The 72,089-nt window shown below is 45.7% G+C and overlaps 1 protein-coding gene across 1 annotated transcript; it reads left to right on the top strand.

The window, feature by feature from the left end:
• Positions 1-21,998: 21,998 nt before the first annotated feature.
• LOC139250115 (probable G-protein coupled receptor 139) lies at positions 21,999-60,487 on the top strand. Its single transcript, XM_070872683.1, has 5 exons — positions 21,999-22,078; positions 23,761-24,004; positions 50,719-50,850; positions 53,596-53,683; positions 59,586-60,487. The coding sequence occupies exons 1-5, from the start codon at positions 21,999-22,001 to the stop codon at positions 60,485-60,487; spliced, it is 1,446 nt and encodes a 481-aa protein (XP_070728784.1).
• Positions 60,488-72,089: the final 11,602 nt, after the last annotated feature.

The raw sequence follows: 72,089 nt of genomic DNA, 5'->3' as shown, positions 1-72,089 counted from the left end.
TCACAATATCAGGACACAGGGAATCTGATGTAGGAACGTTTCTGCGTCTTCTCATCGTTTAATTAATTTCAGAATCAGTGCGAAGGGATATTTCACTACATTCTTCAACTGCTGTCTGAACTTAGTCTGGGTCACGGCATAAATTGCCGTGTTTGTGCAGCAACTCAGCAGCTGCAGCATTATTCCAACGTCCATTACATAAATAGATATATATACAGAATCATACCCCAAAAAGTACATCTGGGTCCAGATAGAATTCACCATAAGCACCGCCCACAACAGGATGAAATTGCGGGAGATAACAAACAGTGAAATGATGGAATTCCTGCGGCTCGCCATCTCTGGTTCACTGAGACACTCCCCACTGCTGGCACCCAGCAGTTGTCTGCGGGCTCTGCTGGCCAATATAATATGCCTGGCGGTGACAGTATTGAGCAGCAGAATCAGAGCAAATGGGATATATGGGGTGAGAATATAATGAAGGTATGTGATTGCTGCCCAGACCGGTGAATTCAGAACATCATCTGTTATAAAGCAAAACCAGGGCATGTTGTCAAGTATATAGAAACCTGTCAACATAAATTACCAGAAAATGTTCTTGAACCCGCTCAGCAAAGTCACGGTTCCCAGAACCACAGCCTCCGTTCTCCCGGTGCAATATTTAGTTTTCAGCTTCTGGCAACAAATGGCCACAAAGCGATCAAAGGTGAAACTGACGGTGAACCAGACAGAACAATCTGTGGCTGCGTGAAGTAAGACGGCGTGAATATTACACACATGGAAGGACCGCACGAAATGGAACTCTTTCTGATAAAGAATCGGAATGTGTCTCAGTATCAGGTCGAGGATAATGACCAGGAGATCTGTCACTGCCATGGCCACCAGATAGCGAGTGACACATCTGGAGAGATCGTACTTTCCACGAGGCAGGATCACAATCGTCAGGATGTTAACTGTCAGGCAGGGAAATAAACAGGTAAATTAAACGTTAATTTGGGAGCAAGGAATAGACTCCAAACTAAAATAATTAACAATCTTTGACAAGGTAATCACCAACTAAATTCATTTATCAGCATTAAATCAGACGACCCATCCCTCAGTCAATGAGCCGCCAAATGCTTATGCAACATCATCATCATAGGCAGCCCCACGAAAGCGAAAAAGACTTGCTTCCACGCTAAAAGTGAGTTATCAGGTGACTTGAACAGTCCAACATAGTAATTAATGTCTCTGTCACAGGCGGGACAGAGAGTGGTTGAAGAAAAGGGTGGGTGGGGAGTCTGGTTTGCCGCACGCTCATTCCGCAGCCCTCGCTTGGTTTCTACATGTTCTCGAGGTGATCAGCGCCCTTCCGGAGGCACTTTCTCCACTTCAGGTGATCTTTGGCTCGGAATTACCATGTGTCGGTGGGGATGTTGAGTTTTAATATGAAGGCTTTGAGGGTGTCCTTGAAACCAGCATTTGAAGTATTTGAACACAAATGGAAGAGATTAATTGTTGTAGCTTTTCACCTGTTGGTTTCCACTTGTGCAGAGAATATTAGACGAGAAAATATGATAGTTTGTTCATATTCTAAGTACCTAAGTTACAATCAGCCGGGGTTGTTTATCCTGAAATACAACTATTTTTGATTGAAACTATATATGAATTGCTCCCTCATTGTAGAAACATAGAAAATATAGAAAATAGTTGCAGGAGTAGGCCATTCGGCCCTTCGAGCCTGCACCGCCATTCAATGAGTTCATGGCTGAACATGCAACTTCAGGACCCCATTCCTGCTTTCTCGCCATACCCCTTGATCCCCCTGGTAGTAATTACTGTATCTAATTCATTTTTGAATATATTTAGTGAATTGGCCTCAACAACTTTCTGTGGTCGAGAATTCCACAGGTTTACCACTCTCCGGGTGAAGACGTTTCTCCTCATCTCAGTCCAAAATGGCTTACCCGTTATCCTCAGTCTGTGACCCCTGGTTCTGGACTTCAGCAACATTGGTAACATTCTTCCTGCATCTAACCTGTTTAAACCCGTCAGAATTTTATACGTTTCTGTGAGATCCCATCTCATTCTTCTGACTCCAGTGAATACAAGCCCAGTTGATCCAGTCTTTCTTGATATGTCAGTCCCACCATCCCGGGAATCAGTCTGGTGAACCTTCGCTGCACTCCTTCAATAGCAAGAATGTACTTCCTCAAGTTAGGAGACCAAAACTGTACACAATACTCCAGGTGTGGCCTCACCAAGGCCCTGGGCAACTGCAGCAATACCTCCCTGCCCCAGTACTCAAATTTCCTCGCTATTAAGGCCAACATGCCATTTGCTTTCTTAACCGCCTGCTGTACCTGTATTCCAACCTTCAATGACTGAGGTACCATGACACCCAGGTCTCGTTGCACCTCCCCTTTTCCCAATCTGTCACCATTCAGATAATAGTCTGTCTCTCTGTTTTTACCACCAAAGTGGATAACCTCACATTTATCCACATTATACTTCATCTGCCATGCATTTGCCCACTCGCCTAACCTATCCAAGTTACTCTGCAGCCTCATAGCATCCTCCTCGCTCCTCAAACTGGCACCCAACTTAGTGTCATCCGCAAATTTGGAGATTCTACATTTAATCCCTTCGTCCAAATCATTAATGTACAATGTAAGGAGCTGGGGCCCCAGCACAGAACCTTGCGGTACCCCACTCGTCACTGCCTGCCATTCTGAAAAGTAGCCATTTACTCCTACACTTTGCTTCCTGTCTGACAGCCAGTTCTCAATCCATGTCAGCACACAAAACCCAATCCCATGTGCTTTAACTTTGCACATTAATCTCTTGTGTGGGACCTTGTCGAAAGCCTTCTGAAAGTCCAAATATATCACATCAACTGGTTCTCCCTTGTCCACTCTACTGGAAACATCCTCAAAAAATTCCAGGAGATTTGTCAAGCATGATTTTCCTTTTACAAATCCATGCTGACTTGGACCTATCATGCCACCTCTTTCCAAATGCGCTGCTATGATATAAATGTGCAATAAAACCGATAACTGTAATGATATTACACTTTTACCATTGAAGAACCGAATTAAATCTGGTTGCCCGTGTTGATGATGCACTTCAGTCCCTCCGGCAGCCACCTCTCGTGGAAGGCCGCGAACGTTCCGGTGGACACCACGTGCTCCATCTCCAGGGACACCTTGGCTTGAACGTATCCGCGGAAGAGAGGGAGGCAGCCGGGCTGAACGATCCTCTCGACCACCCGCTGCCTGGACCAGCTGATGGTCCGCTTAGCCATGCCCCGGAGCAGTCCGACGATGATGATTCTGACCTCCCGCTCCCCCTCTGCACGAGGGGCCCAAAGATCAGAAGTGTACAGCCGGAGGCAACAGATATATCAACTCTGTTTCTCGCTGAGAAACCTACTGAACTGTGACAGATCGGCATGGGACCAAATTGCAAACTCAAAATAAAGATTGGAAATAAATGAATGAATTCTGGCTGAACGAACATTTAGTTTGAATGTTAATGACGCCTGTATTCCTGTTCCACCCATCAGAAGCACTGCAATTAATGCAGAACTTGAGATGGTGACAAAGGAGACACTGACTGGAACTAAACGATCAGCGGATATTTACCCGCCTATAACATCGCTTCCTCTGTTCAACTCCAAGTGAGAACAAAAGACGAGAAATTTGCTGAGAAAAGGAAGGAATAAAATAATAAAAAATCGACGGCCTCTTATATGATTTCTGAATTATTGCATCACAGAAAATAACGGTGAAACATTCACAATAAATAAATATTCATGAACCTCAGGATCTCCGAGATGATTCCAGTGATGCGATGATGCGACTTCCCAGATAGTGCTCCCACCTCGCTCCAGGAGTTCACACCAACATCTGCCTAGATTACACTGCTCCCTCCCTCAGTCTCGATATTTAATGACCAGATTCGCCGACATTACACTTCTCCCACCTCTGTCGAGAAATTTCATTCCCAGGTTTGCCTAACTTCAAGTGCTCTCACGTCGGTCCAGGGATTTCATTCCGAGAGCCAAAACCATTTCTCCGCTCCCGCCTCTGTGATTGGACCTGACTTTTTGGAATGAACATATGATCTTGGCCGCAACTCCCCTTCCGTGCCCACTCCCTCAACTCCCTTCTCGTTTAAAACTCAGGCTATCTCCAGTGAATAATATTCAATGAAGCTGCCTCCATAGCTTTCTGTCGAAGAGAATTCCAAAGATTCACGCCCCCCTGAGAGAATAAATTGCTTCTTATTTGTGATATAAATGGGCGATCCCTTATTCTGAACCTATGTCCCCTGGTTCTAGATTCCACCCACTAGAGGAAACATCATCTAAGCGTCTACCCCATCAAGCCCCTATAGAATCTTACACATTTCAATAAGATCACCTCGTAGTTTTCGAAACGCCAATGTATACACGCCCAACCTGCTCAACCTTTATTCTTATGACAACATATTCATCCCATTAATCAACGTCGTGAACCTTCTCTGAACTGCCTCCAATGCAAGTAAATCCTTCCTTCACTAAAGTGCCAAAAATTGTACACAGTACTCCAGATGTAGTCTTATCGACAACTTGTACAGTTGTAGCAGGACTTCTATATTCTGTCCCACTTGAAATAAAGCCAGACATTCTGCTGCCTTTTCTAATTGCGAGCTGTACCTCCATGCTAACCTTCTGTGTTTTATGTACAAGATCCCCCAGATCAATCTGGACCACAGCAATTTGGTATCTCTCCCCATTTAATGATAATTTGCTTATTTATTTTTCATAACAAAGAAGATAGCGTCACATTTTCCACATTATACCCCATCTGCTATTGTTGTGGCCCACCCACTTAGACTATCTGTATGCCTTTGCAGATTTTTTGCGTCCTCCTCACAACATGCTTTGACACTTATCTTGTATTATTAGTGCTTCGATGCTGGTACACCTGGACAGTTACATTGGGCGGGCCACATCTTCCGAATGCCTGACACAAGACTCGCAAGCAAGCGCTCTACTCGGAACTCCTACACAGTCAGCGAGCCCCAGGTGGGCAGAGGAAACTCTTGAATGAAACGATCAAAGCCTCCTTGATAAAATGCAACACCACGACCGACAGCTGAAGTCCCTGGCACAAAACTGCCTGAAGTGCAGGAAGTGCATCCAGGAGGGCACTGAGCACCTCGAGTCTCATCGCCGAGAGCATGCAGAGACCAAGCGCAGCAGTAAGAAGGAGCATGCGGCAAACGAGTCCCAGCACCCTTTCCTTCAACCACTGTTTGTCCCACGTGTGACAGGGACTGTAATTCCCGTATTGCACTGTTCAGTTACATACGAACTCATTTTTAGAGTGGAAGCAAGCCTCCCTCTATTTAAAGTGACTGTCTACGATGATGACGTTGTATCATCAGCAAAGATTTAAAATTTAATATAGATTTTTAAATTATGATGGGTTTTGATAGAACGAGTATGTCGAAAATGTTTCCAGTTGCACAATGGTGCATAACCAGAGGAGACAGGTTTAAGGTAATTGACAAAAGAACCACAGGAGAGATGGGAAGAGTGTTCTTTAGGCAGTGAGCTGTTGCGATCTGGAATGCGATTTGAGAGAACACGGTGGAAGTAGATTCAATCGTTATTTTCGAAAGGTAATTGCTTTATTCGTGGAAGAGGATATATTTACATTTTTCTGGCTAAAGAGTTGGGCTTCTGAGATAGTTCTATCCAAGAGACGGCATGGACACGATGGACCGAGCGGCCTCTTTCTCTGCTGTATTAATCTAACAGTCGATGACAAGAGACAGAGACAGTGAAATGTGGAGAGGCAGCGTGAAACTGCCAGAGAGACAGAGAGAAAGTGAGAAATTCACAAAGTGCCAGAATGAATGAGAAAAAGAGAATAGAGACAGACAGTATGACTGGAGGACGGAAAGAGGGAAGTAAATTAACATTTATTGGACAATTGGATAAATATTTGAAGGGGAAAAAATTGCTGGACTATGGGAATAGAGCAGGGGAATGGGACTAATTGGAGGGGGTGAGACCATGGTGGGATTTGAACACATGGATGATAATAATAAAAATGAGATATTACTTAATCGGGAGACAATGTTGAAGAGCAGATTGTTGATGGGTGAACAGGACTGAGTGGAGTTAGGTTATGATCAGCAACTTGTTTAGGTGAGCTATAATTTATAATGGACTGTAACTGTAAGGTGGGCAAGGTAAGCATTGTAATGGTTGATTCTTGTTTCACAAAGTCACAGGGTTATTGAGGCGAAGGGATGAGGTGACCAGTATTATGGAGATGATAGTGGGCAGGACCAGTAATTCAGAGGAGAAGAGGTCAGAATTGATCTCAGGGAAAAAACAGAATGCTGAATTTGTGAACAATCTCGTTCTGATTCAGACATTGGCCACAGAGGGGACTGAGTCAGTAGATATACAATGTGACGAAGACTTCCAAAGAATGAAGTGACATACTCAGTCATACAGTGAAATATAGAGTGGAGTTATAATTGTTGGATCTAGAGACTTACCAGGAACACCAACTACAGGAAAGAGTGTGGAATAAATTAAAATATCACTCGTACAATTAACAACGTATGCATAGTTAACAGCTGTATGAAGAGATTTCCCAGGAACAACAACTGCATCAAAGATGAGAAAGCAATTTACAAGTCTTGTAATACAGCGAAATTTGGTTGCAGAGTTAATAGTTGGATGCATAGACTACCATGAACAACAAATGCAGCAAGGAGGGGAGAGTAAAATATAAGATCAGTAATACATTGAGCCATGATTACTGGAATAATTAGATAGACTTACCAGTAAAACCAACAACAACAAGGACGGGAAAGTAAAGTATTGAATAATACGAAATGCGTAACGGAATCGCAATAACAATGATAATTCCTCATAATGTGCAACAAGAAAGTTAAAATACAAGATGAAACTCCTGCCATTTGTTGTAACATTCCAATCCATTTTTTTCAGATTCTGATACATTGTTGTAACATTCCAATCTACTGTTCTCAGATTCCGACTCGCTCTCTGTGGAGCAGTGCGATGATCGCTGTTAGTGCCAAAGGTGATGTATTCACTGTGACTATGGGGTAACACTTTGAAAGGAGTGCCTTATCAATATGAGCCAGAATCACTCCAGTGACACAATTCGGTAAATAGAGCCTATTATTAATGACAGTCACTGAACAAATAGCTTCTGTAAACCCGTGGAGACTGATATTAATTACAGTCCCTGAACAAACATTTTCAATTAACCCCTTTTAATCAAACACTTTATGTACCACAATAAAGTAGCTATCCTGGAGGAGTTTTGATCACCTGGATGGGTAAGAGAGGATTGTTCCCAGATACTTTTCCCGAAATTGATCTGGATTTTAAACTGGTTTTTGCCTCTCCCGGGAGATCACATTGCTCCGGTTGGGTTGGAGTGTATACTGTTTTAGTTTGTGGTGTGTCTCATGTGTGGGGCACTCTGCTTGTGCTTGGTCTTCTTTACTTTTCCCCATTGTTAATGGTTCAAAAGATTACATGTAAGCTTCAGGGCAACTGACCGATGGTCTGAGTCTTTGTCGGCCGGCGTGGATATGATGGGCCGGAAATGACTAGTTTTCTAAGTTTCTATATAACTGGTCCGAATGGGAATTATGAGTGTTGCTGAGTGAAGGAATGATGGAAATCACTCAGGCCAGAATCTTCAATCCTCCCTGGATATGTCAGTGGTGCCAGAGGACTGGATGTTCGCAAATGGTACACGCTGTTCAAAAAAGGAGAGAGGGAAAAAACCTGTAGCTACAGGCCAGTCAGACTAACGTCTGTGGTGGGGAAACTTCAAAAGACCATAATCCGGTATGAAATGATCTCTCACTTGGAAAAACATGGATTAATAAATGACAACCAGCGCAAATTGTGTTAATGTCGTAGTGTGTCTGAAAAACCTGATTGAGTTTTTTGATGTAATAACCTAAAGGTTTGATGAGCGTAGTGCAGCTGATGTTGTATATATCGACTTTCAAAAGGCGTTTGATAAAATGTCACCTCATCGACTTGACAGGGAAACTGAACCTCGTGGAATTAAACGGACAGTGGCTGTGTAGAGACAACATTGGCACCGGAACAAATAACTGAGAGTGGTGGTGAAAAGTTGGCGTTCAGACAGAAGGGAAGTATAGAGTGGTGAAACCCAGGGTTCTATATTAGTGCCAGTGCTCTTTCTGATAGAGATTAATAGCCAGGACCTAAGTCTAAAGGCATAATTTCAAATTTGCAGATGTCACGAAACTCAGAAATGTAGTTCGCAGTAGGGAGCATAGCAGACATCAGGAGCACAGCGATAGTCTGCTTGAATGGGAAGATGCATGACAGGCAAAATTAAACATGTGTGAAGAGATACATTTTTGTGAAGGAACATGACAAGATGCAATATAAGTTAAACAATACATTTTTTAAATGGCGTGCGGGTGCAGAGACACCTGGGAGTCGATGTGCACAAATCTTTGAAGGTGGCAGGGCAAGTTAATAAAACTGTTAAAAACGGAGGAAGAATCTTTGACTTAATGAATCATCGGGTATGGCAGCAAAGTGATTGTGCTACTGTACTAATGATCCAGAGACCTGGAGTAAAGATCCAAGGGCATGAGTTCAGATCTCACCACGGCAGCTGTGCAATTTAAGGTGAATTAAATCAATCTAGAATTAAAAGATTGTGTCAGCAATGGTGACCGTGTGGATCTCGGATTGTCATTACCCATCGAGTTCAATAACCTGTTTTCGGGATGGAAATCCCCCGTCCTTACCGAGTCTCGCAGCTATATGACCCCAGTCTCACAGCAATATGGTTAACTCTAAATAGCCCTCCAGATGTATCGATGAATTCACCAGCAGCTTCTCGGTGGAATTTGAGATGGACAATAAATGCAGCCCACACCACCGATTCACACATCATGAAGGTACAATAAAAATCTGTTCAATATCGGTTAATCTCTGCATGACGATTCGGCAGCGCACATTAGGAAAGCATTGGAGAAGGTGTGGAAGAGATTTAATCATCAACATCGGCATACCTCGAAATCGGGGATTACATGCTTCCACTCGAAAAGTGAGTTCTCAGGTGATTGAACATTCTAATATGGGAATATCGGTCTCTGTACCAGGTGGGGTAGATAATGGTTGAGGGAAAGGGTGGGTGGGACTGGTTTGCCGCACACTCTTTCCGCTCTCTGCGCTTGTTTGCTGCATGCTCTTGGCGACGAGACTCGAGGTGCTCAGAGACCTCCCGGATTCTCTTCCTCCATCAGTGCAGTCTTTGGCCAGGGACTCCCAGCTGGCAGTGGGAATGTTTCTCTTTTTCAAGGAGACGTTGAGGGTGTCCTTGTAATGTTTCATCTGCCCACGCGGGGCTCGTTTGCCGTGTAGGAGTTCCAAGTAGAGCGCTTGCTTTGCGAGTCTCGTTTCAGGCATGCGGACAATGTGACAGGCCCAGCGGATCTGATGAAGTGTGCTCAGTGCTTCGCTGTGGGGATGCTGGCCTGATCGAGGACTCTAACGTCTGACATCCCAAGGGATCTGCAGGATCTTGAGGAGACATAGGTATTTATCCAGTAATTTGTGGTACCTACTATATACGGTCCACGTTTGTGATCCATACAGTAGGCTGGCTATGTCTTCTTCTCGTAGACCATGAGCTTGGTGCCAGATTTTAAGGTATGATCTTCCAACACTCTCTTCCTCATGCGACCGTTGCTGCGTGGTGCACTGGTACGCCCAGAGAGAGTTATAAGTTGATATAAGCAACTGTGATTTTTCCCGTTCGATCAGAGAATATTAACGAGAGATTTAACGGAGGTTTTCAAGAATATGAGGGCTTTGGATAAAGTAACTGAAGAGACACTCTGCCAGTGGTAGAAGAGTTGTTAACCAGAGGGAAGAGTTTTACGAAAATTAACAGAGGGAAGATGAGGAGAATTTGTCTTACATTGCGAGTTTGCATCATCTGGATTGTTCTCACTGAAAATGGGATGGAAGCAGATTTAACAATAACTTTTAAAATTTGCAGATGACACAAAGATTAGTGGGAAAGCGGGTTGTGTGGAGGTCACAGAGATTTGGATAGATTAAGCGAATGGGCTAAATTTTGGCAGATGGAATACAATGTCGGAAAATGTGAGATCATCCACATTGGAAAAGAAAACAGTAAAAGAGAATATTATTTGAATGGGGAGAAATTGCAACATGCTGCGGTGCGGAGGGACCTGGGGGTGCTTGTGCATGAAACTCTTTTAGAGTCTACCTGCAAAACATAAAACATTAAACCGTGCCACCCGACCTGGGTGACACACTAGACATTTACAAGGCCCTTTTTTTTCCTTTTTCTTTGTGTTTTTTTTTGGGCACTAAAATCACAATTTTCCCAGTGCCCCCAATAAAAGGGAAGGGGACACTAAAAGCACCGGCAGTTAAAACAAATTAAACTTTAAAACGTAAAATCGCATGAATCTCAAAAAGTTAGTTTGCAGGTGCAGCAGGTGATCAGGAAGGCGAATGGAATGTTGGCATTCATTACGAGAGGGATGGAATACAAAAGCAGGGAGGTCATGCTGCAACTGTCCAGGGTATTGGCGAGGCCGCACCAGGAGTACTGCGTGCAGTTCTGGTCACCTTACTTAAGTTAGGATATGCTAGCTTTGGAAGGGGTACAGAGACGATTCACTAGGCTGATACCGGAGATGAGGGGGTTAACTTATGATGATAGATTGAGTAGACGATGTTTTTACTCGTTGGAGTTCAGAAGGATGAGGAGTATCTGATAGAAAAATTGAAAATGATGAAAGGGATAGACAAGATAGAGGCAGAGATTTTGATTCCACTGGTCGGGGAGACTAGAACTAGGGGACACAGCCTCAAAATACCGGGGGGTGGCAATTTAAACGGAGTTGAGAAGGAATTTCTTCTCCCAGAGGGTTGTGATTCTGTGGAATGCTCTGCCCAAGGAAGCAGTTGAGGCTAGCTCATTGAATCTATTCAAATCACAGATAGATAGATTTTAAACAATTCACGAAATTAAGGTTTATGGGGAGCGGACGGGTAAGTGATGCTCAGTCCACGGTCAGATCAGCCATAATCTAGTTGAAAGGCGGAGCAGGCTCGAGGGGCAAGATTGCTTACTCCTGTTACTAATTCTTATCTTCTTATATTCTTATGCAATTGGAATCAATACTGGAATTCCGGTATTTGAAGGGATCTGGGAACAGAACAGGGGTGTGCAGCTGATTGAATAGCTCGATCACAGAGCCTGGAGCAGCATGATGGATCGAATGGCCTCTTCTGTGCTGTATGATTCTGTGGTCCTGTGATAACAGAAACCATTGAGTCATTGTCTCGTGTGTAGAATCGATGCTGTGCTCTTTTTGAGCCTGTTTCTAATCGTTACTTCTGCTCTGATAAATGCAATAGCGGAAAAGCAAGCACAGTATAAAATAGAGTTTAAAAAACCTGAAAACATGAAATAATTATGAGACCAAAAATAGGGCCATGATGATAAAATCGTCACCAATAAATCCAATAATAATTTCAGGAGAAGCCTCTGTAACCAGAGAGGTGAGAATGTGGAACCAACCTCCAGAGGCAGTGGTTGAGGCGAATAGTACAGAACCATTTAATGGGAAGCCAGATCAACAAATCAGGGAGAATACAATAGAAGATTCTGCAAATAGGGTAAGATGCAGAGTTGTGGGAGTTGTGATAGGAATGGTGGTGTAGTGTGTGCTGCATAAACGCCAGCGTGGAGCAGTCGGTTCGAATGCCTGCTTTGTGTGCTGTACGATATATATAATTTGCTAAGCCGAGCAAGAGGCCCGCTCTGATCACATCCCGCGCCGGTATTCAATCCATGCTTTATAAAGCATTGCTCTGATTCCTATTACATCATTTGCATCTATTTCCTCTAAGTATATCAGGGATAAATGTAACCAAATCACAGATGAATGTTGCAGCAGAAGAGAAGCTCGGGCAGGAGGGCAGACAGTCAAAGTTATGAAGGTAGAAATCACGATGAGGACAGAGCATGATGCCTCCGATGCTTCAATCGCAACACTCAGCGCTGACGAGTGAAGGAAGTGACTGAGGAACCCGAAACCCAGCCAGAGACAGAAACTACCAGGGTGAACAGAATGAGTTTTGTAATAATACGACTGACCAACAAAAATGCTGCATCTGCGTTAAATGCTCAGCAATTTGAGGCGTGGAGAATGACAACCAGTTCAGGTTAAATTGTTCCACCAGCAGGTACAGCACGGGGTTAGATACACAGTAAATTTATCTCTACACCGTCCCATCAAATACTTCCAGCGCAGGTACAGCACCGGTTACAGATCGAGTAAACTTCCCTCTACACTGTCCCGATCAAACACTCCCAGGTCAGGTACAGCGGGTGAGATACAAAGGTAAGCTCCTGCACAATATCCAATCAAACAATCCTAGGACAGGTACAGCAAGGGTTAGATGCAGAGTAAAGCTCCCTCGAGACTGTCCCATCAAACATAGCCAGGGCAGGTCCATCACCGGTTAGATACAGAGAAACGCTCCCTCGTAACTGTCCCATTAAACGTTCCCAGAGCTGGTGCACACGGGTTCGACACAGATAAATCTCTATCTACACTGTCCCATTCGGTGTGTGTTGCGCTCAGACCCTCACTGGGTGTGAGATCAGCCGAACTTAGAACCAGCCTGGATTAAGTAACAGACTTTCGCAATGATCACTGCCTCCCCTCCCTCAGTGATTCCCCTCGCTGGGCTGTTTTGCTCCAGTCTCCCCATGCGATCCATGACGAGATTTCAATTCCTCCTTCTGTCGCCCACTCTATATAAATTAATCCACTTTCATTCTGGAACGACTCTATTGACCATCTGCAAGGGCATGGTTGATTAGCAAAGATGTTATCTGGCTATTGTGAAGGCCCTGAGCTATCTCAACAAGAGCTATGCTTAAAACCACACCTCCGCATAAAACACACCAGATGACCACGCGTTGACCTCGGACTCAAGGGAGCAATAAAGAAAATCCAAAGATAAACTTGTACAACAATATAACAATATAAGGCAAGTGACAACTGGAAGAAGCGACCCATTGGGTTTTCGATCATGCTTTGGAAAAACCAATCACGTCACTGTTAAGGCCTGTCCACGAGGTCACTCATGTGGCAAAACCTGTATAATTAACGTGTAATTTGAACAGTTCGGTTGAGATCCTCTCAGGCGGATGGGAAGTGAAATGCTCCCCCTGTACGTGCTGAAATAAAAAATCGTTGAACATTATTGAAGGTATCGGTCTGTTGATTCCGAGTTTGTTAATTGAGTAGAAGGGCGATCCTCCCCATCAATTGGCGTAGTTTGCAGGAATCTGAAACGCAAACCCGAAACGATGTGGCAGCTGTTGGGGTGAATAACCTTTATTAAATACCAGCTACAAGTTGGAGCTGTTAAACTGTTTACGGGAAAGCAGGAAATCTACAGAGAGAACAAATAAATGCGACAAGGAGAGGACGGAGACAAAGGAATAAGGACAATTTGGGTTATGAGTAGGCTGCAATGAGCTTAAGTGGCGTGCAGTACTAACGACCAAGAATCGGTCAGGAGACACGATAGAGGTACAAGAGGAGCCCACTAAGGGAATGATACTCCCTTAGCAAGCTTGGAAATGGCGGGGAATACGACTGGTGACCATCAGGATCTATACGGAAAATGCGAGCAGATAAAAACATAAAACTAATTGAGGGAATGAAGAAATAGGAATGGCAACCAGACTGGAGAGGCAGGCAAAGTGACTGAGATGCAAGCCAAGGAATAAAGGAGACCGTGATCATATGGTAGTATTAGCCTGCTATCGGGCACAAAATAAAGTGATAGAAACAAAGGATCAGATAATGCAGGAGCTAAAAGCTAAAATAAAATAGATGGAAGAGGCAGAAGTAAGCAGTAGGAATGTTACAATATGTGCAGCAGTAACTGGGCGACCTACACTGCCTGCACCGATACCAATATAACGCCCACTTGAACATTTCAGTGAAGAAATAGAGAATAGTTGGGGACCACAGATGGTGAAGGGCTAACACGGGGAGCTGCTTAATCGGAATCGAGCCTCTCAGCCCAAGTGGCCGAATTAGTCGCCCTAAAGGAAGCACTCAAAGAGGCAAAAGGTTAAGGGTAAATATGTATACAGACAACTGATACGCATTTGGAGTGGTCCACAATTACATGGTGGCCTGGAGTCCGCGAGGTCATATGACATCGGGGCGAGGACCAATTCGACACGAGAACATATTTACCGAAGAGGTAGAGACTTCCCTCCAGCCCCAGGGATATGTCATAATAAAGAACAAAGCCCATAACTAAATAACTGACTGACATCAAAAAGGCAATTCATAGGCAGATGAGGCAGGTAGGAAATTGCCAGAAGCATGGGGCCGATGGGCTAAAATAAGCACCTGTGCGCTTGGGCCGGAAGAAAAAAATATGTTTAACGTACAGGAGGCAACCCTACAGCAGGGAAATGTTGAATGGAAAAGACAGGAAGCTAAACAAGGAATGGATGGAATCTGGAGAAAATATTTTAATGTGGTAGCCCCAGGGTGCATCCGACAACACCGACTGAGTATCTCGCACGGGTATGCGCACACAGGAAAGACCAGCGTGACGAGTTCAATGTCCCGATGTTGGTGGTGGAAGGGAATGGGAGAGATAAAGAAAATTACTGTCGGAAGTGCTTAACACGCACAAAGCATTAACTAGGTGGAAAAACAAAGTTGAGAATGAGAGAGCAACCCGGACCAAAGGGAGCATGGTAAAACATGCTGACAGGCTTCATGGGCCCACTGTCAAATCACCAGGGGGAACGTATTGCTTGTTTATAACAGATCAATTCAGAAAATGGGGAGAAGCAATCACAACAAAAATTGCTCAATGAGACGGTGGCTAGAATATTTGCAGAAGAAATTATACCTCGTTGAAGTTTGCCCCTACAGATAGATTCAGGTCAGCTTACAAACATCACGGGTCAAGTAATGAAACAAACATGCTGCCGACTGGGAACCAGGCAGAAATTCCATATCCCCTATCATCCGGCATCATCCGGATTAGTAGAACGAATGAATAGGACCCTGATGAACGCATTGGCCAAAGTGATCAGCGATAGAGGAAAGGGATGGGTAGATATACTGCCCCTCATTTTAACGAAGTTCAGGGCGACCCTAATCCGGACCACCAGACGCACGCCTTTCAAATTAATGACAGGAAGAGCAATGAGATTACCTGCGTTTTGAGTGATGGGGAGTGATGATATCGGACATTACTCAGACCCTACCGCGACCGAGCAAGGAGATTAGTGACGCAATTATGTTAACAATTACATGATCTGAGGCATACATCAGGGATCAGCAATTGATCAAGGACTGGGAAACTGATAGCAAGGAACAAAAGGCTCAGAAACACAGATTGGGAGCAAGGTAACGGTAGAAATATACGCCGAAAAGCCAGGATTCTCAGCAAAATGGAAAGCCACTCACCAGGTAATAATGGTAAGCGACAGCTGCATGTTTGTGGTGATAAGGGGAACCGGACGGTGGACACATTGAATACAGTTAAAACATTATGCATAACGACTCCTGGAAAACATGTTGTGTTTAGAGAACCTTATTCCTAGTAGGAGGAATATTGGGTAACTCCATCTTAGACCACGACCCAGCGATAATTTGTCCAGACGGATATCAATGAAATATTTCCAATACAAACTCAATCTTTCACGAAAAATGCAAAATGGGGCGAATTGAAATGGAATGGACAAGCCTGGTAAAGGGTCCGTCATGGCTGAACCAATCATGGACATGCATGAGTAGCTCGGACCAAGACAATCCACACAAGTGTGTGTGGGTAAGATGAAACATCACCAGGGAAGTGGGGGGGACTACGCCCATGCCCATTAGTGAATCACAATTCGGTAATGGTTACTTTTGGGGAATGTTCTTGTGTAAGATAGAGATCCCAACCATCACAAGAGCCCAAAGCAAAACGACCCCAGAACCCCAAGTTTGCGCAGTCATTGACCCCGGGGTTCCAGCTGAGGATTAGAAAGGAAAATAACTGAAGAAAATATCCACATCATGGTACTCCAAAGGATTATTACAGTATTGTTAAACCTAATGAATATAATTATCCCACTGCTGTGCGATAAGTAAACCATATGGTTCGTCAAAAACCTAATACTAAGAGCCCTTGACGGGCCCGAATACAAGACTATGACGTTCAATGTAAAAGAGCAAAGCAAAAATGGGAAATGCATGAGGAGAAAGAGGGGAAGATTAGAAATGGTGGCAGCAGGATAGGCGGCTGGCGTTGTGATGGTTAATGCAATAGATTATCAAACAACAGAAGAGTAGGTCATTCACCCTCACACATTCATTAAAAGAACTGCTGGAAAGGGGAGATTGTAACGGGAAAATGCAGACCCAGCTATGGGACGGGGAGTAATGGGAGCTGCAACAGGTTGCCCATACTTTGCGGGACCATGCAAAAACGATCAATTTTACACCAGCTGGACAGACCATGATTAAATGAATGGAGGCCGGGATAGTTTGTGCGGGATATGCGGTTTGGATCTCAATACGGTTGAACATAACCTAGAACAATTGCAGAATGTGTGGGTGCCGGATTGGATAACCAGTGGTGTATTTGCTGAATGGACATTGGGTAAGAATGACACCCAATCCTGTGAGGTCCGGAGCAAACGCCATGCCTGTTCCCTAATAACAGTTATGGAAGCAGAAATCGGAATATAATACGGCTTATATTATCAATAACACAATACGACGTGACTAAGGGAAACAAATAGTACCAAGGAAGATATATCTTAAATAAATAAATAATCAGATCCATGTGCAATGTCACAAATTGCACCAGTACGTAAATAAAAAGCGAAACAATACGAAATGTGCCGATAATAAAATTTGGTCCAAGAATAATCAAGTTGTTTTATGCCAAGAGCACCCAGAACTTAATAACAACGACTCTCGATATGGCCGAACAGATTGATGTGTGTTGAGAGTAATACCGTTAAAACTGGACACCGAAACGACTGCAGACTCACACCTCAAGGGAGGATGGTGTTTGAGCACCACGGCGGTCAACATTACGGTGTGGAAGTCACCAACTGCCATATCACGAGCATCAACTTCTGTTTTGCCCCAGAAGAAGAAGCCGATATCCAGGGATATAATATATATCCAGAATTGAAAGGAAAATCCTTCAGTGGGAGGTGGTGGACACGATCGAAGCAAGGTATAAAGGTTTCGAGGAACCACAAGTACGACATGTACTCAGACTTAGTGAAGAACAAACTAAGTTGTAACAGGACATAGAAACATAGAAACATATAAAATAGATGCAGGAGTAGGCCATTCGGCCCTTCTAGCCTGCAACGCCATTCAATGAGTTCATGGGGGAAATGCAACTACAGTACCCCATTCCTGCTTTCTCGCCATACCCCTTGATCCCCCGAGAAGTAAGGACTTCATCTAACTCCTTTTTGAATATATTTAGTGAATTGACCTCAACAACTTTCTGTGGTAGAGAATTCCACAGGTTCACCACTCTCTGGGTGAAGAAGTTTCTCCTCATCTCGTCCCTAAATTATTCTTGACTTCCCAAACATTGGGAACATTCTTCCTGCATCTAACCTGTCTAAACCCATCCGAATTTTAAACCTTCCTCTGAGATCCCCTCTCATTCTTCTGAACTCCAGTGAATACAAGCCCAGTTGTTCCAGTCCTTCTTGATCAGTCAGTCCTGCCATCCCGGGAATCAGTCTGGTGAACCTCCGCTGCACTCCCTCAATATCAAGAATGTATTTCCTCAAATTAGGAGACCAAAACTGTACACAATACTCCAGGTGTGGCCTCGCCAAGGCCCTGTAGTAACACCTCCCTGCCCCTGTACTCAAATCCCCTCGCTATGAAGGCCAACCTCGGCGGCAGTCAGGAGCAGCGTCGAGGAGGTGCGTGGAGTGGACCATAAAAGGCACAGCAGGGAGTCAGGGGCCCAGCGTCGGCGGCAGTCGGGAGCAGCGTCGAGGAGGTGCATGCAGAGGCCTATAAAAGGCACAGCAGGGAGTCCGGGGCCCAGCGTCGGCGGCAGTCGGGAGTGCGTCGAGGAGATGCGTGGAGAGGCCTATAAAAGGCGTGACTTGTGCAGCGACAGGGAGAAGGCAAAAAGTAGAAAGAAATCAAAAGGTGACGTCACAGTCAAGAGGGTAAGTGATTGGCGGGTGATTGGTGAGTAGTTTTTCTTTTTTCTCTTCGATATCAATGAGTAACTTTTAACATGGTTGTTGCCAATTTAAGTGTATCGAAGGGTTAAGTCATGGCAGGAGAGCTCGGTCGGGTGTTATGCTCCTCCTGCACCATGTGGGAACTCAGGGACGACACCAGTGTCCCTGACGACTATATCTACAGGAAGTGTATCCACCTCAAGCTCCTGATGGTCCGCGTTGCGGAGTTGGAGCTGAGGGTGGATTCACTCTGGAGCATCCACGATACTGAGAATGACGTGAGTATCACGTGTAGCGAGTTGGTCGTACCGCAGGGAAAGGGTCCACAGCCAGATAGGGAATGGAAGACCAACAGGAAGAGCAGTGCAAGGAAGGTAGTGCAGTAGTCCCATGTGGTCATCCCCCTGCAAAACATATACACTGCTTTGGGTACTGTTGGGGGGAATGACTCATCACGGGAGGGCAGCAGTAGCCAAGTTCATGGCGCCATGGCTGGCTCTGCTGCACAGGAGGGCAGGAAAAAGAGTGGGAGAGCAATAGTGATTGGGGATTCAATGGTGAGGGGAATAGATAGGCGTTTCTGCGGCCGCAACCGAGACTCCACGATGGTATGTTGCCTCCATGGTGCAAGGGTCAAGGATGTCTCGGAGCGGGTGCAGGACATTCTAAAAAGCGAGGGAGAACAGCCAGTTGTCGTGGTGCACTTTGGTACCAAATACATAGGTGAAAAAAGGGATTTGGTCCTACGAAACGAATTTAAGGAGCTAGGAGCTAAATTAAAAAGTACGACCTCAAAAGTAGTAATCTCGGGATTGCTACCAGTGCCACGTGATAGTCAGAGTAGGAATTGCAGGATAGCGCAGATGAAACGTGGCTTGAGCAGTGGTGCAGCAGGGAGGGATTCAAATTCCTGGGGCATTGGAACCGGTTATGGGGGAGGTGGGACCAGTACAAACCGGACGGTCTGCACCTGGGCAGGACCGGAACCAATGTCCTAGGGGGAGTGTTTGCTAGTGCTGTTGTGGAGGATTTAAACTAATATGGCAGGGGGATGGGAACCAATGCAGGGAGACAGAGGGAAACAAAAAGGAGGCAAAACAAAAGACAGAAAGGAGATGAGGAAAAGCGGAGGGCAGAGAAACCCAAGGCAAATAACAAGAAGGGCTACTCTACAGCAACATACTAAAAGGACAAAGGGTGTTAAAAAAACAGGCCTGAAGGCTTTGTGTCTTAATGCAAGGAGTATCTGCAATAAGGTTGATGAATTAACTGTACAGATAGATGTTAACAAATATGATGTGATTGGGATTACGGAGACGTGGCTCCAGGATGATCAGGGCTGGGAACTCAACATCCAGGGGTATTCAACACTCAGGAAAAATAGAATAAAAGGAAAAGGAGGTGGGGTTGCATTGCTGATTAAGGAGCAAATTAAGGCAATAGTTCGGAAGGACATGAGCTTGGATGATGTGGAATCTATATGGGTAGAGCTGCAGAATACCAAAGGGAAAATAACGTTATGGGAGTTGTGTACAGACCTCCAAACAGTAGTAGTGATGTTGCGGAGGGCATTAAACATGAAATCTTCATGTTTCATGACACCAAGGTCTCGTTGCACCTGCCCTTTTCCCAATCTGTCACCATTCAGATAATAGTCTGTCTCTCTGTTTTTACCACCAAAGTGGATAACCTCACTTTTACCTACATTATATTTCATCTGCAATGCAATTGCCCGCTCACCAAACCTATCCAAGTCACTCTGCAGCCTCATAGCATCCTCCTCGCAGCTCACACTGCCAACCAACTTCGTGTCATCCGCAAACTTGGAGATACTACATTTAATCACCTCGTTTAATCATTAATGTACAGTGTAAACAGCTGGCCCCAGCACAGAACCTTGCGGTACCCCACTAGTCACTGCCAGTATTTCTGAAATGTACTCATTTACTCCTACTCTTTGCTTCCTGTGTGACAAGAAGTTCGCAATTCATGTCAGCACACTAACCCAAATCCCGTGTGCTTTAACTTTGCACATTAATCTCTTGTGTGGGACTTTGTCGAAAGCCTTCTGAAAGTCCAAATATACTACATCAACTGGTTCTCCCTTGTCCACTCTACTGGAAACATCCACAAAAAATTCCACAAGAGTCGTGAAGCATGATTTCCCTTTCAAAAATCCATGCTGACTTGGTCCTATCATTTCACCTCTTTCCACATGCGCTGCTATGACATTCTTCATAATTTATTCCATCATTTTACTCACTACTGAGGTCAGGCTGACCGGTCTATAATTTCCTGTTTTCTCTCTCCCTCCTTTTTTAAAAAGTGGGATTACATTGACTACCCTCCACTCCATCGGAACTGATCCAGAGTCAATGGAATGTTGGAAATTGACTGTCAATGCATCCGCTATTACCAAGGCCACCTCCATAAGTACTGTGGGATGCAGTCCATCAGTCCCTGGGGATTTATCGGCCTTCAATCCCATCAATTTCTCCAACACAATTTCCCGAATAATAAGGATTTCCCTCAGTTCTTCCTTCTTACTAGACCCTCTGACCCCTTTATTATCCGGAAGGTTGTTTATGTCCTCCTTAATGAATACAAAACCAAAGAACTTGTTCAATTTGTCTGCCATTTCTTTGTTCCCCGTTATGACTTCCCCTGATTCTGGCTGTAGGGGACCTACGTTTGTCTTTACTAACCTTTGTCTCTTTACATATCGATAGAAACATTTGCAGTCCGTTTTAATGTTCCCTGCAAACTTCTTCTCGTACTTCATTTTCACTGCCCGAATCAAACCCTTTGTCCTCCTCTGCTGAGTTCTACATTTCTCCAAGTCCCCAAGTTCACTGCTAATGCTGGCCAATTTGTATGCCACTTCCTCGGCTTTAATACTATCCATGATTTCCCTTGAAAGCCACGGTTGAGCCACCTTCGCTTTTTTATTTTTACGCCAGACAGGAATGGACAATTGTTGTAGTTCATCCATGCGGTCTCTAAATGTCTGCCATTGCCCATCCACAGTCAACCCCTTAAGTATCATTCGCCAATCTATCCCAGCCAATTCACGACTCATACCTTCAAAGTTAACCTTCTTTAAGTTCCAGAGCATAATCTCTGACTTAACAGTTTCATTCTCCATCCTAATGCAGAATTACACCATATATGGTCACTCTTCCCCAAGGGGCGTCCATGAACAGCGGCAGAAATACGATGAAGAACATCGACAAACTCCAGAAAGACACGAATCAAATGTTGGCAAAACAACCTTGGTATGCCAGGCTTTGCTTCTTTGGACCAAACGTGCAGGTGCACCCCAGGATAAAAATATTATCCCATTTATTGGAGATTGTGCCATCTGTGGTTTTAATGGTATTGTTGAATTAATTATGTTGGTGATGTTAACGACGAACGAGGAAAGCCATAGCTCCGGCCCCCATAAAAGACTTCGAAAAAACAAAAGCAGTATGATCTGAAGAAAAATCTATCAAACAGGTAAATGGTGTGTCAAGGGAAAAGGAAACGAGAAGCCATCCGAACGTTAGAGCTTGGCAACCCAGACGGAACAATTAAGCTGACAATATCACTTCCCCTTTGGATGAAATAATTAGTGGATGGCATATTGGCCTACCTTGTAGTAAATAGCGAAGGGCCAAAATGGAGAATTGCAGAGGCAAGTTCGATTATCACAGTTGTTACCTGGCTAATTTGAAGGCCGTCAACTGGCTAAAGAGAAGGTAGGCTTAAAAATGCATGCAAACTTGGAGCCACAAGCTGACCACTCGTTTAATGTATGCTTAAAATTGCACGTACGCAAGATGGCCACTCGTTGAACTCGGGCTTAAGGGAGCAATATAATATAAGGAGAGTGGCACTTGGAACAATCGAACAAATTGGTATGTGATCAAGCATTGGCACAACCAATCATATCACTGTTAAGGTCTGTCCATGAGGATACCCATGTGCTATACCCTGCAAAATTAAGATGTAATTTGGACAGCTCGTTGGAGATCTTCTCTCCGGCCGCTGAGTATTGAGATGTTCCCCCTTCATGTTTTCGAATTAAAGTCATTGGACTTATCCAAGCTGTCCGTCTGTTGAATCAAGGCGTGTTAAGAGAGGAGAATGGCGATTCTCCCTATCAGATGCAAGCGATCAGGTCCAGGGGATTTATCTGCCTTTAGTGCCATTATCTGACTGAGTATCACCTCCTTAGTGATTGTGATTTTGTTAATTTCCTCAGCCAAATTCCCTTCATTATCCACTATTGAAATATTGTTAGTATCCTCTACCGTACAGATTGATACAAAATATTTGTTCAGTGTTTTTCAATCTCCATATTCCCCATTACTAATTCCCCGGCTTGTCCTCTTAAGCACCAACATTTACTTTAGCCATTCTTTTCCTTTTCATATACATATTGAAAACTCTTGCTATCTGATTTTTATATTTCGTGCTAGTTTACTTTCACAGTCTAACTTCCCTTTCTTAATCATTTTCAGTCGTTCTTAGCTGGCTTTTCAAAGATTCCCAGTCTTCTGTCCTCCCACAAGTTTTGGCCACTTTGTATGCGCTTGTTTTTAACAGGATACCATCCTTTATTTCTTTCGTTAGCCATGGATCGCTATCCATTCTCTTACACCTTTTCCTCCTCACTGGGATATATTTTTCTTGGAGTTGTGAAATATCTCCTTAAATATAGACCACTGTTCATCAATCGTCCTAGAATTTAATTATATTCCCAGTCCACGTTGTTCAATTTTGTCCTCATACCTTCATAGTCTATTTTATTTAATCTTAGTAAGCTGGCTTGAGATCAAAATTTCTCACCCTCTATCTGAATTTGAATTTCAATCATGTTATGATCACTCATTCCAAGGGGATACTTTACTAGGCGATTGTTTATTGATCCAGATCTAAGATAACCTGCCCCCTGGTTGGTTCCGTTCTATACTGCTCAAGGAACCCTTCCCATATGGACTCTGTGAACTCCTCCTCAAGGCAACCTGATCAATTTCATTTGTCCAAAGAATATGGAAGTTAAAATCACCCATGATTATTTTTGTTCCCATTTTACAAGCCCCCACTATTTCCTGCTTTGTGTTCCGACCAACAGAGTTGCTACTATTGGGGGGCCTATAGACTATGCCCACCTGTGACTTTTTCCCCTTATTGTTCCTTATCTCCAGCCAAACTCTTTCAACATCCTGATCGTTTGAGCCAATATCGTTTCTTACTATTTCAGTGATTCCATCCTTTATCAATAGAGCTACCTCACCTCCGTTTCCTTTCTGGCTGTCCTTCAGGATTGTCAAGTATCCCTGAATATTTAATTCCCAGTCCTGGTCGCCTTGCAACCACTTCTCTGTAATGGCTATCAGATCATACCCATTTGCATCTATTTTTGCTGTCAACTCAGGTATTTTATTACAAATGCTTTACAAATGTTGTATTCTGCCGAGCAACAAACCCAGGACGCTAAGGTTGGAAAATACCCAGACTTACAGCGATGCCGGGAGATCCACATGAGACAATTCCAGCAAGAATATCGGGAACTTCTTCATATCTCCCACAATTGTGTCCTGGTCACACCGGGTCTGAGCAACGCTCCCAACAATAAGGTCCTGATCATCCCGGGTCTGAGCGAGGCTCCTCACAATCAGGTCATGATCATCCCGAGTCTGAGCAACCCTCCCCACAATATGTTTGTACAACATCGTTATAGCTAAAACTGTCATTTCTGAATGTCAATAAATAATTTATAACAATTATAGAGTCAAGCATTTCTCTTCCATGGCAGGTACAGCACGCGGTTATATACAGAGTAAAATTCCCTCTACACGATCCCATCAAACACGCCCAGGGCAGGTTAAGTGGGTGAGATACAGAGTAAAGCTCCCTCTGCACTGTCCGACCAAACACTCCCAGGGCAGGTACAGCACGGGGTTAGATACAGAGTAAAACTCCAAGGGTAGGCAGGCAGAAAGGAAAAAGTGGTGGGGTAACGTTGCTGGTTAAAGAGGAAATGAACACAATAGCACGAAAGAACATTAGCCTGGATGATGTGGAATCTGTATGGGTAGACCAGCAGATTAACAAATGGGCAGAAAACGCAAGTGGGAGTTGTGCACAGACCATCAAACAGTAGTAATAATGCTGGGGATGGTTTCAAACAAGAAATAAGGGATGCATGTAATAAAGGTACAGCAGTTATCATGGGCGACTAAATCTGCCTTCAGATTGGGTTAATTTGGTAGCAATGCGCAGGAGGAGGATTTCCTGGAGTGTATTAGGGATGGTTTTCGAGACCAATATGTCGAGGAACCAACCGGAGAGCTGGCCATCCTAGACTGGGTGTTGTGTAATGAGAGAGGACTAATTAGCAATTTTGTTGTGCGAAGTCCCCTGGGTAAGAATGATAAAATATGGTAGATTTTTTTATGAAGGTGGAGAGTGACAGTTAATTCAGAGGCAAGGGTCCTGAACTTAAGGAAAGGTCACTCCGAAGGTATGTGATCTGAATTGGCTAGGATACACTGGTAAATGCTACTGAAAGCATTGACAGTGGATAGGCAATGGTACACATTTATAGATTACATGGATGAACTTCAACAAGTGAACATCCCGTTCTGGAGCAAAAATAAAACGGGTTAGGTAGCACAACCGTGGCTAACAAGGGAAATTATGGATAGTGTTAAATCCATGGAAGATGCATCTAAATTGCCGAGAAAAAGCAGCAAACCTGAGGACTGGGTGAAATTTAGAATTTGGGAGAAGACAAAGGGTCTAATTAGGATAGTGAAAATAAGGTATGAGCGGAAGCTTGCAGGGAACATAAAAGCTCTCTGCCACCTCTCTCTCTCTCTGCCCCCGTTCACTCTCCATGCCCCCGATTTTTCTCCCTGCCCTGCTTTCTCTCCATGCCCCGCTCTCTCGCCCTGCTCCGCTCTCTCTCCCTGCCCCACTTTTTCTCCCTTCCCCCGCTTCCCTGCCCGGCTCTCTCTCCCTGCACCACTCTCTCCCTGCCCCGCTGTCTATCCCTGTCCCGCTTTCGATCCCTGCTCCGCTCGCTATCCCTGCCGCGCTCTCAATCCCTGCTGCGCTCTCTATCCCTGCCTCGCTCTCTCGTCACATGCTATGCTCTCTCTCACTGCCCCACTGCTATGTCTCTCTGCCCCCCGTTCTCTCTCTCTGCCCCACTCTCTCTCTCTCCCTGACCCACCGCTCGCTCTCTCTGCAAACACCGCACTCTCCCTTCCTGTCCCCCACTTTCTCTCCCTGCCACGCGCTATCTTCCTTCCCCCCACGCTCTATCTCCCTCCCCGCCTGTCTCTCTCCCTGCCATGCTCTCTCTGTCCCTGCCCGCCGCTCTCTCTCGCTGCCGTCCGCTCTCACTTCCTGACGCCTTTCTCTCTCTCCCTGCCCCCCTTCTCCCTCTCCCTGTCCCGCGCTCTCTCCCTGACCCGCTCTCTCTCTCCCTGCTCCGCTCTCTCTCTCCCTGTCCCCTCTCTCCCTCTTCCTGACCTGCTCTCCCTCTCTCCCTGCCCGGCTCTCTCTTACTGCCCCGCGCACTCTCTCCCTGTCCCGCTCTTTTCTCTCTCCCTGTCCCCACCTCTCTATCTCCCTGCCCCGCTCTCTCTAACTACCATTCCCGCTCGCTCTCTCTCTCTCCCTGCCCCACTCTCTCTACCTGCCCTGCGCTCTCTCTCTCGCTGCCCAACTCTCTATTCCTGCTCCGCTCTCTCCCTCCCTGCCCCACTCGCTCTCCCTGCCCTGCACGTTCTCTCCCAGCCCCACTCTCTCTCTCTCGCTGCCCAACTCTCTATTCCTGCTCCGCCCTCTCTCTCCCTGCCCCACTCTCTCTCCCTGCCCTGCACGTTCTCTCCCTGCCCCACTCTCTCTCTCTCGCTGCCCTGCTCTCTATCCCTTCGCCGCTCTCTCTATCACTTCCCCGCTCTCGCTCTCCCTGCCCTGCTATCTATCTCCTTGCCCCGCTCGCTCTCTCCCTGCCAAACTCTCTCTCTCCATGCCCACCCCGGTCGCTTCCTGTCTGCTTCACACCCCAGTGCGATACTTGCACAAGACAGAACCCGTGTGATACCTTGGGAATGTTTATTGGACAGTGTAGAGGGAACTATGCTCTGTAGCGAGACCATGCTCTAGTTGTGATCAGATCAGGCTTGGTCGTATTAAATGTGGAGCAGGCGCGAAGAGCCGTGTGGCCTGCTCCTGCTCCTATTTCTTGTGTTCTTATGTCTTTATGCTGTTAAATGTACCGTGTACGGCAATGTGTCCACCCATGCCTCCCGCTTGATGGTGCACCAGCGAGTTCACACTGAGTGGAGCAGTGCAAGGAAGGTAGTGCAGGGGTCCCATGCGTCCAGCCCCCTGCAAAACAATTACTCTGTTTTGGGTACTTTTGAGGGGGATGACTCATCAGGTGGTAGAAGCAGCATTCAAGGTCAAGGTACAGTGGGTGTCTCTGCTGCAAAGCAGGGCAGGAAAATCAGTTGGAAAGCTCTTGTGAGAGGGGATGCGATTGTAAGGGAAATAGATCGGCGTTTCTGGAGCCGCAACCGAGACGCCAGGATGTTATGTTACCTCCCTGGTGCAACAGTGAAGAATGTCTCGGAGCGGGTGCAGGACATTCTGAAAAGGGAGGGTGAACAGCCAATTGTCATGATGCTGTAGGTTCCGACGATCTAAAAAATCAAAGGGATGAGATCCTACGAGACGAATTTCGCGAGGTAGGATCTAAATTAAAAGGTTGGATCTCAAAGGTAGTAATCTCAAGATTGGTACCAGTGCCACGTACTAGTCAGAGGAGGAATCGCAGGAAAGCTCAGATGAATACGTGGCTTGAGGAGTGGTGCAAGAGATCAGGATTCAAATTCCTAGGACATGGGAACCGGTTCTGGGGGAGGTGGGAAAAGTGCAAACAGGACGGTCTGCACCTGGGCAGGACCGGATCCAATTTCTAGGGGGAGCGTTTGTTAGTGATGTTGGGGAGGACTTAAACTAACATCACGGGGGATGGGAACCTATGCAGGGAGACAGAGGAAAGTAAAATGGAGGGAGAAGCAAAAGATAGAAAGGGGAATAGTAAAGGTGGAGGGCAGATAAACCCAAGGCAAAAAACCAAATGGATGGATATGATGTATTTTGCATCACAGAGACATGGCTCCATGTTTACCAAGGCTGGGAACGCAACAGCCAGAGGTGTTCAACATTTAGAAGGATAGGAGAGAAGAAAAGGAGGAGGGGTGGCGTTGCTGATTAAAGAGGAAATTAATGCTATAGTAAGGAGGGACATTAGCCTGGATGATGTGGAACAGGTATGGATGGAGCTGTGGAATTCCAAAGGGCAGAACACGTTAGTGGGACTTGTGTACAGACCACCAAACAGGAATCGTGATGTTGGGGACAGCATCAAACAAGAAATAAGCGGTGTGTGTAATAAAGGTACATCAGTTATCATGGACGACTTTAATCTACATATTGATTGGGCGAACCACACTGGCAGCAATGTGTTGGGGTTAATAACCTGGAGTGTATTAGGGATGGTTTCTAGACCAATAAGTCTGGGAACCAACTAGAGAGCTGGCCATCATAATGTGATGTGTAATGAGAGGGGACTTTTTTTATCAATCTTTTTGTGCGAGGCCCCTTGGGGAAGAGTGATTTCATTATTAAGATGGAGAGTGACACAATTAATACGGAAACTGGGATGCTGAACTTAAGGAAAGGTAACTTCGATGGTATGAGGCGTGAATTTCAAAACAGACTTGCAAAGGAAACTTAAAGGGTTAATGGTGGTTAAACAGTGGCAAACATTTAAAGATCACATGGATGAACTTCAGCAATTATTCATCTCTTTCTAGAGTAAAAATAAAACGGGGAAGGTGGCTCAACCATGGCTAACAAGGGAAATTAAGGAGAGTGTTAAAGCCAAGGAAGAGGCATATAAATTGGCCAGAAAAAGCAAAAAACCTGAGGGCTGGGAGCAGGTTGGAATTAAACAGAGGAGGACTATTGATTTAATTGAGAGGGGGAACATAGATTAGGAGAGGAAGCTTGCAGGGACATAAAAACTGATTGCAAAAGCTTCTAAAGAAACGTGAAGAGAAAAAGATTACTGAAGGCAAATGTAGATCGCTTGCAATCGGATTCAGGTGAATTTATAATGGGGAACAAAGAAATGGCAGATGAATTGAACAAATACTTCGGTTCTGTCTTCATGAAGCAATGCAACAATAACCTTCCGAATGTACTAGCGGACAATGGGTCTAGTGAGGAGGAACTGTAGGATATCCTTATTAGGTAGGACATTATTTTCTGGAAATTGATGGGATTGAAGGCCGATAAATACCGGGAGCTTGACAGACTGCAAACAGAGTACTTAAGAAAGTGGCCCTCGAAATAGTGGATGCATTTGTGATCATTTTCCAACAGTCTATCGATTCTCGATCAGTTCCTATGGACTGGAGGGTAGCTAACGTAGCACCACTTTTTAAAAAAGAAGGGAGAGAGAAAACTGATAATTATGGACTAGTTAGACTGACATCAGTGGTGGGGAAACTGTTGTAATCAATCGTTAAGGATGAATAGCAGTGCATTTGGAAAGCAGCGACAAAATCGGATCAAGTCAGCATGGATTTATGAAAGGGAAATCATGCTTGTCGAATTGTCTGGCATTTTTTTGGGATGCAACTAGCAGAGTGGACAAGGGAGAACCAGTGGATGTGGTGTATTTGACTTTCGAAAGGCTTTTGACAAGGTCCTGCACGAGAGATTGGTCTGCAATATCAAAGCGCATGTTATTGGTGGTAGTGTACTGACGTAGATAGAGAACTGTTTGGCAGACAGGAAGCAGAGAGTCGTGATAAATGTTCCTTTTCAGAATGGCAGGCAGTGAATAGTGGAGTGCAGCAGTGCACAGTACTGTGACCCCAGCTCTTTATAACATACATTAACGATTTAGATGAAGGAATTAATTGTAATATCTCCAAGTTTGCTGATGACACTAAACTGGGTGGCGGGGTGAGCTGTGAGGAGGACGTTAAAGGGCTGCAGGGTGACTTGGGCAGTTAAGGTGAGTGGACAAATGCATGGCAGATGCAGTATAATGTGCAATTGGTGGCAAAAATACGAAACGCAGAATATTATCTGAATGGCGGCACATTAAGAAAAGGGAAGATGGAACGAGACCTTGGTATCATGGTTCATCAGGCGTTGAAAGTTGATATGCAGGTACAGCAGGCAGTGAAGAAGGAAAATTGCAGTGTGGCCTTTATAGCACGTGGATTTGTGGATAGGAACAGGGAGGTATTACTGCTGTTGTACAGGGCCTTGGTGAGGCCTCACCTGGTGTATTGTGTTCAGTTTGTTCCCCTAATCTGAGGAAGGACGTTCTTGCTATAGAGGGAGTGCAGCGAAGGTTCACCAGACTGATTCCCGGGATGGCAGGACTGTCATGTGAGGAGAGACTGGATCAACTGCGCCTTGATTCACTGGAGTTTAGAAGGATGAGAGGGGATCTCACAGAAACGTATAGGATTCTGAGGCAACTGGAAAGGTTAGATGTGGAAAGAATGTTCCCGATGTTAGGGAAGTCCAGAACCAGGAACTTTGTCTTAGGACATGAGGTTTGCCATTTAGGACTGAGATGAGCAGAAACTTCTTCACTCAGAGAGTTCTCAACCTATGGAATACCTTGCCGCAGACATTGGTTGATGCCACTTCATTGGATATATTCAAGAGGGAGTTAGATATGGCCCTTACGGCTAAGGGGATCAAGGGGTATGGAGAGAAAGCAGGAAAGGTGTATTGAGCGAATGTTCAAGCCATGATCTTATTGAATGACGGTGCACTCCCGAACTGCAGATTGGCCTACTCCTGCACCTATTTTCTCTGTTTCTCTCTGTCTATGTTCACCTGCTCCCAGTGTGGGAAGGGAGGTACTTATTAGAGTTATCTACTGAAACACACACCGAGCAGTTCACAAAAGATTCCCCCTGTTCACTTCTGATGTTAGTGCTAGTTTTAATCACATCAAGGTCTGAACTGTACCTGAGCTGTGGTTAATATTCTGGATATATTTTTCAAATAAAGGAAAGAGTGATGGGCTCTTTAAAGGCTTACTTCCAATACTGTAAATTAACAAGTATGTCGTCAATACAACCGAAGATAAGATTAATTCTTCTGGCCGGACGTTGCAATTAGATTACTCTGTGAATGATCTGAGCCATCACGATCTGTTCAGTAGTGCCACCTGCGTCCAGCAGATGGGGATGTCCCACAATTTAATTCCAACTGAGAGGCGCGGAAATGTCCCCGAGAAAAGTATGTGTGAGGAGAGCTCAGGATCAGATTCTGAGCATACAGCTCCACACAGGGACATCACACACTGCACCCTCACTGGGGCAGCTCTGGGTCAGACACTGTACATACTGCACCCTACAGGAACATCATACACTGCCCCTCCGTGGGGCTGCTCAGCGTCAGCCTCACCACTTACTGCATCCCACAGTGACATTTCACACTGCCCCCTCCCTGGGGCAGCTCAGGGTCAGACACTGAGCATTCTGCACCCCACAGCGTCATCACACTTTGCCCGCTCCATGGGGCAGCTCAGGGTCAGACACTGCACCCCAAAAGGACATCAAACACCGCCCCTCCCTGGGGCATCTCAGGTCAGAAACTGCACCCCACAGTTCAACACACACTACCCCCTCCCTGGGGCAGCTCAGGGTAAGACTCACGCCTTACTTCACCCCACAGGACATCACGCACTGCCTGCACCCCGGGGCAGCTCAGGGTAAGATACTGAACATACTACACCGCAGAGGGACATCATACACTCCCCGCTCCCTGGAGCAGCTCAGGGTCAGACACTGCAGCACACAAGGGCATCAAACACTGCCCCGTCCCTGGGGCAGCCCAGGGTCAGACTCACGCCTTACTGCACCCCACAGGGACATCACACACGGCGCCATCTCTGTGGCTGCTCAGGGCCGGACACTGAACTCACTGCACACCACAGGGACATCAGACGCTGCACCCTCCTTGGGGCAGCTAAGAATCAGGAACTGCACCCTACAGGGACAACACACATTGGCCGCTCCCTGGGGCAGCTCAGGGACATGACCTCAACAAACTGCACCTCACAAGGTGATCACAACCTGCATGCACCTGTAAGAATACAGGCTTCGTAGAATATTTTGAGGGATGAGGTATTGCAAGTGTAAAATGAACCAAAGACGTTCATTGAAAAGCTTGCTTCTGCAAAGACAAAGACACTGCTTTGGATTTTCTGCTGACGTAAAGATCTGGCTCTGCCACCAGTTACTATGGTGTTACATCACACATTATCAATCGGAAACAAACATATTATCACTGGGAAATAGCACCGAGGAGCTCAGATCTGTCTTAGTTTATCGCTTATCACGCTTCTCTGAACGTAGAATCACAAAGAACATTTGCAAACTGTTGAAAATAATAAATGATAAATCGTTTTTACAAATCAAACTGTAATGCACTTAGTTAGTACTCATTCCTATCAAAATCCTGTGTTGCGTCGTCAGCATGGAAGATGAAAAACATAACAGAAAAAGCTTGTACTGAGGGTGAAGATAAGATCTGCCAAAACCAATGCCTGGAGACAGAGGGTCCCAGGCTCCAGACTGGGAAGATGTGAATCTATAGGAGTGTAAGAGGGAAATACCTGAATTAGGGGTAAAGTAATTAGGTGTAATTTAAATAAAGTAAAAAAGTCTGAGAGCAAGATTTAAATGCGTTCATGGTAGAATAGCTGTATTAGGCAGAAACACTACAGTCAGAGAAATTCTCTAAGGAGATAAGTGCACCCATAAGATTTATGTAGACACCTCACAAATATAATGAGAGGAGGCCACGATGTTCCAGCCACAGGAGATAAAAGGGACAATGCCTCTTTTAAGCAGAGGGGAGTCATATGCCTGCCAAGAACATTAGCCTGACAATTAGCCAGGGTAGACCTTCGCAGAAAAGTAACACAAAACCTGCAGAGGATTTTCCCCAGCAACAGTCGCCAGAACTGAATGTTCCAATGGAATCATTAGAATTTACTGTATCCAATAAAATTAATGTAACTGTACCACCAAATGAAATTGCTGTAACCTGTATTAACCAATGGAACACTTCCTCGCGTAGTTCCACCATTTTGACTGTATTTGAACTGTATAAGAATGTAACTGCGTAGCTTGTCCCTTGAGATCGGCGTTGAGAGCAGTCAGTATCGGTACTAATGAGGCTGGATCTCCGTTGTTGAATGTGGTTTTAATAAACAACACTTTTCTCTATAAATGACGTTTCGTGTGAGTGTGAAATTTTTAATAATCCACACTAGGAGATACACGGTTGGACAGATTTTTCGGTGGCTCCGTTCCTGGGGTGTATCTTCGTGAATTTGGATTATTCTCATCGTGATCGTAGTCAGGAAAGGCACCGATCCAGAGAGGGGCAGACGGTATACCAGTAGCAGGAATGAGGAATAATCCTTCCCCCTTCCCAAATCACCATCACGAGTAATATCATTCTCATTTTTAATTAGAAAATTCTGCTCAACTCCGTTATTAATTCTCGTTTATTCTTAAATAAAATCTGAACTATTCGCACTGTGGTGTCAGCTTCAGTCTTTTGAGCGGACAGTCCAAAGAGAGTTCCAATTTAATCTTACGCAGGCACATCACACACTGCCCCCTCGTCGGGGCAGCTCACAGTCACTCACTGCTCAAAGTGCCACCCCCTGACCCCACCCCCCCGACCCCCCACATGGACATCACACACTGCTCCCTCCTTGGGGCAGCTCACGGTCAGACACTGAACACACTGCACCCCACAGGAACATCACACATTATCCCCACCCTGGGGCAGCTCACGATCAGACACTGAACACACTGCACCCCACAGGGACAGCACATATTACCACCTCCCTGGGGCAGCTCAGGGTCCGACACTGAACACACTGCACCCCACAGGAACATCACACATTATCCCCTCCCTGGGGCAGCTCAGGGTCAGACACTGAACACACTGCTCTCCACAGGGACATCACACGTTATCACCTCCCTGGGGCAGTTCAGGGTCAGACACTGAACACACTGCTCTCCACAGGGACATCACACATTATCCCCTCCCTGGGGCAGTTCTGGGTCATCATTGCAAAATACTGCTCTCCACAGAGACATTAGACACGGCCGGCTCAGGGTCACTCGCTGCATAAAGTGCCAACCCCCCACAGGGACATCACACACTGCCCCCTCCCTGGGGCAGCTCACAGTCACTCACTGCTCAAAGTGCTCCCCCCTCCCCCGACCACATATTGACGTCACACACTGCCCGCTCCCTGGGGCAGCTCAGGATCAGACACTGCACCACACAGGAACATCACGCAACGACCTTTCCCTCGGCCAGCTGAGGGTCAGACACTGCACACCACAGGGACATCACACACTGCCCCATCCCTGTGGCAGCTAAGTGTCAGACTCAGAATGTACTGCACCCCACAGGGACATCACACACTGCTCCCTCCCTGGGGTAGCTCAGGGTGAGACACTGAACCCCACAGGGACATCACACACTGCCCCATCCTGTGGCAGCTAAGGGTCAGACTCAGAACGTACTACACGCTACAGGGACATCACACACTGCCCCATCCCTGTGGCAGCGAAGGTCAGACTCAGAACGTACTACACCCCACAGGGACATCACACACTGCCCCATCCCTGTGGCCGCTAAGGGTCAGACTCAGAATGTACTGCACCCTACAGTGACATCACACACTGCTCCCTCCCTGGGGCAGCTCAGGGTGAGACACTGCACCCCTCAGGCAGATCGCACACTGCCCCCTCCCTGTGGCTGCTAATGGTCAGACTCAGAACGTACTGCACCCTACAGGGACATCACACACTGCCCTCTCCCTGGGGCAGCTCAGGTCAATCACTGCAGCCCACAGGGACATCACACACTGCCGCCTCCCTGGAGCAGCTCAGGGTCAGACACTGCACTCCACAGGGAGATTACACACTGCCCCTGGGGAAGTCAGTGTTCGAGGAATTGCAGCTAGAAGGGAATCTACTCCACACCTTCTTGCCATGAATCCAGAATCGGATCCGGACCGAATCCTACAATTCCCAGCTGCACTCTGTGAAGCCACAGACACCACGGGAATCACACGGACCCTACAGAAAATCACACTCACTCCCACCGCAGGCCCCACAGTTTAGAGCAATCGACCTGGGACAGTGGGATCATTGTCTCTCCAAAGGATTGTTTGCTCAATCCTCTCCCAGAACCCAAAACTTTGGCTAACAGACATGAGCGATTGGGTCACGAAACGGAGAAGACATATCTCCCCCATTCCAGGCCCCACAGGTGAACAGCTTTGTCATTTCTCCACAGCAGCTATACTCCCTTGAAGAAGCTGACTCGGGCTCGGGGGAGAATTAATCACTGATCATCTTCGATTGATACCACAAGTCATAAATTGAAAACTCTCATCGGCCACTGTCCGAGTTTCAACCAGAACCTCTCTCACGGTCTCCTGTCCGACGCCCCCCCCCGCCCTCTCACCAGTCCCTGTGCAGACTAAACCACACCTTCACTCATCATCCCCTGTCCCAGTCTGAACCAGACTGACATAGACTCTCCTTCACCAGTCCTGTTGCAGATTGATTCAGATACTCTCACCAGTCTCTGTTTCAGGGTGAACAAGACGGAACCAGATCCGCCCACCAGTCCCTGTGCAATGCTGAAGCACAATCGTCACCACTCGCTCCTGTCCCATTCCGTAGCAGACTGAAACAGACACTGCCTCACGAGCGCCTGTCCCAGATTGAATCAGACTGAACCAGATGCTCCCACCATCCACTGTTCCAGTCTTCAATAGAGTGAAATCGACCCCCTCACCAGGCACTGTCATAGTATGCACCAGACGGAAGTGGACCTCCATCACCATCCTCTGTCCCAGTATGAAAAACACTGACCCAAACCATCCCTCACCATCTCCTGTCGCAGTGTGAACCACATTGAGCCAAACCCTCTGTCACCAGCCTCTGTCCCATCCTGAATCAGACTGAATCAGAATCTTCCTCACCATCCACTGACCCAGTCAGATTCAGACAGACCCAGACCTCCTTCACAATTCTCCGTCCCAGTCTGAACCAGACTGACCCAGACCGGTCCCCGCCAGCCCCTGTACCAGAGAGAAATAGACTGAACCAAACCGACTGCACCAGCCACCGACCAGGTCTAAACCAGGCTGAAGCAGAAACTCCCGAATCAGTCCCTCTCCCAGTTTGTACAAGAAACTCCCTAATCAGCCACACTCCCAGTCTGAACCAAAAACTCCCTAATCAGACCCTCTCCTAGTCTGAACCAGAAACATCATAATCAGTCCCCCTCCCAGTCTGACCAGAAAATCCTTAATTCGTCCCTGTCCCAGAATGAACCAAACCCTCCCTATTCAGAACATTTCCCAGTATGAACCACAAGATTCCTAATCAGTCCTTTCCTAGACAGAAACAGAAACTCCCTAATCTGTCAATTTCCCAGTCTGAACCAGAAACGCCCTAATTTGTACTTGTCTGCGAATGAACCAGAAACTCCCTAATCAATCCCTGTCCCAGTCTAAACCAGAAACTCCGCAATCAGTCCCTGCCCCAGACATTATCAGAAAGTCCATAATCAGTCCCTGTCCCAGTCTGGACCAGAAACTCCGTAACCATTCATCGTCACAACAGGAACCAGAAACTCCTGAATCAGTCCCGGTCCCAGACTGAACATGAAACTCCCTAATCAACCCCTGTTCCAAAATGAACCAGACCCTCCCTAATCAGTCCCTGCCCCAATCTCATAGAAACATATACTATTCTGTCAGTTACACGATAGGTTACATGCGGGTAGAATCTTCCGATCTTGGTGAAGCCCATAACCAAGGGACGCATTCTTAGGATAAAGTGTAGGCCATTTAGGACTGAGATGAGGAGAAACTTCTTCACTCAGAGCGTTGTTAACCTGTGGAATTACCTACCGGAGAGAGCTATTGATGGCAGTTCAATGGATATATTCAAGAGTGAGTTAGATATGGCCCTTATGGCTAAGGGGATCAAGGGGTATGGAGAGGAAGCAAGAAAACGGTACTGAGGTGAATGATCAGCCATAATCTTATTGAATGGTGGTGCAGGCTCGAAGGACCGAATAGTTAATCCTGCAACTATTTTCTATGTTTCTATGTTTCTCAGCCCCAAACTGAACCGGACCCTCTCTAAGCAGTCCCTGTCCCAGTCAGAACAGGAAACAACCTAATCAGCCCCAGTCCCAGTCTGAACCAGAAACTCCCTAGTCGGTCCCTGTCCTCGTCTAAGCCAGGAACACCCTAATCAGACCGTCTCGCAGACTGAACCAGAAACACCCTAATCCGTCCCTTTCCCAATATGAACCAGAAACTCCCAAATCATTCCCTTTCCCAGTTTGAACCAGAAACGCCCTAATCAGTCCCTACCCCAGACTCAATCAGATACTCCCTGTTCAGTACACCTCCTCGTCTTAACCAGAAAATCAATAATCAGTCCCGTTACCAGAGTGAACCAAACCCTCCCTAATAAGACCCTGTCGCAGTCTGAACTCGCAACTACATAATCAGCCCCTGTCCCAAACTGAACCAGAAATTCCCGAATCAGTCATTATCCCAGACAGAACCAAAACGTCCCTAATCAGTTCTTATCCCAGACTGAACCAGATACTCCCGATTCAGTACCTCTTTGAGTCTGAAACAAAAACTCCACGATTAGTCCCCATCCCAGAGTGCACCAAACCCTCCCTAATCAGCCCCTGTCCAAGTCAGAACCAGAAACTCCAGAATCATTCACTCTCCCAGTCTGACCCAGACTCTCCCTAAACAACTCTCCATCACAGACTGACCCGGAAACACAGTAATCGGCCCCTGAACCAGACTGAACCAGATACTCGCTAATCAGTACCTTTCCCAGTCTGAAAATGAAACTCCCTATTCAATTCCCCGTCCCATACTGAATCAGACCCTCCCAAATCAGTCCCTGTCCCAATCTCATAGTATCATACACGATTCTGACGGTTACAGTATAGGTTACATGCGGGTAGAATGTTCCCGATGTTGGGGAAGCCCATCGCAAGGGGACAAAGTCTTCAGATAACGGGTAGGCCATTTAGGACTGAGATGAGGAGAAACCTCTTCACTCAGAGAGTTGTTAATCGGTCGAAGTTCCTGCCGCACAGAGTTGTTGATGCCAGTTCATTGGATATATTAAAGAGTGAGTTACATATTACCCTTACAGATCAGTGGAAAAAGGGATATGGAGAGAAAGCAGGAAAGGGGTACTGAGGTGCATGCTCAGCCATGATCTTATTGAATGGTGGTGCAGGCTAGAAGGACCGAATGGCCAACTCCTGCAACAATTTTCTATGTTTCTATGTCCCAAACTGAACCAGACCCTCACTAATCAGTCCCTGTCCCAGTCTGAACCGCAAACTCCCTAATTAGCAACTGTCCCAGACTGAACCAGAAACTCACTCATCTTTCCCTGTCCCAGACTGAACCAGGAACTCCCTAATCGGTCCCTGTCCTAGTCTCAGCCAGAAACGTCCTAATCAGTTCCTCTCCAAGTCTGAACCAGAAAGTTCCTAATCAGTCCCTGTCGCAGTCTGAACCAGAAACTCCCAAATCAGTCCCTTTCCCAGTCTGAACCAGAAACGCCCTAATCTGTACCTGTCCCAGTCTGAACCAGAAACTCCCGAACGAGTCCGTCTTCCAGTTTGAACCAGAGCTCCCGAATCAGTCAATTTCCCAGAATGAACCTGATACTCCCTATTCAGTACATCCCGTGGCCTGAACCAGAAACTCCATAATTAGTCTTTATCCCAGACTGAACCAGACCCTCGCTAATCAGGTCCTGTCACAGTCTGAACCAGAAAGATCTCAATCAGTCCCTGTCTAGACTGAAACAGAAAGTCCCTAATCAGTCCCTATCCAAGACTGATCCAGAAACTCCCTAATCAGTCCCTATCCCAGACTGAACATGAAACTCCCGAATCAGTCCCTCTCCCAGACTAAACCAGATACTCCCTATTCAGTACCTCTCGAAGTCTGACCCAAAAAGTCCATAATCAGTCTCTGCCCAGACTGAACCAGAAACTCCCTAATCCGTTCCTTTCCCAGTCTGAACCAGAAACTCTAGAATCAGACCCTGTCTCAGTCTGAACCAGAAACTACCTAATCAGTCCCTGTCCCAGATTTAATAGAAACTCCTTAATCAGTCCCTATCCCAGTGTGAACCAGAAACTCCATAATCAATCCCTGTCCCAGACTGAACCCGAAACACTCTAATCCGTATCTGTCCCTGTCTGAAGCAGAAACAACCTAATACGTCCCTGTCCCAGACTGAATCAGGAAATTCCGAATCAGTTCTTGTCACAGACTAAACCAGAAACGCTCAAGTCAATCCATGTCCCAGACTGAACAGAAATTCCCGAATTAGTTTCTGTCACAGACTGAATCCGAAACTCACTAATCAGTCCCTGTTCCAGACTGAACCTGAAATTCCCTTATCAGTTCCTCTCACACACTGAAACAGAAACTCCCTAATCAGCAACTGTCGCAGTCTGAACTGGAAACTCCCGAATCAGTCACTGTTCCAGAATGAAGCAAAATATTCCTAATCAGTCCTATCCTAGTCTGAACAAAAAACTCGAGAATCAGTCCCTGTCGTACGCTGAACCTGTCCGTCCTTAACCAGACCCTATCCAGGCTGAACCAGAATCTCTCTAATCATTGCCTGCCCAGTCTGAACCAGAAACTGTGTGATCAGTCCCAATCCCAGACTGAACAAGAAACTCCCTAATCAATCCCTGTCTCTATCTGAAGCAGACCGTCCCAAATCAGACACTGTCAAAGTCTGAACCAGAAGCTCCCTAATCAGTTCCTGTCCCAGACTGAGCCAGAAACTCCGAAATCAGACCCTGTCACAAGCTGAACCAGAAACTCACGAATCAGCCCTGTCCCAGTCTGAACTACACCTTTCCTAATCTGTCCCTGTCCGAGTCTGAACCAGAATACCTGTTCCAGTCTGTCCCAGACTTAACCATCAACTCCATAATAATCCCCGCTCCCAGTCTGAACCAGAAGCTCCCCATTCAGTCCCTATCCCTGTCTGGACCAAAGCCTCCCTATTTTTCGCTGTCCCAGTCTGAACCCGAAACACCCTTATCGTTCCCTTTCCCAGACTGAACGTGACCCTTCCTAATCAGTGCCTGTCCCAGTCTGAAACAGAATCTCCCTTATTCTTCCATTTCCCAGACCAAAGCAGATCCTTATCTAATCAGTCCTTGTCTCAGACTGAACCAGAAACTCGCTAATCTGTCCCTGTTCAAGTCGGAATCAGAAATACCCAATCACTCCTGTCCCAGTATGAACCATAAACTCCCGAATCAGTCCCTGTCCCAGTCTGAATTAGAAAATCACTAATCATTCTCCTGCCCCAGTCTGAACCAGACCATCTCTCATCAGCCCCCGTCACAGTCTGAAACAGACCCTCCCTAATCAGCCGCTGTCCCAGTCTGAACCAGACCCAGCGGTCGCACATTTAACTTGTATAAGGCTAGCACTAGCTTAGATATAAGGAGCTGGTTATTTACCGGGTAATTAATGGACATCTGGAACAAGGTGTCATTTCATGTGGTGAATGCAATTTCGCTAAAGTCCTTCAACTGAGAGCTGGATGTCAGGGAATTCACGGTTAGAGTGATCTTCTGTATAACAGAGATTGTACCCAGAGGAATTTCATAGATTTTTCCCCCCAAATTGGAGTGTTTGTTTCTGCTTGTTTGCCTGTCCCATGAGATCGCACTGGTTTGGTATGGCAGGTGTGGATATATTCTAGTACACAAGGTGTCTGAATTGTGTTATGCAAGCACGGTGCAAAAGTGTGTCTTTACCTCTCCGTAATTATTCAAATGTATCGATAATTCACGCCACTTTCTGAATTTGGACATTTAATCGTATTCTGTCGCAGGACTGACAGAGAACTCATTGGCCCATTGCTTTCGAATAAGACGTCAGATCATGGCTCAGGAAATAATGGACATACAAGGTCCCATGGGAGAAGATTAGAGATTTCTCCCCTCTGCTGATGCAGAATAACCTGTTATTTCTCATATATACTTCATTGAAGAGATAGTTAAATATATAATCGTATCAATAGGCCAACTCGTAGTGAACACGTGACACACTCAGTGATACGGGTACCAATTCCCCAATCGGAACATACACCAACAAAATGATTTGCTTTACTTCTTCTTCAACCACTATTTACAAACTGAACATTTAATTCAGTCTCACTGAGAGTATCACCGATGAATATAAGAGCAGACCGGTTGTACTTCAACTGCATAAAACACTGGTTCAGCCACAGTTAGAGTGCAATTCCTGCACATCTACAACAGGAAAGATGTGATTGCACAAGAGAGGGTACAGAGGATATTTAAGAGGATGTTGCCTGGACTGGAGAATGTTGGCTATGATGCAAGATTGGATAGGCTGCGGTTGGTTGGTTTCGAACAGAGAAGGGAGACATTGTTGAGGTGTATAAAATTATGAAGGGACGAGATAGAGTGGATGTTTGCCTTAGCAGTGTGGCCAACAACCAGGGACACAGACTTAAAGTAATTGGTTTTCGGTTTAGAGGGGATTTGAAGGGAAATGTATTCATGCCAAGAGTGGTGGGGGTCTGGAACGCACTGCCTGAAAGGAAGGTAGAGGTAGAGATGCTCACCACATTTAAAAAGAGCATTGCATGTGCAATTAAACTGCTGTAACCCACAGGAATACGGATCCAGAGCTTGAAGGTTGGGTTAGACTGGATAGCTCTTGCTCGGCCTGCGGAGACAGGATAGGTCAAAAATGGCCTCTTTCCGTGCTGTAAATTTCTATGATTCTATGATCGTGCTGACCTAGAGCCCGGAGATTATAGTTAGATATATTTGTGTAAAAATTATATAATTCAAGAAGTTTTAATTTGAAGGACATTGTTTTCTACGGAGAAAAAGTAATCCTATCTCGACAACAATATTACCAGATGGATACAGTGGGTTGGTACCTAATGATAAACTACCAAGTATTTGAGTGAGAGACGCTTGTTGATGGTCGGGGAGTTCACTGATGTTTTCAGGGTTGTTGTTGAAGGGGAAATGAGGGGTTATAGCAGATTGCGTCACGAGCTGCGTCAACCCCTGTTCACCTTCCTACAGGGCGCGGAGGAATGAAAAGGATATCACTGCTTTATTCTCAACGCTTTTGGCATCCCGTGAAATATAAACAGACGAGTTACCTCCTCCTGTTCCCAGGTATCTTTAACCTGTTTCTTGCCAGTTAGTCATTTCGATTCACATAACCGAGAACGGTCGCATAGTGGTTATGTTACTGGACTAATAATCCAATAATGACCTGGAGATATAAAAGCCCACTATTGCAGCCGGGGCATTTCAGTACAGTTATTTAATTAAATCTGCAATAAAAAGCTATTGGCAGTAATTGTGACCAGAAAGCTACCGTAATAGTGAAAACAACATTTCCGGATTGTCTTAAAAGCCCATCTATTAAACTCCTTCATTGCAGTGAAATCTACCGTACTTACCCAGTCTGGCATATATCTGTGACTCCAGACCAAGAGCGCGGATCCAGATTTAGTTTAGGTCTAAGTGATCTCTGAAAAGGTCTACCGAGCCATTCAGTTGTACCGAGAACAACGGATGCAGAAGGCGGTTCACCACCACCTTCTCAAGGACAGTTAGGGATGGGCAATAAATCACGGCCTTGCCAGCGACGGCCACATCCCATAAACGGATAAATAAAAGAAACCCTGTACCAATGGAACTTTCTTGTACTCTTCCAGCAACACTATACGCTGCTATTAACAATGGTATGGTTAACAAAGAAAATATTTCCCAGGCTTCAAAAACAATAGCTCCTCAATACCATTGACCTTTTCTGCAAGATCTGCATAGAATAACCAAATAAAGCAGGCCGATTTCTCCAAACAGGGAGGGCATGGGGGATAATTCCGACTGTAAGCACTCGACATCGAGATCTGGCACCAAAGTGTCAGCTGTGACTCAATGGGAGCACTCACTTCATTGGCGGAATGTCAGAGGTTCCAGCCCCACACCACAGACTTCAGCATATGCTCGAGGCTGGCACTCCAGTGCAGTACTGAGGGAGTGGGCCAACGTCCATAATGCTCTCTTTTGTGAGATATGAAACCAAGGCCCCATCTACTTGCTCAGATTCCATGACATTATGTACACAAACAGTAAGCCTTTCTTTAGTCGCTTTTGCCACATGCCTGATATCAATGATTTTATTACCAACAACGTTCACATTATTGACAAAACCAAAACCCGATGCATTATTCTATCCCTTATAACAAGTCAGTAAAAGTAAGGATGGTAACCCATAACAGTTAATACTAAACCAAGTCATATATTACTCAACTAATTACATTTAAAAGCAATCACAGAATGACACAGCACAGAATGAGGCCATTCGAACCATCATGATTGTGTAGGCTCTTTGAAAGTGCTACCCATTAGTCCCACTACAGTGCTCTTTCCCCATTGCCCTGTGAATGTTTCCCTTTAAACGATATATCCAATTACATTTTGAAAGTTACCGTTGAAGCGGCCTCAAAAACCTTTTCGAGCAGTGCATTCCAGATCGTGATAACGTGGTGCATAAAAAACTCTCCTCATCAGCCCAGTGGCTATTTATTTGGTATCTAACTTATATACGAATGAGAGGTGATCTTATCGAAACGTATAAGATTACGAGGGGCTCGAGAAAGTGGATGCAAATGGGATGTTTCCACTGATGGGGGAGACTAGAATTAGGAAGCATAATCTTCGAGTAAGGGGCCGACAATTTAACACTGAGATGAGAAGGCATTTCTTCTCTCAGAGGGTTGTAATTCTGTAGAATTCGCTGCCTCAGAGAGCTGAGGAAGCTGGGTCATTGAATAACTTTATGATAGAGAGAAACAGTTTCTAAACCGATAAGGGAATACGGGGACATTGGTAGCGGACAGGAATGTTGACCTGAGTCCATTATGGAATCAGCCATGATGATATTAAATGGCGGAGCAGTGGCGAGGGGCCATATGGTCACTCCAGCTCCTATTTCTTATGTTCCTATGTTCTTATGTAAATATGTGTCCGATGGTACAGCCCCTCTTCCCAGTGGAAGCAGTCTACCCTATCTGTCCTGTAAATAAATCCAATAATGTTGAACACCTCTGTTAAATCTCGTCGTATTCCACTTTGCTCGAAGAAGAAGTATCGCAGCCTCTCTATTCTCTCCATGTCATGGGATTCCCTCATCCCTGGGATCTTTGTGTTAAATCCCTCAGCATCATCTTCAAGGCAGATATACTTCATATAACGTGGAGCCAGGAATTGGACACATTACTGTAGATTAGACCTCATCTCTAATTTACAAAGATTTCGAATAACTTCCTTGTGTTTATACTCTGTATAATATAAGAATTAGGAACAGGAGTAAGCCATCTTGCCCCTCGAGCCTGCTCCGCCTTTCAAATAGATTATGGCTGATCTGGCCGTGGACTCAGCTCCACTTACCCGCCCGCTCTCCGTAACCCTTAATTCCCTTATTGGTTAAATATCTATCCATCTGTGATTTGAAAACACTCAATGAGCTAGCATCAACGACTTGCATGGGCAGAGAATTCCACAGATTCACAACACACTGGGAGAAGAAATACCTTCTCAACTCGGTTTTAAATTGGATCCCCCGTATTTTGAGGCTGTGCCCCCTAGTTCTAGTCTCCCCGACCAGTGGAACAACCGCTCTGCCTCTATCTTGTAATTATAATTTGGCATACCATGATGTGGATTTTTTCTTTCGTTGTTTTCCTTTCTAATCCTCTGCTTGAACTCCGGGGTCAATGATTGGGCATCCTTGTGGTTCTGGGGTCGTTTTGCTTTGGGCTCTTGTGATGTTTGGGATCTCTATCTTACACAAGAACATTCCCCAAAAGTAACCATTACCGCATTGTGATTCACGAATGGGCTTGTGTGTAGTCCCCTCCAGTTCCCTGGTGATGTTTTATCTTACCCACACACACTTGTGTGGATTTCCTTGGTTCGAGCTATTCGTGCATGTCCATGATTGGTTCAGCCATGACGGACACTTTTTCAGGTTTGTCCGTTCCAGTTCAATTTACCCCCTTTTGCATTTTCCGTGAAAGATTGAGTTTGTATTGGAAATATTTTATTGATAGCCCTCTGGACAACTTATCGCTGGGTCGTGGTATAAGATGGAGTTACCCAGTATTCCTCCGACTAGGACTCAGGTCCTGTAAAACACAACATGTTTTCCGCGCATCACCAGTCGGTTAGGGTTTCATGTTATGCATAATGTTTTAACTGTATCCAATGTGTCCACCGTCCGGTTCCCCTTATCGCCACAAACATGCAGCTGTCGCTTACCATTATTACCTGGTGAGTGCCTGTCCATTTTGCTGAGAATCCTGGCTTTTCGGCGTATATTTCTACCGTTACCTTGCTCCCAATCTGAGGTTTCTGAGCCTTTTGTTCCTTGGTGCCAGCTTCCCAGTCCTTGATCACTTGCTGATCCCTGGTGTATGCCTCAGATCGTGTAATTGTTAAAATAATTGTGTCACTAATCTCCCTACTCCGTCCCGGTAGGATCTGACTAAGGTCCGATATCATCACTCCCCATCACAAGAAACGCAGGTGATCTCATTGCTGTTCCTGTCATTAGTTCGAAAGGCGTGCGGCTAATGGTCCGGTTTCGGCTCGCCCTGAACTTCGTTAAAATGAGAGTCAGTATATCTACTCATCCTTTTCCTCTTTCGTTGATCACTTTGGCCAGTGCCTTATTCAGGGTCCTATTCATTCGTTCTACTTATCCGGATGATTCCGGATGATAGGGGATATGGAATTTCTGCCCGGTTCCCATTAGGCAGCATGTTTGTTTCATTACTTGACCAGTGAGGTTTGTAACCTGATCTGAGTCTATCAGTAAGGGCAATCCTCAACTTGGTATAATTTCTTCTGCTAATATTCTTGCCACCGTCTCATGGAGCAATTTTTGTTGTGATTGCTTCACCCCATTTTCTGAATTGATCTATTATAACCAAGCACTACATTATCCCCTGGCGATTTGACAGTGGGCCCATGAAGCCTGTCAGCATGTTTTACCATGCTCCCTTTGGTCGGGATTGCTCTCTCATTCTCAACTTTGTTTTTCCACCAAGGTAATGCTTTGCGCATGTTAAGCACTTCCTACAGTAGTTTTCTTTATCTCTTCCCATTCCCTTCCACCACCAACATCGGGATATTGAACTCGTCATGCATATCTTACCGATGTGTGCATATCCGTGCTATACACTCAGAAGGTGTTGTCGGATGCACTCTGGGCTATCACATTACAATATTTTCTCCAGATTCCATCCATTCCTTGTTTAGCTTCCTGCCTTTGCCATTCAACATTTCCCTGCTGTCGGTTTGCCTCCTGTACGTTATACATATTTATTTCTTCCGGCACAAGCGCACAGGTGCTTATTTTAGCCCATAGGTCCCATGCTTCTGGCAATTTCCAACGTGCCTCATCTGCTTATGTATTGCCTTGCTGATGCCGGTCTGTTATTTTCTTATAGGCTTTGATTTTTATTATTGCATATTCCTGGGGCTGGAGGGAAGTCTCTACCTGTTCGGTAAATATGTTCTCGTGTCGAATTGTTCCTCGCACCGATGTCATGTCACCTCGCGGACTCCAGGCTATCATGTAATTGTGGACCACCCCAAATGCGTATCGATTGTCTGCAAATATATTTACCCTTTTACCTTTTGCCTCTTTGAGGGCTTCCGTTAGGGACACTAATTCAGCGACTTGGGCTGAGATGCTCGATTCCGATTAAGCTACTCCCCGTATTTGCCCTTCACCATCTGTGGTCCCCTACGATTCTATATTTCTTCACTCAAATGTTCCAGTGGGGGTTATATTGTTATCGGTGCAGGCAGTGCAGGTTGCGCTGTCGGTCGCCCAGTTACTGCTGCACATATTGTAACTTTCCTACTGCTTACTTCTGCCTCTTCCATCTATTTTATTTTAGCTTTTAGCTCCTGTATTATCTGATCCTTTCTTTCCATCACTTTATTTTGTACCCGATAGCAGGCTAAAACTACCGTGTGAGCCCGGTCTCCTTTATTCCTTGGCTTGCACCTCAATCACTTTGCCTGCCTCTCCATTGTGTCGTCTGGTTGCCATTCCTATTTCTTCATTCTCTCATTGTGTGTTATGTTTTTACCTGCTAGCATTTTCCGTATAGATCCTGAGAGTCACCAGTCGTATTCCCCGCCATTTCTAAGATTGCTAAGAGACTACCATTCCCTGATTGGGCTACTCTTGAACCTCCATCGTGTCTTTGACCGATTCTTGGTCGTTAGTACCGCACGCCGGTCAAACTCATTTTAGCCTACTCGCACCCCAAATTTTCCTTATTCCTTGATCTCCGACCTCTCCTTGTCGTGTTTATTTGTTCTCTCTGTAGATCTCCTGCTTTCCCGTAAACAGTTTAAAAGCTCCAACTTGGAGGTGGTATTTAATAAAAGATATTCACCCCAACAGCTGCCACATCGTTTCGTGTTTGCATTTCAGAATCCTGCAAACTACGCCAATTGATTGGGAGAATCGCCCTTCTACTCAATTAACAAACCCGGAATCAACAGACTGATACCTTCAATAATGGTCACCGATGTATTATTTCAGCACGGACAGGGGGAGCATTTCACTTGCCATCCGCCTGAGAGGATCTCAAATGAACTGTACATATTAGACGTTAATTGTACAGCTTTTGGCATATGAGTGACCTCGTGGACAGAACTTAACAGTGGCGTGATTGTTTTTTTCCAAAGCATGATCGAAAACCCAATTGGTCGCTTATCCAGGTGTCACTTGCCTTATATTGTTGTACAAGTTTATCTTTGGATTTTCTTTATTGTTCCTTTGATTCCGAGGTCAACGCGTGGTCATCTGGTGTGTTTTATGCGGAGGTGTGGTTTTAAGCATAGCTCTTGTTGTGATAGCTCAGGGCCTTCACAATAGCCAGATAACATCTTTGCTAATCAACCACGGCCTTGCAGATGGTCAATAGAGTCGTTCCAGGATGAAAGTGGATTAATTTATATAGAGTGGGCGACAGAAGGAGGAATTGAAATCTCGTCATGGATCGCATGGGGAGACTGTAGCAAAGCAGCCCAGCGAGGGGAATCACTGAGGGAGGGGAGGCAGTGATCATTGCGAAAGTCTGTTACTGAATCCAGGCTGGTTCTGAGTTCGGCTCTTCTCACACCCAGTGAGGGTCTGAGCCCAACACACACCGAATGGGACATTGTAGAGAGGGATTTATCTGTGTCTAACCCGTGTGCACCAGCTCTGGGAAAGTTTGATGGGTCAGTTAAGAGGGAGCGTTTCTCTGTATCAAACCGGTGATGGACCTGCCATGAGAATGTTTGATGGGAAAGTCTAGAGTGAGCTTTACTCTGCATCTAACCCGTGCTGTACCTGTCCTAGGATTGTTTGATTGGATATTGTGCAGGAGCTTACCTTTGTATCGAACCCGCTGTACCTGACCTGGGAGTGTTTGATCGGGACAGTGTAGAGGGAAGTTTACTCTATTTGTAACCGGTGCTGTACCTGCGCTGGAATTATTTGATGGGCAGTATAGAGGGAGCTTTAATCTGTATCTAACCTGTGCTGTACCTGCCCTGGGAGTGTTTGATGGGACGGTGTAGAATGAGCGTTGCTCTGTATCTAATCCCGTGCTTTTCCTGCCCTGGGCGTGTTTGATGGGCCAGTGTAGAGAGAAATTTATTGTGTGTCTAAATCGTGCTGTACCTGCACTGGGAGTGTTTGATGGGACGGTGTATAGAGAAATTTACTGTGTAACTAACCCTGTGATGTCCCTGCCGATGGTACAAATTAACCTGAACTGGTTGTCATTCTCCATGCCTCAAATTGCTGAGCATTGAACACAGATGCAGCATTTTTGTTGGTCAGTCGTATTATTACTAAACTCATTCTGTTCAGCCTGGCAGTTTCTGTCTCTGGCTGGGGTTCATGTTCCTCAGGCACTTCCTTCACTCGTCAGCGCTGAGTGTTGCGATTGAAGCAGCGGTGGCATCATGTTCTGTCTCCATCGTGATTTCCACTGTCTGTCCTCCTGCCCGAGCTTCTCTTCTGCTGCAACCTTCATCTGTGATTTGGTTACATTTATCATTGAGATACTTAGAGGAAATAGATACAAATAATGTAATAGGTATCAGAGCAGTGATTTATAATGCGTGGATTGAATCCCAGCGCGGGATGTGATCAGAGCGGGGCTCATGCTCCGCTACGCAAATTACATATCACGTACAGCACACAAAGCAGACAATCGGACCGACTGTTCCATGCTGGCGTTTATGCACCACACACACCACCAACCTACACCCACACAACACCCACAACTCTGCATCTTACCGTATTAGCAGAATCTTCTAATGTTTTATGCCTGATTTGTTGATCTTGCTTCCCATTAAATGGTTCTGTACTATTCGCCTCAACCACTGCCTCTGGAGGTTGGTTCCCCATTGCCACTTCGCTGGTTACAGAGGCTTCTCCTGAAATTATCATTGGATTTATTGGTAACGATTTTATCATCATGGCCCCATTTTTGGTATCATAATTATTTCATGATTTCAGTTTTTTTAAACTCTATTTTAAACTGTGCTTGCTTTTCCGCTATTGCATTTATCACAGCACAAGTAACGATTAGAAACAGGCTCAAAAAGAGCACAGCATCGATTCTACACACGAGACAAGGACTCAATAGCTTCTGGTATCACAGGACCACAGAGTCATACAGCACAGAAGAGACCATTCGATTCATAATGCTGCTCCAGGCTCTGTGATCGAGCTATTCAATCAGCCCCACACCCGTGTTCTGTTCCCAGATCCCTTCAAATACCGGAATTCCAGTATTGATTGCAATTACATAAGAACATAAGAACATAAGAATTAGTAACAGGAGTAAGCCATCTTGTCCCTCGAGGCTGCTTCGCCTTTCAACTAGATTATGGCTGATCGGACCGTGGACTGAGCATCACTTACCCGTCCGCTCCCCATAAACCTTAATTCCCTGAATTGTTAAAAATCTATTTATCTGTGATTTGAATACATTCAATGAGCTAGCCTCAACTGCTTCCTTGGGCAGAGCATTCCACAGATTCACAACCCTCTGGGAGAAGAAATTCCTTCTCAACTCCGTTTATATTGCGCACTCCCGGTATTTTGAGGCTGTATCCCCGAGTTCTAGTCTCCCCGACCAGTGGAAACAAGATCTCTGCCTCTATCTTGTCTATCCCGTTCATTATTTTCAATTTTTCTATAAGATCACCCCTCATCCTTCTGGACTCCAACGAATAAATACATCGTCTACTCAATCTATCATCATAAGGTAACCCCCTCATCTCCGGGATCAACCTAGTGAATCGTCTCTGTACCCCTTCCAAAGCGAGTATATCCTACCTTAAGTAAGGTGACCAGAACTGCACGCAGTACTCCTGGTGCGGCCTCGCCAATACCCTGTACAGTTGCAGCATGACTTCCCTGCTTTTGTATTCCATCCCTCTCGGAATGAAGGCCAACATTCCATTCGCCTTCCTGATGACCTGCTGCACCTGCAAACTAACTTTTTGAGAATCATGCACAAGGACCCCCAGGTCCCTCTGCACCGCAGCATGTTGTAATTTCTCCCCATTCAAATAATATTCTCTTTTACTGTTTTCTTTTCCAAAGTGGATGATCTCACATTTTCCGACATTGTATTCCATCTGGCAAAATTAGCCCATTCGCTTAATCTATCCAAATCTCTTTGCAGCCTCTCTGTGTCCTCCACACAACCCGCTTTCCCACTCTTCTTTGTGTCATCTGCAAATTGAAAAGTTATTGTTAAATCTGCTTCCATCCCATTTTCAGTGAGAACAATCCAGATGATGCAAACTCGCAGTGTAAGACAAATTCTCCTCATCTTCCCTCTTTTAATTTTCGTAAAACTCTTCCCTCTGGTTAACAACTCTTCTACCACTGGCAGAGTTTCTCTTCAGTTACTTTATCCAAAGCCCTCATATTCTTGAAAACCTCTATTAAATCTCTCGTTAATATTCTCTGATCGAACGGGAAAAATTACAGTTGCTTATATCTACTTATAACTCTCTCTGGGGGTACCAGTGCACCAGCGCAGCCTTCGGTCGCATGAGGAAGAGAGTGTTGGAAGATCACACCATAAAATCTGGCACCAAGCTCATGGTCTACGAATATGTAGACATAGCCAGCCTACTGTACGGATCACAAACGTGGACCGTATGAAGTAGGTACCACAAATTATTGGATAAATACCTATGTCTCCTCAAGATGCTGCAGATCCCTTGGGATGTCAGACGTTAGCGCCCTCGATCAGGCCAGCATCCCCACAGTGAAGCACTGAGCACACTTGATCAGATCCGCTGGGCGGGCCACATTGTCCGCATGCCTGAAACGAGACTCGCAAAGCAAGCGCTCTACTTGGAACTCCTACACGGCAAACGAGCCCCGCGTGGGCAGATGAAACGTTACAAGGACATCTTCAACGTCTCCTTGAAAAAGAGCAACATTCCCACTGACAGCTGGGAGTTCCTGGCCAAAGACTGCACTAATGGATGAAGAGCATCCGGGAGGTCGCTGAGCACCTCGTGTCTCGTCGCCAAGAGCATGCAGCAAACAAGCGCAGAGAGCGGAAAGAATGTGCGGCAAACCAGTCCCACCCACCCTTTCCCTCAACCATTATATACCCCACCTGGTACAGACACCGATATTCCCACATTATACTGTTCAATCACCTGATAACTCACTTTTAGAGTGGAAGCAAGTAATCCCGGATTTCGAGGTACTGCCTATGATGATGATTAAATCTCTTCCACACCTTCTCCAAGGCTTTCCTAATGTGCGCTGCCGAATCGTCATGCAGAGATTAACCGATGTTGAACAGATTTTTATTGTACCTTCATGATGTGTGAATCGGTGGTGTGGGCAGCATTTATTGTCCATCCCAAATACCACCGAGAAGCTGCTGGTGAATTCATCGATACATCTAGAGGACTATTTAGAGTTGACCATATTGCTGTGGGACTGGGGTCATATAGCTGCTACACTAGGTAAGGACGGGGGATTTCCAAACCCGAAAACAGGTTGTTGAACTCGATGGGTAATGACAATCCGAGATCCACACGGTCACCATTGCTGACACAATATTTTAATTCTAGATTTATTTAATTCACCTTAAATTGCACAGCTGCCGTGGTGGGATTTGAACTCATGCCATTGGATCTTTACTTCAGTCTCTGGATCATTAGTACAGTTGTACAATCACTTTGCTGCCATACCCGATGATTCATAATGTCAAAGATTCTTCCTCCGATTTTAACAGTTTTATTAACTTGCCCTGCCACCTTCATAGATTTGTGCACATCGACTCCCAGGTGTCTCTGCACCCGCACGCCATTTAAAAAATGTATTGTTTAACTTATATTGCATCTTGTCATGTTCCTTCACAAAAATGTATCACTTCACTCATGTTTCATTTTGCCTGTCATGTGTCTTCCCATTCAAGCAGACTATCGCTGTGCTCCTAATGTCTGCTACGCTCCCTACTGCTAACTACATTAGTTTTTCGTGACATCTGCAAATTTCAAATTATGCCTTTAGACTTAGGTCCTGGCTATTAATCTCTATAAGAAAGAGAACTGGCACTAATATAGAACCCTGGGTTTCACCACTCTATACTTCCCTTCTGTCTGAACGCCAACTTTTCACCGCCACTCTCAGTTATTTGTTCCGGTGCCAATGTTGTCTCCACACGGCCACTGTCCCTTTAATTCCATGACGTTCAGTTTCCCTATCAAGTCGATGAAGTGACATTTTATCAAACGCCTTTTGAAATTCGATATATACAACATCAGCTGCACTATGCTCATCAAACCTTTAGGTTATTACATCAAAGAACTCAATCAGGTTTTTCTGACACACTTAGCCATTAACACAATTTGTGCTGGTTGTCATTTATTAATCCATGTTTTTCCAAGTGACAGATAATTTCATACCGGATTATGGCCTCTCGAAGTTTCCCCACCACAGACGTTATTCTGACTGGCCTGCAGCTACAGGTTTTATCACTTTCTCCTTTTTTGAACAGCGTGTACCATTTGCGAACCTGCAGTCCTCTGTCACCACTGACATATCCAGGGAGGATTAAAGATTCTGGCCTGAGCTATTTCCATTATTCCTTCACTCAGCAACACTCACAAATCCCATTCGGGCCAGTTGTATAGAAACATAGAAATTTACAACACAGGAGGCAATTTCCGGCCCATCATATCCACGCCGGCCGGCAAAGACTCAGGCCATCGGTCAGCAGCCCTGAAGCTTACATTTAATCCTTTGAACCATTAACAATGGGGAAAACTATCGAGCAGCAAGGACAAGCAGACTGCCCCACACAACTGTGACACACCTTAAACTGAAACACTATACACTCCAACCCAACCGGAGCCATGTGATCTCCCGGGAAATGCAAAAAACAGTTTAAAATCCAGGTCAATTTCGGGAAAAGTATCTGGGAACCTTCCTCTCTTACCCATCCAGGTGATCAAAACTACTCCAGGATATCTACTTTATTGTGGTACATAAAGTGTTGGATTGAAAGGGGTGAATTGAAAATGTTTGATTAGGGATTGTAATTAATATCAGTCTCCACGGGTTTACAGAAGCTATTTGTTCAGTGACTGTAATTAATATAAGTCTCTATTTACCGAATTGTGTCTCTGGAGTCATTCTCGCTCATATTGATAAGGCACTCCTTTCAAAGTGTGACCCCATTGTCGCAGTGAATACATCACATCTGGCACGAACAGCAATCATCGCACTGCTCCACAGAGAGCGAGTCGGAATCTGAGAACAGTAGATTGGAATGATACAACAATGTATCAGAATCTGAAAATAATGGATTGGAATGTTACAACAAATGGCAGGAGTTTCATCTTGTATTTTAACTTTCTTGTTGCACATTATGAGGAATTATCATTGTTATTGCGAATCCGTTATGCATTTCGTATTATTCAATACATTTACTTTCCCGTCCTTGCTGGTGTTGGTTTTACTGGTAAGTCTATCTAATTATTCCAGTAATCATGGTTCAATGTTTTACTGATCTTATATTTTACTCTCCCCTCCTTGCTGCAATTTTTGTTCCTGGTAGTCTCTGTATCCAACTATTCAATCTGCAACCAAATTTCGCTGTATTACAAGATTTGTAAATTGCTTTCTCATCTTTGATGCAGTTGTTGTTCCTGGGAAATCTCTTCATACAGCTGTTAACTATGCATACGTTGTTAATTGTACGAGTGATATTTTAATTTATTCCACAATCTTTCCTGTAGTTGGTGTTCCTGGTAAGTCTCTATATCCAACAATTATAACTCTACTCCATATTTCACTGTATTACTGAGTATGTCACTTAATTCTTTGGAAGTCTTCGTCACAATGCAGATCTATTGACTCAGTCCCCTCTGTGGCCAATGTCTGAGGCTGAGCGAGATTGGTCACAAATTCGGCATTCTGTTTTTTCCCTGAGTTCAGTTCTGACCTCTTCTCCTCTGAATCACTGGTTCTGCCCATTATCATCTCCATAATACTGGTCACCTCATTCCTTCGCCTCAATAACCCAGTGAATTTGTGAAACAAGAATCGACCATTGCAATGCTTTCCTTGCCCACTCGCAGTTGCAGTCCACTATAAGTTAGAGCTCACCTAAACAAGTTGCTGATCGTAACCTAACTCCACTAAGTCCTGTTCACCCATCAACAATCTGCTCTTCAACATTGGCTCCCGATTAATTAATACCTCATTTTTATTATTCTCATCCATGTGTTCAAATCCCACCATGGTCTCACCCACTCCAATTAGTCCCATTCCCCTGCACTATTCCCATAGTCCAGCAATTTTTTCCCCTTCAAGTATTTATCCAATTGTCCAATAAATGTTAATTTACTTCCCTCTATACGTCCTCCAGTCATACTGTCTCTATTCTCTTTTTCTCATTCATTCTGGCACTTTGTGAATTTCTCACTTTCTCCCTGTCTCTCTGTCAGTTTCACGTTGTCTCTCCACATTTCACTGTCTCTGTCTCTTGCTCATCGACTGTTAGATTAATACAGCAAAGAAAGAGGCCGCTCGGTCCATCGTGTCCATGCCGTCTATTGGATAGAACTATCTCAGAAGCCCAACTATTTAGCCAGAAAAATTTAAATATATCCCCTTCCACGAATAAAGCAATTACCTTTCGAAAATAACGATTGAATCTACTTCCACCGTGTTCTCACAAGTCGCATTCCAGATCGCAACAGCTCACTGCATAAAGAACACTCTTCCCATCTCTCCTCTGGTTATTTTGTCAATTACCTTAACCCTGTCTCCTCTGGTTATGCACCATTGTGCAACTGGAAATATTTTCGACATACTCGCTCTATCAAAACCCATCATAATTTTAAAATCTATGTGAAATGTTAAATCTTTGCTGATGATACAACGTCATCATCATAGAAAGTCACTTTAAATGGAGGAAGGCTTGCTTCCACTCTAAAAATGAGTTCTTATGTAACTGAACATGCAATAAGGGAATTACAGTCTCTGTTACACCTGGGACAAACAGTGGTTGTAGGAAAGGGTGGTGGGACTCGTTTGCCGCATGCTCCGCCTTACTCCTGCGCTTGGTCTCTGCATGCTCTCGGCGACGAGACTCGAGGTGCTGAGTGCCCTCCTGGATGCACTTCCTCCACTTAAGGCAGTTTTGGGCCAGGGACTTCCAGCTGTCGGTCGGGATGTTGCATTTTATCAAGGAGGCTTTGATCGTTTCATTCAAAAGTTTCATCTGTCCTCCTGGGCCTCGCTTACTGTGTAGGAGTTCCGAGTAGAGCGCTTGCTTGCGAGTCTTGTGTCAGGCACCCGGAAGATGTGGCCCGCCCAATGGAACTGTCCAGGTGTACCAGCATCGAAGCACTGATAATACAAAGATAAGAATGAAAGAATGTTTTGAGGAGGACGCAAAAAATCTGCAAAGGCATATAGATAGTCTAAGTGGGTGGGCCACAACAATGGCAGATGGGGTATAATGTGGAAAATGTGACGCTATCTTCTTTGTTATGAAAAACAAATGAGCAAATTATCATTAAATTGGAAGAGATACCAAGTTGCTGTGGTCCAGATTGATCTGGGTGTTCTTGTGCATAAAACACAGAAGGTGAGCATGCAGGTACATCTAGCAATTAGAAAAGGCAGCAGAATGTCTGGCTTTATTTCAAGTGGGACAGAATATCGAAGTCCTGCTACAACTGTACAGGTTGTCGATAAGACTACAGCTGGAGTATTGTGTACAGTTTCGGTTACTTTCGTGAAAGAAGGATTTACTTGCATTGGAGGCAGTGCAGAGAAGGTTCACGACGTTGATTACTGGGATGAATATATTGTCATAAGAATAAAGGTTGAGCAGGTTGAGCGTGTATACATTGGAATTTAGAAAACTACGAGGTGATCTTATTGAAATGTCTAAGATTCTATAGGGGCTGATGGGGTAGACGCAGAGATGATGTTTCCTCTAGTGGAAGAAATCTAGAACCAGGGACCATAGGGTTAGAATAAGGGATCGCCCATTTATATCACAATAAGAAGCAATTTATTCTCTCAGGAGGGCGTGAATCTTTGGAATTCTCTTCGACAGAAAGCTGTGGAGGCAGCTTCATTGAATCTTATTCACTGGAGATAGACTGAGTTTTAAACGAGAAGGGAGTTAAGGGAGTGGGCACGGAAGGGGAGTTGCGGCCAAGATCATATGTTCATTCCAAAGTATCAGGTCCAATCACAGAGGCGGGAGCGGAGTAATGTTTTTGGCTCTCGGAATGAAATCCCTTGACGGACGTGAGAGCACTGGAAGTTAGGCGAACCTGGGAATGAAATTTCTCGACAGAGGTGGGAGTAGTGTAAAGTAGGCGAACCTGGTCATTAAATATCTAGACTGAGTGAGGGAGCATTGTAATCTAGGCAGATGTTGGTGTGAACTCCTGGAGCGAGGTGGGAGCCCTCTCTGGGAAGTGGCATCATTGCATCACTGGAATCACCTCAAAGATCCTGAGGTTCATGAATATTTATTTATTGGGCATGTTTTACCGTTATTTTCTGTGATGCAATAATTCAGAAATCATATAAGAGGCAGTCCATTATTTATTATTTTATTCCTTCCTTTTATCAGCCAATTTCTCGTCTTTTGTTCTCACTTGGAGTTGAACAGAGGAAGCGAAACTCTGTTCGCTCTGTTCTATCCACGCTATGTTACAGGCGGGTAAATATCCGCTGATCATTTAGTTCCAGTCAGTGTCTCCTTTGTCACCATCTCAAGTTCTGCATTAATGGCAGTGCTTCTAATGGGTGGAACAGGATTACAAGCGTCAGTAACATTCACAAAAATAATGTTCGTTCAGCCAGATTTCATTCATATATTTCCAATCTTTATTTTGAATTTGCAATTTGGTCCCATGCCGATCTGTCACAGTTCAGTAGGTCTATCAGCGAGAAACAGAGTGGATATATCTGTTGCCTCCGGCTGTACACTTCTGATCTTTGGGCCCCTCGTGCGGAGGGGGAGCGGGAGGTCAGAAGGACTCCTCGTCGGACTGCTCCTGGACATGGCCAAGCGGAGCATCAGCTGGTCCAGGCAGCGGGCGGTCGAGAGGATCGCTCAGCCCGGCTGCCTCCCTCTCTTCCGCGGATACGTTCAAGCCAATGTGTCCCTTGAGATGGAGCACGCGGTGTCCACCGGAACGTTCGCGGCCTTCCACGAGAGGTGGCTGCCGGAGGGACTGAAGTGCATCAACAACACCTGCAACCAGATTTAATTCGCTTCTTCAATGGTAAAAGTGTAATATCATTCCAGTTATCGGTTTTATTGCACATGTATATCATAGCAGCGCATTTGGAAAGAGGTGGCATGATAGTTCCAAGTCAGCATGGATTTCTGAAAGGGAAATCATGCTTGACAAATCTTCTGGAATTTTTTGAGGATGTTTCCAGTAGAGTGGACAAGGGAGAACCAGTTGATGTGGTATATTTGGACGTTCAGAAGGCTTTCGACAAGGTCCCACACAAGAGATTAATGTGCAAAGTTAAAGCACATGGGATTGGGTTAGTGTGCTGACATGGTTTGGGAACTGGCTGTCAGACAGGAAGCAAAGTGTAGGAGCAAATGGCTACTTTTCAGAATGGAAGTCAGTGACAAGTGGGGTACTTACAAGGTTCTGTGCTGGGGCCCCAGCTGTTTACGTTGTACATTAATGAATTGGACGAGGGGATTAAATGTAGAATCTTCAAATTTGCTTATGACACGAAGTTGGGTGCCAGTGTGAAGAGCGAGGAGGATGCTATGAGGCTGCAGAGTAACTTGGATAGGTTAGGCGAGTGGGAAAATGCGTGGCAGATGAAGTATAATGTGGATAAATGTGAGGTTATCCACTTTGGTGGTAAAAACAGAGAGACAGCCTATTATCAGAATGGTGACAGATTAGGAAAAGGGGAGGTGCAACGAGACCTGGGTGTCATGGTACATCAGTCATTGAAGGTTGGAATGCAGGTGCAGCAAATGGCATGTTGGCCTTAATAGCGAGGAAATTTGAGTAAAGAGGCTGGGAGGTATTGCTTCAGTTGTCCAGGGCCTTGGTGAGGCCACACCTGGAGTATTGTGTGCAGTTTTGGTCTCCTAACTTGAGGAAGGACATTCTTGCTATTGAGGGAGTGCAGCGAAGCTTCACCAGACTGATTCCCGGAATGGCGGGACTGACATATGATGAAAGACTGGATCAACTGGGCTTGTATTCACTGGAGTCAGAAGAATTAGATGGGATCTCACAGAAATGTATAAAATTCTGACGGGTTTAAACAGGTTAGATGCAGGAAGAATGTTGCCAATGTTGCTGAAGTCCAAAACCACCAGGGGTCACAGACAAAGGATAAGGGGTAAGCCATTTAGGAATGAGATGAGGAGAAACTTCTTCGCCCGGAGTGTGGTAAACATGTGGAATTCTCTACCACAGAAAGTTGTTGAGGCCAATTCACTAAATATATTCAAAAAGGAGTTAGATACAGTACTTACTACCAGGGGGATCAAGGGGTATGGCGAGAAAGCAGGAATGGGGTACTGAAGTTGCATGTTCAGCCATGAACTCAATGAATGGCGGTGCAGGCTCGATGGGCCGAATGGCCAAAACCTGCAACTATTTTCTATATTTTCTATGTTTCTATAATGAGGGAGCAAGTCATATCTAGTTTCAATCAAAAATAGTTGTATTTCAGGATAAACAACCCCGGCTGATTGTAACTTAGGTACTTAGAATATGAACAAACTATCATATTTTCTCGTCGAATATTCTCTGCACAAGTGGAAACCAACAGGTGAAAAGCTACAACAATTAATCTCTTCCATTTGTGTTCCAATACTTCAAATGCTCGTTTCAAGGACACCCTCAAAGCCTTCATATTAAAACTAAACATCCCCACCGACACATTGTAGTTCCGAGCCAAAGATCACCTGAAGTGGAGAAAATGCATCCGGAAGGGCGCTGATCACCTCGAGTCGTCGCCGAGAACATGTAGAAACCAAGCGAGGGCTGCGGAATGAGCGTGCGGCAAACCAGACTCCCCACCCACCCTTTTCTTCAACCACTCTCTGTCCCGCCTGTGACAGAGACTGTAATTACCATGTTGGACTGTTCAAGTCACCTGATAACTCACTTTTAGCGTGGAAGCAAGTCTTTCTCGCTTTCGAGGGGCTGCATATGATGATGATGTTACATAAGCATTTGGTGTCTCATTGACTGTGGGATTGTTCGTCTGATTTAGTGCTGATAATTGAATTTAGTTGGTGATTACCTTGTCAAAGATTGTTAATTATTTTAGTTTGGAGTCTATTCCTTGCTCCCAAATTAACGTTTAATTTACCTGTGTATTTCCCTGCCTGATAGTTAACATCCTGACGATTGTGATCCTGCCTCGTGGAAAGTGCGGTCTCTCCAGATGTGTCACTCGCTATCTGGTGGCCATGGCCGTGACAGATCTCTTGATCATTATCCTCGACCTGATACTGAGGCACATTCGGATTCTTTACCAGAAAGAGTTCCATTTCGTGCGGTCCATCCATGTGTGTAATATTCACGCCGTCTTACTTCACGCAGCCACAGATTGTTCTGTCTGGTTCACCGTCAGTTTCACCTTTGATCGCTTTGTGGCCATTTGTTGCCAGAAGCTGAAAACTAAATATTGCACCGAGAGAACGGCGGCTGTGGTTCTGGGAACCGTGACTTTGCTGAGCGGGTTCAAGAACATTTTCTGGTATTTTATGTTGACAGGTTTCTATATACTTGACAACATGCCCTGGTTTTGCTATATAACAGAAGATGTTCTGAATTCACAGGTCTGGGGAGCAATCACACTCATTCATTATATTCTCACCCCATGTATCCCATTTGCTCTGATTCTGCTGCTCAATACTGTCACCGCCAGGCATATTATATTGGCCAGCAGAGCCCGCAGGCAACTCCTGGGTGCCAGCAGTGGGGAGTGTCCCAGTGACCCAGAGATGGCGAGCCGCAGGGATTCCATCATTTTACTGTTTGTTATCTCCGGCAATTTCATCCTGTTGTGGACGGTGCTTATGGTGAATTCTATCTGGACCCACATGTACTTTTTGGGGTATGATTCTGTATATATACCTATTTATGTAATGGACGTTGGAATAATGCTGCAGCTGCTGAGTTGCTGCACAAACACGGCAATTTATGCCGTGACCCAGACTAAGTTCAGACAGCAGTTGAAGAATGTAGTGAAATATCCCTTCACACTGATTCTGAAATTAATTAAACGATGAGAGGATGCAGAAACGTTCCTGCATCAGACTCCCTGTGTCCTGATATTGTGAGCGAGCTGCTCTCCCCCGCGTGGCCAGTGATTCGCGTGAATAATAACACTCTCACTCACACACTGATGACAACGGGCGCCCTGTGAGGGGCCTGCAGTCCGGGTGAATCACCATCAGCATCACAGACAATCCCACGAAATATAGAAACATAGAATCATAGAAAATAAGTGCAGGATTAGGCCAGTCGCCCTTTCGAGACTGCACCACCATTCAATAAGATCATGACTGATCGTTCACCTCAGTACCCCGTTCCATCTTTCTCTCCATACCCATTGATCCATCCGTAAGGGCCATATTTTGAATATATTTAACGAATTGGCTTCACCAACTCTCTGTGGTAGTGAATTCCACAGGTTCACAACTCTCTGAGTGAAAAGGTTTCTCCTTATCTCGTTCCTAAATGTCTTACGCATTATCCTTAGACTGTGACCAGTAGCTTTGGACTTCCCCAACATTGGGAGCATTCTTTCTGTATCTAAAATGTCCAGTCCCGTCAGAATTTTATATGTTTCGAAGAGGTCCCTCACATTCATTTAAACTCCAGTGAATACAGGCCCAGTGCATCCAATCTCTTCTCATTGGCCAGCCATTGCATCCCGGGAATCAGTCTGGTGAAACTTCGCTGCACTCTCTCAATAGCAAGACCGTCCTTCCTCAGATTAGGAAACCAAAACTGATCATGATAATCCAGGTAATGTCTCACCAAAGCCCTGTACAACTGCAGTAAGACCTGCCTGCTCCAATACTCAAATCCTCTAGCTATGAACGCGAACATGCCATTTGTCTTGTTCACCACTTGCCAACTTTCAATAACAGATGCACCATGACTCCCAGGTCTCGTTGCACCTCCTCTTTTCCTAAGCAGCCACCATTCAGATAATATTCTGCCTTCACGTTTTCGCCGCCAAAATTGATAAATTCACAATTATCCACATTATACCTCGTCTGCCATGCATTTGCCCACTCACCTAACCTGTCCAAGTCAACCTGCAGCTTCTTTGCATATTCCTCACAACTCACACCGCCACCCAGCTTGGTATCATCTTCAAACTGGGAGATATTACACACAATTCCTTCACCTAAATGATCGATGTATATTGTAAATTGCTGGGGTCCCAGCACTGAGCCCATCTGCACCCCACTAGTCACTGCCTGCCTTTCTGAAAAGGACCAGTTCATCCCGAATCTCTGCTTCCTGTCTGCCAACTAGATCTCTGCCCACGTCAAAATATTACCACCAATACCATGAACATTAATGTGCCGTGTGTGGGAAGCAAATCAATAAGTCATCCGGTGTGCAGAAGCACGCGATAGTTCACACTGACGAGAACTCCCACTCAGAGGCTCTTACTGTGGAAAGTCTTTTACGCATTCGTTCCATCTGCTGACACACCAAAGAGTTCACACTGGAGAGAGATTGTTTATCTGCCAAGGGCGTGCGAAGGGATTCACTCAGTCCACGAATCCCGTGGAACTGCAGTGGATTCACAGCGGAGAGAAACAAGTTAAATCTTAGAATAAGGGGACATTAAAAACAGAGAAACATATAAAATAGATGCAGGAGTAGGCCATTCGGCCCTTTGAACCTGCACCACCATGCAATGAGATCATGGCTTATCATTCACCTCATTACCCATTTACTCCTTTTTCTCCATAACCCTTCATCCATTTAGCAGTAAGGGCCATATCTAACTCCCTCTTGACTTTATCCAATTAACTGGCATTAACAAATCTCTGCAGTAGGGAATTCCACGGGTTAAGAACTCCCTGAGTGAAGACGTTTCTCCTCATTTCAGTCCTAAATGGCCTACCCCTTATCCTAAGACTGTCCCCTGGTTGTGGACTTCGACAACATCGCGAACATTCTTCCTGCATCTACCCTGTCGAGTCCGGTCGGAATGTTAGTTGTTTCTATGAGATCCCTTCTCATCCTTCTGAAATCCAATGAATACAGGCCCAGTCGCTCCAGTCTCTCCTCATATATCTGTCCTGCCATCTAGGGAATCACTCTGTTAAAGCTTTGCTGCACTCCCTCAATACCAAGAACATCCTTGCTCGGATTAGGAGACCAAAATTGAACACAATATTCCAGGTGAGGCCTCACTGAGGCCCTGTACAACTGCAGTAAGACCTCCATGCTACTATATTCAAATCCCCTCGCTCTGAAGGCCAACAACCAGTTTGCCTTCTTCACCACCTGCTGTAGCTTCATGCCACCTTTAAATGACTGATGTACGATGACAGACAGGTCTCGTTGCACCTACTCTTTTCCTAGTCTGCTGCCATTCAGATAATATTCTGAATGGCGGAAGATTAGGAAAAGGGGAAGTGCAACGACCATTTAAACCTGATATGATTAGGAATTTCTTCTCTCAAAGCTTAGCAGAGGTGTTCAATTCGCTGCCTCAGAGCGCTGTGGAAGGTGGGTTATTGAATATAATTAAGACAGAAAGACAGTTTCTTAACAGATGTGGGGATAAGGGGTTATGGGGAGCAGGCAGGGAAGTTGACCTGAATCCGTGATCAGATCAGGCATGGACGGATTAAATGGTGGAGCAGGCTCGAAGAGACGTGCGGCCTGCTCCTGATCCTATTTCTCATGTTCTTATGTCCTTACGCTGTTAAACGTACCGTGTATGGCAATGGTTCCACCAATGATGGTGCATCAGCGAGTTCACACTGAGGAGAGCAGTGCAAGGAAAGTAGTGCAGGGGTCCAATGCATTCAGTCCCCTTCAAAACAGATACACCGCTTTGGGTATTTTTGAGGGGGATGACTCATCGGGTGGGAGTAGCAGCAGCCAAGGTCAAGGCACCGTGGGTAGCTCTGCTGCACAGGAGGGCAGGGAAATCAGTGGGAAAGCTCTCGTAAGAGGGGATTCGATTGTAACGGGAATAGATAAGCCTTTCTGCAGCCGCAATCGAGACGCCAGGATGGTATGTTGCCTCCCTGGTGCAAAAGTCAAGAATATCTCGAAGCGGGTGCATGACATTCTGAAAAGGGAGGGTAAACAGCCAATTGTGGTGCTGTAGGTAACAAAGATGTCGGTAAAAAACGGAATGAGTTCCTCCGAGACAAATTAAGGGAGGTAGGAGATAAATTAAACGGTAGGATATCAAAGGTAGTAATCTCAAGATTGGTACCAGTGCCACGTGCTAGTCATAGGAGGAATCGCAGGATAGCTCAGGTGAATCCGTGGCTTGAGAAGTGGTGCAAGATGGAGGGATTCAAATTACTAGGACATGCGAATCGGTTCTGCGGGAGGTGGGACCAGTACAAAGCAGACGGTCTGCACCTGGGCAGGACCGGAACCAATGTCCCAGGGGGAGTGTTTGCTGGTGATGTTGGGGAGGACTTAAACTAACATCACGGGGGATGGGAACCTATGCAGGGAGAAAGAGGGATGTAAAATGGAGACAGAAGCAAAATATAGAATGGGGAATAGTAAAGGTGGAGGGCAGATAACCCCAAGGCAAAAAACAAAAAGGGCCACGCAACAGAAAAATTCTGAAGAGGCAAAGTGTGTTAAAAAGACAAGCCTGAAAGCTCTGTGCCGCAATGCGAGGAATATTCGGAATAAGGTGGACGAATTAACTGCTCAGACAGCAGTGAATGATTATGATGTATTTTGCATCACAGAGACATGGCTCCAGGTTGAGCAAGTTTGGGAACGCAACAGCCAGGGGTATTCAACATTTCGAAGGTTAGGAGAGAGGAAAAGAAGTCCAGGTGGCGTTGCTGATTAAAGAAGAAAGTAATGCTGTAATAAGGAGGAACTTTAGACTGGATGATGTGGAATAGGTATGGGTGGTGCGGCGGAATTCCAAAGGGCAGAAAACGTTAGTGGTACTTGTGTACAGACCAGCAAACAGTAGTAGTGATGCTGGACGCAGCATCAAACAAGAAATAAGCGGTGTGTGCAGTAAAGGAACATCAGTTATCATGGGCGACTTTAATCTACATATTGATTGGGCAAACCAAACTGGTAGCAATGCGGTGGGGGAGGATTTCCCGGAGTGTATTAGGGGTGGTTTCTGGACCAATATGTCTAGGAACCAACTAGAGAGCTGGTGATGTATAATGAGAAGGGACTATTTAGCAATCTTTTTGTGCGAGGCCCCTTGGGGAGGAGTGCCCGTAATATGGTAGATTTCAATATTAAGATGGAGAGTGGCACATTTAATTTGGAACCAAGGGTGCAGAACTTAAGGAAACGTAACTTCGACGGTATGAGGCGTGAATTGGCTAGAATAGACTTGCAAATGATACTTAAAGGGTTGATGGTGGATAAGCAATGGCAAACATTTGAAGATCACATGGATGAACTTCAGCAATTGTACATCTCTGTCTCGAGTAAAAATAAAACGGGGAAGGTGGCTAAACCATGGCTAACAAGAGAAATAAGGATAGTGTTAAAGCCAAGGAAGAGGCATAAAAATTGGTTGAAAAAGCTACAAACCTGAGAACTGGGAGAAATTTAGAATTCAACAGAGGAGGACTAATGATTTAATTCAGAGGGGGAACATAGATTACAAGAGGTGGCTTGCAGGTACGTAAAAACAGACTGCAAAAGTTTCCAAAGAAATGTGAAGAGAAAAAGTCTAGTGAAGGCAAATATAGGTCGCTTGCAAGCGCATTCAGGTGAAATTATAATGGGGAAGAAAGAAATGGCGACCAATTGAACAAATACTTCGGTTCTGTATTCACGAAGGAATGCACAAATAACCTTCCGAATGTTCGAGGGGACAATGTGTCCAGTGAGGAGGAACTGAAGGATAACATTATCAGGCAGGACATTGTTTGCGGGAAATTAATGGGATTGAAGGCCGATAAATACCAGGAGCCTGATATTGTGCAAACAGAGTACGTAAGGAAATGGCCCTAGAAATAGTGGATGCAATGGTGATCATTTTCCAACAGTCTATCGATTCTGGATCAGTTCCTATGGACTGAAGGGTAGCTAACGTAATATCACTTTTTAAAAAAGAAGGGAGAGCGAAAACGGGTAATTATACATCAGTTGGACTGACATGAGTAGTGGGGAAAATGTTGGAATCATTCGTTAAGGATGAAAAAGCAGCGCATTTGGAAAGCAGTGACAAGTACGGACCAAGTCAGCTTTGATTTATGAAATGTAAATCATGCTTGACGAATCTTCTGGCATTTTTTGGGGATGCAACTGGCAGAGTGGACAAGGGAGAAACAGTGGATGTGGTGTATTTGACTTTCAAATGGCTTTTGACAAGGTCCTGCACGAGAGATTGGTGTGCAAAATCAAAGCGCATGGTCTAGGGGCCAGTGTACTGATAGAGAATTGGTTGGCAGACAGGAAGCAGAGAGTCGGGATAAACGGATCCTTTTCAGAATGGGAGGCAGTGACGAGTGGAGTGCCGCAGCGCTCAGTGCTGTGACCCCAGCTCTTTATAATATACATTAACGATTTAGATGAAGGAATTGAGTGTAATATCTCCAAGTTTGCTGATGACACTAAACTGGGTGGCGGTGTGAGCTTTGAGAAGGACTTTAAAGGGCTGCAGGGTGACTTAGGCATGGAAGGTGAGTGGTCAAATGGATGGCAGATGCAGCATAATATGCAATTGGTGGCAAAAACACGAAGGCAGAATATTATCTGAATGGCGGCAGATTAAGAAAAGGGGAGATGCAATTAGACCTTGGTATCATGGTTCATCAATCGTTGAAGGTTGACATGCGGGTACAGCAGGCAGTGAAGAAGGCAAATTGCATGTTGACCTTAATAGCACGGGGATTTGGGAATAGTAACAGGGTGGTCTTACTGCAGTTGTACAGGGTCTTGGTGAGGCCTCACCTGTCGTATTTTGTTCAGTTTTGGTCTTCTAATCTGAGGAAGGACGTTCTTGCTATTGAGGGAGTGCAGCGAAGGTTCACCAGACTGATTCCCGGGATGGCTGGACTGTCATGTGAGGAGAGACTGGATCAACCGCGCCTTGATTCACTGGAGTTTAGAAGGATGAGAGGGGATCTCATCGAAACCTGTAGGATTCTGAGGGCAACTGGAGAGGTTAGATGTGGGAAGAATGTTCCCGATGTTAGGGAAGGGACTTTGGCTTTGGATATGAGTTTTGCTATTTCGGAATGAGATGAGGAGAATCTTCTTCACTCAGAGAGTTCTTCACCGATGGAATTTCCTGCCGCAGAGAGTTGTTGATGCCACTTCATTGGATATATTCAAGAGGGAGTTAGATATGGCGCTTACAGCTAAGGGGATCAAGGGGTATGGAGAGAAAGCAGGAAAGGTGTATTGAGCGAAAGTTCAAGCCATGATCTTATTGAATGACGGTGCACTCCCGAAGTGCAGATTGGCCTACTCCTGCACCTATTTTCTCTGTTTCTCTATGTCTATGTTCACCTACTCCCAGTGTGGGAAGGGAGGTACTTATTAGAGCTATCTGCTGAAACACACACCGAGCAGTTCACGAAAGATTCCCCCTGTTCACTTCTGCTGTTAGTGCTAGTTTTAATCACATCCAGGTCTGAACTGTACCTGAGCTGTGGTTAATATTCTGGATATTTTTCAAATAAAGGAAAGAATGATGGGCTTTTTAAAGCTCTTACTTCCAATGCTTTAAATTACCAAGTATGTCGTCAATACATCCGAAAATAAGATTCATTCTTCTGGCCGGACGTTGCAGTTAGATGACTCTGTGAATGATCTGAGCCATCACGATCTGTTCAGTAGTGATACCTGCGTCCAGCAGATGGGGATGTTCCACAATTTAATTCCAACTGAGAGGTGCGGAAATGATCCCGAGAAAAGTATGTGTGAGGAGAGCTCAGGGTCAGATTCTCAGCATGCAGCTCCCCTCAGGGTCATCACACACTGCACCATCCCTGGGGCAGCTCTGGGTCAGACACTGAACATACTGCACCCTACAGGGACATCACACACTGCATCGTCCCTGGGGCAGCTCTGTGTCAGACACTGAACATACTGCACCCTACAGGGATATCACACACTGCCCCTCCGTGGGGCAGCTCAGCGTCAGACTCACCACTTTCTGCATCCCACAGGGACATTTCTCACTGCCCCCTACCTGGGACAGCTCAGGATCAGACACTGAGCATTCTGCACCCCACAGCGTCATCATACTTTGCCCACTCCTTGGGGCAGCTCAGGGTCAGAGAATTCACCCCGCAGTGATATCACGCACTTCCCCGTCCCTGGGGCAGCCCAGGGTCAGACTCACGCCTTACTGCACCCCACAGGGACATCACACACGGCGCCCTCTCTTTGGGCAGCTCAGGGCGAGACACTGAACACACTGCAATCCACAGTGACATCACATACTGCCCCATCACTGGAGCATCTCAGATTCAGAAACTGCACCGCAAAGGGACATCACACACTGCCCCCTCCCTGGGGCAGCTCAGGAACATGACCTGAACAATCTGCACCACACAGGGCGATCACAACCTGCATCCGCCTGTAAGAATACAGGCTTTGGTGTGTATTTTGAGGAATTAGGCTTTGCAAGTGTAAAATGAACCAAAGACATTCATTGAAAAGCTTGCTTCTGCAAAGACAAAGACACTGCTTTGGATTTTATGTTGACGCAAGGTCCTGGCTCTGCCACCAGTCACTATGGTATTACGTCACACATTATCACTGCGAAACAAATATATTATCACTGGGAAATAATACGGAGGAGCTCAGATCTGTCTTAGTTTGTCGCTCATCTCACTTCTCTGAACGTAGAATCACACAGAGCACTTGCAAACTGTTGAAAATAATAAATTATAAATCGTTTTTTCAAATTGTAATGCACTTAATTAAAACTCGTTACTATCAAAATCCTGTGTTACGTCGTCAGCATGGAAACTGAAAAGCATAACAGAAAAAGCTTGTACTGAGGTTGAAGATAAGATCTTCCAAAACCAATGCCTGGAGAGAGAGGGTCCCAGGCTCCAGACTGGGAAGATGTGGATCTCTAGGAGTTTAAGAGCGAAATACCTGAATTAGGGCTAAAGTAATTCGGTGTAATTAAAATAAAGTAAGAACGTCTGAGAGTAGGATTTAAATTGCGTTCATGGTAGAATAGCTGTCTTTAGCAGAAACACTGAAGTCAGAGAAATTTTCTGAGGAGATAAGTGCACCCACAAGATTTACGCAGACAGCTCACACAAATAATGAGAGGAGGCCACGATGTTCCAGCCACAGGAGATAACAGGGACAATGCCTTTTTTAAGCAGAGGGTAACCATATGTCTGCCAAGGAAATTAGCCTGAGAATTAGCCTGAGAAGACCTTCGCAGAAAAGTTACACAAAACCTGCAGAGGCTTTTCCCCAGCAACAGTCGCCAGAACTGAATGAACCAATGGAATCATTAGAATTTACTGTATCCAATAAAATTAATGTAACTGTATCACCAAATGAAATTGCTGTGACCTGTATTAACCAATAGAACACTTCCCCGTCTAGTTCCACCATTTTGACTGTATTTGAACTGTATAAGAATGTAACTGCGGAGCTTGTCCCATGAGATCGGCGTTGAGATCAGTCAGTAACGGTACTAATGAGGCTGGATCTCCGTTGATTGATCTGGTTTTAATAAACAACACTTTTCCCTATAAAAGACCTTTCTTGTGAGTGTTTTATTTTTAATAATCTACACCAGGAGATACACGCTTGGACAGATTTTTCGGTGACTCCGTTCCTGGGGTGTATCTTCGTGAATTTGGATTATTCTCATTGTGATTGTGTCAGGAAAGGCACCGATCCAGAGACGGGCAGAAGGTATACCAGTAGCAGGAACGAGGAATATTCCTTCCTCCATCCCAAATCACCATCACGAGTAATATCATTCTCATTTTTAATTAGAAAACTTCTGCTAAACTCCGTTATTAATTTTCGCTTATCCTTAAATAAAATCTGAACTATTCGCACTGTGGTGTCAGCTTCAGTCTTTTGAGCAGAAAGTCCAAAGAGAGTTCCAATTTAATGTTATGCAGGCACATCATACACTGCCCTCTCGTCGGGGCAGCTCACAGTCACTCACTGCTCAAATGCCACCGCCCCCCCACCAACCCACAGGGACATCACACACTGCTCCCTCCCTGGGGCAGCTCAGGGTCAGGCACTGAACAAACTGCAATTCACAGGGACATCACACATTACCCCGTCCCTGGGGCAGCTCAGGGTCATAATTGCAACATACTGCTCTCCACAGGGACATCACACATTACCCCCTAGCTGGGGCAGCTCAGGGTCAGAAACTGAACACACTGCTCTCCACAGGGACATCACACATTATCCCCTCCCTGGGGCAGTTCATGGTCAGACACTGAACACAATGCTCTCCACAGGGACATCACACATTATCCTCTCCCTGGGGCAGTTCAGGGTCATCATTGCAAAATACTGCTTTCCACAGAGACATTAGACACGGCCGGCTCAGGGTCACTCGCTGCATAAAGTGCAAACCCCCCACAGGGACATCACACACTGTCCCCTCCCTGGGGCAGCTCACAGTCACTCACTGCTCAAAGTGCTCCCCCCGCCCACGACCACATATTGACGTCACACACTGCGCGCTCCCTGGGGCAGCACAGGATCAGACACTGCACCCCACAGGAACATCACGCAACGCCCTTTCCCTCGGGCAGCTGAGGGTCAGACACTGCACACCACAGGGACATCACACACTGCCCCATCCCTGTGGCAGCTAAGTGTCAGACTCAGAATGTATTGCACCCGACAGGGACATCACACACTGCTCCCTCCCTGGGGTAGCTCAGGGTGAGACACTGCACCCCACAGGGACGTCACACACTGCGCCATCCCGTGGCAGCTAAGGGTCAGACTCAGAACGTACTACACCCTACAGGGACATCACACACTGCCCCATCCCTGTGGCAGCTAAGGGTCAGACTCAGAACGTATTACACCCCACAGGGACATCACACACTGCCCCATCCCTGTGGCCGCTAAGGGTCAGACTCAGAATGTACTGCATCCTACAGTAACATCACACACTGCTCCCTCCCTGGGGCAGCTCAGGGTGAGACACTGCACCCCACAGGGACATCACACACTGCCCCATCCCTGTGCCAGCTAAGGGTCAGACTCAGAACGTACTACACCCTACAGGGACAGCACACACTGCTCCCTCCCTAGGGCAGCTCAGGGTGAGACACTGCACCCCACAGGGACATCGCACACTGCCCCCTCCCTGTGGCTGCTAAGGGTCAGACTCAGAACGTACTGCACCCTACAGGGACATCACACACTGCCCTCACCCTGGGGCAGCTCAGGTCAATCACTGCAGCCCACAGGGACATCACACACTCCCGCTCCCCTGGAGCAGCTCAGGTTCAGACACTGCTCCCCACAGGGACATCACACACTGCCGCCTCCCTGGAGCAGCTCAGGGTCAGACACTGCACTCCACAGGGACATTACACACTGCCCCTGGGGAAGTCAGTGTTCGAGGAATTGCAGCTAGAAGGGAATCTGCTCCACACCTTCTTGCCATGAATCCAGAATCGGATCCGGACCGAATCCTGCAATTCCCAGCTGCACTCTGTGAAGCCACAGACACCACGGGAATCACACGGACCCTACAGAAAATCACACTCACTCCCAGCGCAGGCCCCACAGTTTAGGGCAATCGACCTGGGACAGTGGGATCATTGTCTCTCCAAAGGATTGTTTGCTCCATCCTCTCCCAGAACCCAAAACTTTGGCTAACAGATCTGAGCGATTGGGTCACGAAACGGAAGAAGACATATCTCCCCCATTCCAGGCCCCACAGGTGAACAGCTCTGTCATTTCTCCACAGCACCTATACTCCCTTGAAGAAGCTGACTCGGGCTCGGGGGAGAATTAATCACTGATCATTTCGATTGATACCACAAGTCATACAATTGAAAACTCTCATCGGCCACTGTCCGAGTGTCAACCAGAACCTCTCTCACGGTCTCCTGTCCGACGCCCCCCCGCCCCCTCACCAGTCCCTGTGCAGACGAAACCACACCTTCACTCATCATCCCCTGTCCCAGTCTGAACCAGACTGACATAGACTCTCCTTCACCAGTCTTGTCGCAGATTGATTCAGATACTCTCACCAGTCTCTGTTTCAGGGTGAACAAGACAGAACCAGATCCGCCCACCAGTCCCTGTGCAATGCTGAAGCACAATCGTCACCATTCGCTCCTGTCCCATTCCGTAGCAGACTGAAACAGACACTGCCTCACGAGCGCCTGTCCCAGACTGAATCAGACTGAACCAGATGCTCCCACCATCCTTTGTTCCAGTCTTCAACAGAGTGAAATCGACCCCCTCACCAGGCACTGTCATAGTATGCACCAGACGGAAGTGGACCTCCATCACCATCCTCTGTCCCAGTATGAAAAACACTGACCCAAACCATCCCTCACCATCTCCTGTCGCAGTGTGAACCACACTGAGCCAAACCCTCTGTCACCAGCCTCTGTACCATCCTGAACCAGACTGAATCAGACTCATCCTCACCATCCACTGACCCAGTCAGAACCAGACAGACCCAGACCTCCT

Source organism: Pristiophorus japonicus, unplaced genomic scaffold, assembly GCF_044704955.1.
Source record: "Pristiophorus japonicus isolate sPriJap1 unplaced genomic scaffold, sPriJap1.hap1 HAP1_SCAFFOLD_35, whole genome shotgun sequence".
Taxonomy (NCBI): domain Eukaryota; kingdom Metazoa; phylum Chordata; class Chondrichthyes; family Pristiophoridae; genus Pristiophorus; species Pristiophorus japonicus.
Note: the sequence above shows the minus strand (reverse complement) of the source record. Positions and strands in the feature narration are given on the sequence as shown.

What these genes read in the sequence shown, in the direction of transcription:
- LOC139250115 (XM_070872683.1), top strand. Translation starts at nt 21,999, where the DNA reads ATGGAGAATTGCAGAGGCAAGTTCGATTATCACAGTTGTTACCTGGCT. An exon ending in GTCAACTGGCTAAAGAGAAG is followed by an intron (nt 22,079 to 23,760) that starts GTAGGCTTAAAA and finishes CTGTCAACTCAG; the next exon opens with GTATTTTATTACAAATGCTT. An exon ending in GCGAGGCTCCTCACAATCAG is followed by an intron (nt 24,005 to 50,718) that starts GTCATGATCATC and finishes TGGGGGTACCAG; the next exon opens with TGCACCAGCGCAGCCTTCGG.